The 72,089-nt window shown below is 33.6% G+C and overlaps 4 protein-coding genes and 1 long non-coding RNA gene across 7 annotated transcripts; 2 read left to right on the top strand and 3 right to left on the bottom strand.

The window, feature by feature from the left end:
- Positions 1–1,811: 1,811 nt before the first annotated feature.
- Positions 1,812–3,744, bottom strand: LOC131610011 (lycopene beta cyclase, chloroplastic-like). Its single transcript, XM_058881862.1, has 2 exons — positions 3,601–3,744; positions 1,812–3,496 (listed from the first exon to the last, which is right to left on the bottom strand). Exon 2 carries the CDS (start codon positions 3,434–3,436, stop codon positions 1,931–1,933), a length of 1,506 nt encoding a protein of 501 aa, XP_058737845.1. The 5' UTR covers positions 3,437–3,496; positions 3,601–3,744; the 3' UTR covers positions 1,812–1,930.
- Positions 3,745–33,967: 30,223 nt separating this feature from the next.
- Positions 33,968–36,799, top strand: LOC131612386 (very-long-chain aldehyde decarbonylase CER1-like). The gene is made up of 8 exons (XM_058884185.1): positions 33,968–34,277; positions 34,388–34,620; positions 34,766–34,985; positions 35,071–35,446; positions 35,530–35,637; positions 35,727–36,020; positions 36,098–36,271; positions 36,362–36,799. The coding sequence occupies exons 1-8, from the start codon at positions 34,003–34,005 to the stop codon at positions 36,545–36,547; spliced, it is 1,866 nt and encodes a 621-aa protein (XP_058740168.1). The 5' UTR covers positions 33,968–34,002; the 3' UTR covers positions 36,548–36,799.
- Positions 36,800–46,462: 9,663 nt separating this feature from the next.
- Positions 46,463–48,214, bottom strand: LOC131610010 (uncharacterized). 3 transcript variants are annotated; one of them, XR_009286387.1, is made up of 5 exons: positions 47,915–48,214; positions 47,350–47,703; positions 47,169–47,253; positions 46,985–47,078; positions 46,463–46,787 (listed from the first exon to the last, which is right to left on the bottom strand). It is a non-coding gene; the product is annotated as an uncharacterized LOC131610010 (long non-coding RNA). The 3 variants fall into 3 exon arrangements; XR_009286385.1 differs by having other exon boundaries at positions 47,350–47,713; positions 47,919–48,214; XR_009286386.1 differs by having other exon boundaries at positions 47,919–48,214.
- A 29-nt stretch (positions 48,215–48,243) lies between these two features.
- Positions 48,244–52,194, top strand: LOC131610009 (receptor-like protein EIX1). The gene is made up of 2 exons (XM_058881861.1): positions 48,244–51,841; positions 51,932–52,194. Exons 1-2 carry the CDS (start codon positions 48,839–48,841, stop codon positions 51,944–51,946), a joined length of 3,018 nt encoding a protein of 1,005 aa, XP_058737844.1. The 5' UTR covers positions 48,244–48,838; the 3' UTR covers positions 51,947–52,194.
- A 910-nt stretch (positions 52,195–53,104) lies between these two features.
- On the bottom strand, positions 53,105–55,877 carry LOC131612385 (very-long-chain aldehyde decarbonylase CER1-like). The gene is made up of 9 exons (XM_058884183.1): positions 55,582–55,877; positions 55,241–55,473; positions 54,943–55,162; positions 54,473–54,848; positions 54,271–54,378; positions 53,984–54,181; positions 53,809–53,904; positions 53,561–53,734; positions 53,105–53,436 (listed from the first exon to the last, which is right to left on the bottom strand). The coding sequence occupies exons 1-9, from the start codon at positions 55,854–55,856 to the stop codon at positions 53,251–53,253; spliced, it is 1,866 nt and encodes a 621-aa protein (XP_058740166.1). The 5' UTR covers positions 55,857–55,877; the 3' UTR covers positions 53,105–53,250.
- Between the last annotated feature and the right edge of the window lie 16,212 nt (positions 55,878–72,089).

Genomic DNA, 72,089 nt, shown 5'->3' with positions numbered 1-72,089 from the left:
TTGCCTTACATATTTAATTGGTTTATAAACACTACCTTTTTTATATACCAATCGATGTGGGACACAATGTTATGAACAACAAAAGTGTGAGAACACAATGTTATGAACAACAAAACTGCAACTTATTACTTTAACAAGCCTGCACTTCTTCATAAACTTTAACAAGCCTGCACTTCTTCATAACCAAAAGTGTGAGAACACAATGTTATGAACAACAAAACTGCAACTTATTACTTCGTTATGAACAACAACAACAACAATGTTTCTTCTTCTCTCTCACTGCACGTGAACAACAACAACAATGAAATCTCTCTTTCCAAAATCTCAAAATCTCAGTATCTTTTAGTTAGAAACCAAATCAAATTAATTCAAACAAAACAAACCAACACATAACAAAACCAAATATCAATCTGCGGCATTGAGTTTTCTCCTTCGTTTTCTGTTATCCTTAAAACCAAATATCAATTCTTTAAAATGCACTTACTCAATTATGGATTATAGTCATAAGAGTTTTTTTAGAATATTCAGCTCGGTGGATTGCTTCTCTTTAGATTGGCTCCTAAGTTCAGTTCCAGCAGCTTTGTTGAAAAAGTTCACAAAAAAATAGAAAGAGCAGTATGCATGAAACACCAATAGCATGACTTTGTGTTCCAATCCCATGCTCTACGTTAAATAACTACAACAACAATAGTTATAGTTTGCTATGCTATCATTAACATACGTCAACACACTATAGAAACAAGGAAAAGAATTAATATATCCACACACTAAATGAAATATAGTTAGTGGTGATGATGAAGGATGGATATTAGGGTAGCCTTGCATGCTGAGTTTTTGCAGTAAGTAGTATCGTTACTCACATCACCACCATTATTGACTATAACATTGTTTTCAGGAACAGCCAATCGAGATGAATTCTCAGTTTTTCTCTGCCTTTTGGTAGGTTTCTGCCTTTAGTCCCACATCAACTAGTATTAAACATATATTAGTGTTCATGAGCTTATTTTACTTTAAAATAAATTAATTGAAATTAGGTATAGTAAATGGGCTGCTTTCTTAATATCAAAGTTCAAAGGCCCAAATGTTTAATTTTTATAAACTATAAAAATAATTCATAAATAATATTAATTAAAATAATTTAAAAAGACACAAAAAATTATTAAAAAAACAAAAAGAAAATCCAACTGGACTGGAATCTAGATATTCCATTACAGGGGTTTATATATTTTAACCCTAAATTTTATTTTAAACTTTGCTATTGTAATTTCATTACACTAATATAAGTCTCCAAATATTCCACACTGAACATGGTTTTAACTGGTTGAATATCAAAGAAATACAATTAACTAGCCGGATCACCATTTGATCAAACTATATCTTGGCAATCCTACATTAAGGAACATTTGATTAATCACTAGTTCTTAGAAACATAATTATACATACATACATACAACTTTTAATTTACTAGTAAAAAAAAAATTAACTACTATACACTCTCGGTGTAAATCTTTTACATGGTCTACATCACAAACATTCATAGAGATTACTTTAGATGTTTCAATGGTCTTCATTATTGTCAGCGCATACCAATTAAATTCGTAAAAAAAAAATGCATTATCATTTATTAACATCCAAGAGCAACTTCATAAGATTTAGATGTGATGGATAAAAAAACACTGTAATGCTGAAGTTGAAAAACCTCATCTTCATTTACATTTCCTCCAAGCACTTCTCTAAATGAAGCAGAAGAGTGAGATTCTTTGACAACATAGAGATTAACCAACAATGACTCACCAATAATAACAGAAATGTAACCAATCAAACAATATACTTCATGAAAATCTATATTATCATCAGTAGTAAACTACAACTGAAGTGGATACATGTATGATGCGCGCATATCATATGTAGCATACAACAGAATATAATCTTATTCTTTATCTTTTATCAAGTTGTTCACCATATTTACCAAAGGAAGAGTTCCCTTTGCCATAATCTCTACCCTAGATGTATTTGAAGCATAAGAAAATAGAGACAGTCCAAAAAGAAACAGCTCAGGAAGATACAATCTTGACGATAAGAATCCATGCCAATAATGAGGTTTCAGATTAAAAAACGCATCAAAAAATCTCCTCGTTCCAGGTAAATCAAGCTTGAGCAAGATGTCCATACCGAAACAGAAGAACTCCCTCTGTCGTCTCTTTTGAATTGGCCATAAGTCTTTCCATACTTGCGCAGATATTTCATTTCCTAAAAGACCTTGATCAGAACCGAGATACTGAACAATAGCGTTAGCAACAATAGGAGCAGCAGCTAGCGTCTTCGCTACCATGTAACCAGTTGAAGGATGCACCATCCCGGCCGTACCACCAATTCCAACAACTCTTTGAGGGAGAACCGGGAGAGGGCCGCCCATGGGAATCACACAATGTTCATCTTCTTCAATGCTTTTCACATTGATACCCAAGTGTTTCAACCGAGCAACCATTCTTTCCTGTATATCTTCCATCCTTAACCCAGGCCGCGCAACAAGAGACGTTTCTTCGAGAAATATCTTGGTGGACGAAAACGGCATTGCATATAGAAAGGTAGGTATTTTACTATTTCTCTCCTTGAGCTCCATGTTATTGTCCAAATGCGAATCTCTCCAATCCATAAAAAGCATTTTATCAACATCAAAGGGATGTTCCTCAACCTCAGCCAAAATACCATAAGCAACTTGGTAACCTGGATTATACGGTTTATCATACTGCACAAGGCATCTCGAAAAACCAGTAGCATCAAGAACCACAGTAGCCTGAACCGTGACACCGTCGTTACAAATCAGCAACGATTTAGCTTCCTCATGAACAACCTTCATAACTTTCGCTTGGTGAAACTTCACACCATTCGATATACACTTCTGAAGCATCTTCGACTTCAAAAGCTTCCTATTCACCCTACCATAAGGCCTATCTAAATCCTTCTTAGTTTTATCATCGATATAAACAACAGCACCGGACCAAGTCTTATCAAGACAATCAAGTAAATCCATCGCTTCAAATTCATCCACCCAAACACCATAATTATTCGGCCAAATCAATCTCGGATTCGGATCAATCGCACAAACCGAAAGCCCTGCTTCCGAAACCTGCTGCGCTACCGCGAGCCCCGCAGGACCACCTCCCACAACAGCAAGATCCACAACAGTTCCCTTTGTTGAATCAAACAAAGGAAGTTCAAAATCCAAATTCTCTTTCTTAAATTCAGGAACAAGCTCCAAAAGGGCACTGCTACTAGCCCTCAAAATAGGTTTTTTCTTGGAACCAAATCTAACTTCATGGCTTTGTAACTTAAATGAACCTGAACAATTAGCCAATTTTTCTGAATAGCCATGAAGTGGTTGCAAAAATTGAAGGTTGTTTGGTGTTTTGACCAAAGTATCCATAGTTATCATATGAAATTATAAAACCCTAAAAAATCAGACTCAAAACACCATCTGAGTCACAGAATATTCCTAAAAAATGTAAACTTTATAGAGTTAATTACACCAATCAAATGGAATTACCGTAATTATGAAAGTAAGCAATAATTATTGAAGTAGATGAGATTATGGCTTACCGTGGAGAAGAGAAAGTGGAGAGAACGAAGCATTGAGATGAATTGCATATAGCCATAAGGGGTAGTGGTAAAGGTCGTGTGGCCACTAGACACCAGATGTCAACTACAGTTCGAAGTGGATCATCTTTTATTTTATTTTATTTATTTATTTTGGATATTTTTAAATAAAAATAAAAAATTGGGAAATTGTTTGTTAGTGTTGGATGATGATATGTATGATATGATATCCATTCACCATGTACCATATAGTTTACAGATGCCAAAGTTCTATTGGTTCAGCAGTCCACTTAAATTATTAGATCTTGGCACTTACTGAAAAAACATTAGGCTATTTGGTGTGCATATAAATAACATAGAGTATTATCTCTATCATATTCTATTTTTCAGTTGAAATCTTTATACTAAAAGAGTAATCTACTTGAAATATTGCTATCATTTTGCAAGAATTTTAAAGTTAAAAAAATACTTATAGATATATTTATGGGTTTTGCTAAAATAGACCCACTTGTTTTTATGAAGGTCTATTTTAGCAATATGCACCTTAGAGTGCATTTAAGTATTTTTTAGTTAAAACTTACTAAAACGCACCTTCATAAAATTAAGTGGGTGTATTATAGCAAATCCATGTGGGATTTGTTATAATACACCCACTTATTTTTATGAAGGTATATTTTAGCAACATGCACCTTAAGGTGCATTTTACCATTTTGTAGTTAAAGCTTGCTAAAATAGACCTACAAGTGGGTCTATTGTAGCAAAACCCTATATTTATATATTACTTATCAACAAAATTCTCGATTCGGCGTGCAAGTAAAATTGGGGATCTGAAGACTCTAGAAAATTAAGGAAAAAATAGAATTGTATTACAACAAAATTGAATTTGATAAAATTGATTTTATTAGAATTTAGTTTAATAGAATTGGTTTATGTTTGGATACATTTATATAAAAGTGAGTTGAATAATAAATTACAATGTAAACATCATCCAGAATCAATTATGGAGGCAGAAGCTACAAATTCTAGTTTCAAGTAGAATCAATTCTAGAGAGAGAATCAATTCTACTTTTGTCTAACCAAACATCTTAAAATTATCCAGAATCAAGTCTATATCAATTACTTCTAGAATTGCTTTTGGCCTTTCTAAAAGCCAAACCAAATATGCACGGTGTGTTTGGATTGATGGTGAACAGAATCGATTCTACCATTATTGAGTTTAGTAGAATTGATTTTAGCAGTATTAAGTTTAACATAATTGATTTATGTTTGGATACATTTATGGAAAAGTGAGTTGAATAATAAATTTCTGTGTAAAAATTACTCTGAATCAATTCTGGAGATAGAAGCTACAAATTCTAGTTTCTAGTAGAATCAATTCTGGAGGCAAAATCAATTCTATTTTTGATAAAACAAACACCTCAAAATCACCCAGAATCAATTCTACACCTCTAGAATTGATTCTGGGTCTTTCAAAAGCCAATCCAAACATGTTATAAATCTATTAGAGACTTATCAACTCACTTTACCAAGAGGTAATATGATTATCATAGATCATCACAGTTAGTTGTCGAGAGACACTTTCAATGAGAACACCTTGATCATGTCCGTTGAAATACACCATCGACAAACATACTTTGATCACTAGCATCATAATCATCAAACGTCGTCAAACAAGACTTTCTCTTGTATACTCATGGTATACAATTGCTTTGCACAACTTTATTTAATATGCACAACGACTTCATTAAAACTACAAATCATTCATGCAAAACAAATCATGTTTTTGCCTTTGGTTTCCAAATCTTTTTGGATCCTGGTGTGCCAGTAGATCTAAGAGGTCTAAGGTTATTACCTTTAGACCTTCTTAGCTTATGATAATAAAAAATGTCTCTAAGTGGTAAAGCTTATTACAGAAGGAGCATTTTAATCGAACAATTCAATTTCTTTTTATTTAAGCCTTTGCTACGTGATTTATTTGATTTAAAAACTAATCTAGTTTTATTCCATGAAGATCTTTGATTTGATAGAATAAAATCTAGGTTTTTTTCCCCTTAGTAAATTTATTTAGAGTTTCATGTAACTCTTTCAGTTCCTTTTTCATCGAGACACAATTCTCACATTATTAGTTTGATTTTTAATATTAGCCATTACATATCTTAACGTTTCAAAATTGATACTTTGGTTACTTACAGGATCGACTAGATTGATCTTAGTACATATGTGTATAATCTTTTTGTGTTGTTTTAGATTTTCTTAGTGCTAAGTCGTTTGACAATGGTAATCATAAAGACAATGCAACGATAATGTGAAAATTTGTTTGTAAATATAAAATAAAATAAAGAAGAAAGTTTTCGACTATAATGTAAATGGATTCAACAAAAATGTAAAGAGAATAAAAAAGGACATTGAATGCAAGTAAATTGACTGAATAAATAAAAATGGTATTTTATAAGTATATTTTTTAAAAACTCTTTTCTCAATACACTTAGAAACTTTGAATTATTTGAGTATGGTATAATATTGAACACCCGAAATCTAATTTTCAAGATCCCTATTTATACTAATTCGATAGTAACATTCTTTTCTCCAGGAAATGACACGCTCTCGCCTGCATGTGCTTCGTCTTTCACAAGTCTCCACGCGTCATTCTTAAGGAACGAATAAGGCCAAAATACAGTTATTGGCCAATTTCAAATTTCTCCGTGTCGAACTCCAAGTCAGAATCATTTCAAAATATTTTTAAGTTCCAATATAACGTAAGCTTGCCAGAATGACCGACTCTTCGCCATGTTCCTGTCGAAACTATCTAACTTCTTCGTCGAAGTCAACTTCTCTCATGAAATATTTCCTTTGTTTCTCTTGACATCTTATTCTTTATTGAGCGTTGAAATTGCAGCTAACAAATTGTCCCCAAAAATGTCTTTTTCGACTACATGGAGAAATGGACATTTTTAGATAGCCTTCGACACGACGGTGCATTTATTGTTGTGACGTCATGTTCATTATGACCAATTTTCCCAAACGTCTCATTGAGACGTGCTAATATGTAATCATCATCATTATTCCTATTTTTTGGGGTAATGGTGGCAATCGAATAGGCAACCGCCAGCTTAACCTCTTAAACATGCACATGTGCCCCACTAACATTTGTTATTGTTTTCAAACAAACGAACGAGAACGACTTTCCCCTCTCTATAAGTAGTCTTCACCTTCAACAATTGACACTTTTCCAAACTCTAGGCTCCAAAAACTTCTATTTCATTTGTGATTCTTACTCACAAAATCAAAACATAGCTGGTTTTCTCTACCAAACTCAACACTTTCAATAATGGCGCCTCCAAAGGTCAAGAACGCTAAAGTTTGTAAGCAACACAAAGATTCTACATCACCTGTAATCCAGATTGCTGGTCCATTGCTGATAGTAAACCAGGAGTATGTTTTCTTAAACCGCCTCTTGTTGAAGAAAAACTCAGGATTTATGAATCCCAGGTAATCATTCCTTTAACTATCTCTGGTGAAAGTCATGTGTACATGGGTCCTTTGCTCGGCCCTAACACTGATGTTGAAAAGCTGAAAGACTTTTTTTCCTGTTTACCATTAAAAAACCCATAGTTTGTAGAACTAGAAATGCTGTTAAGGGTAGTGTTAAATTAGATTCTAATGTTCAAACTTTAGATCAAGAAAAGTCTTCGACTGACGCCTCGAACCAAGAAAAACCCTTTAATTTAGATTATATGAGCAACGCCCTTAGAGTGTTTCACTCTTGCCCTTTGGCGTAAGATCTTGAGCCATACCTCGCTTGGCTCCCTAAAGTCGAAAGGAAAAAGGCTCCATTTTAAAGATAAATGGGCTTTTATGACGTAATTCAACTATCAAAGGTAAGACCAACCTATTGTCAAAATATGCTAGTTGCCTCTTTGTATTTCTGGGATATTTCCCATAACACCTTTCATTTCCCTTGTGGAATGTTGACACCTACCCTATTCGATAATGCTGCCATCGCTAGACTTCGACCGATTGATGAGGCCTTTAATCCCAACAAAATGACTGAAGATACCATCAACTTTGACTCCTCCAGAGAAACCTTCACTAATTATATCTCTTACCACCATGACACCTAGATAGACGAAGTTTCTAATGAAGATCATATTGCCTTCTTAGCGCCCTGGTTGTTAAAGTGCATCTTCAGCTCGAAGTCACTTCAAGTGGGAAAGAGGTTATTAACTTTGGAGAACCAGGTTCATGTAAGGCGCAAGATATGCTTGAGTCAATTAATCTTGGGTTCACTTTATGAATCCTTGTGGGAATCTGTCAAAACCCTAAAGACTTATCAATTAGGGAAAACATCTTATTTGTCGGGCCCTTCTGGTTACTACAACTGTGGTTGAATGCCACCTTCGAACCTTCACTCCCAACATACAACATCATTGATGAAGAAGATGAGACAATCAAGAATAGGACAATCGAAGGGACGAAAGACCCGGCTTGAAGCATTATTTTACCAACTATGTGATGTTGTATGCGAAGCGCTACAACTTTACCCCTTCGATGACCCCTTTTGCCAATAGAACTCATTGCATTGAGTGGCTTACTAGATATTTCCATGCTCCTTCGATAGATCATGATGCACAATCTTTGGCCATCTGGGAGGCATTTCTCACCCCAAAACTGATTGCCATCAGACTGAGGCCTTCGAAGAACCAAATAATTTTGGTCAGCTATCAACCCAACCTCATGTCTCGACAATTTGGTCTAATTCAACCAATGCTAATACCCCTTTATGCCAAGAAAAGCCACCTCTACCTTTACAACATATATTTCACGGAAGACGAGTGCGGAAAATATTTGTCTCGATATGCAAAAGTTAACGATCTTATCCCTCTATCTTTCCAACTATCATTCTACCGAACACAAGAATTTGATACTTGGTGGAGGAATTATTACATCAAGGGGATGTTCGACGTTGATTCTTTTACCCAACATCTAACGAAAGCTTTTGCTTCCATACAGGAACACTTCAAGAAAGGTATAGCTACTCACATCAAAGATATCCAAGCATTCCAAAAATACTTCGAAACCATCTACAGACTTGATGATCTTAGTCAAACAATATTCGAGGCAACATATACTTTAATAGAGAAGTTCCTGAAGAAACTACCTGATTTAAAAATCCCTTCGTACGTTAAGTATGAAGACAGGTATGAGTTTGCTTTTAAATTTTATCCCCCGAAGTTCCCAAGTTTTCCAAGTGCTGACCTAGCTTTAGCACTTCGACCTCCATTCCTAGATTGGTTCATTTATGGTTCTCATTTAAAACTTTTTGAACAAGATTCTAAAAAAATTTCCAAACCAGTGGTTTCGACTAAGCATACTATGGATAATTTCAAAGGTCACCTTCATGTCGACATATAACATGTTCGCGTTCTTTCTCCAATACTTTAAGGTGTGGATTGGGACGATCTTTACGAATTCCTCTTTCGAGATTTTCCTTTTGAATATGTTCTCCTAACTTTGACCATGCAGTTCGTATGTTTCTCTCTTAGCTGTTGACTAAAAGCAACAAATCAAAGGCAAGGCTGCTATTGTGGTGGCAAATAAGGCTGCTTCTTCAGACAAAAGTGGTGACCAAGATGACGAGACGACTCTTCAGAAAGCAACATTAAAGGTACTATTCATTTTTACCTTCATCATTTTACATGTATAGCTTAAAAAGTGTTTATAGCTTTGTCAGTTTTTAGGCTAGTCGGAAACTTCCCTACTACAAAAAATACATCTAACGTCGGACGCGAAATGCGTTTCACCTCGGCTACGAAAGCGAGGTAACGAAGGACGTCATGAAAAGCTACCCTTTATCACGTCGGTTATTAAAATACCGAGGCGCAAAGTTAACTGCACGTGGGTTCGATTCCCAGCATTATCATTTTTATTATTTTTAGAATTGGATGGAGAACAACAACACGAACAACAGTAATGGAAAATAAAAACAACAAGAGCAAAATTAACAAGAATAAAAATAACATCAATGACACAATTCATTAGGAACCAAACAACTTACAATGTACACATCATTAAATCAAATTATGCGTAAAAAGGAGTGGAAGGAATATCTAAGAAGGGAAAAAGAAATTTGAAACGACAAAGAGATGTAACCACTCAACAACTCAAGGTAGTTATTCCACCAGAAGATCTTTCCAACTTCCTAGATAAGAAAACATGGTGAATTAAAGAAACAATAATTAGAAGGAAACTTGACAATCGTGAGATCTTTTGGTTTTTAGACTTTCAATGATCGAAGAGGAAGAATTAGAAGAATCTTTTGGTCAAAATCTTTTGGTTTTTGGACTTACAACTAATTTAGGGGTTTCATTCTATTGTTTTATACACATTAATCTACCAGCTTTCCTCATATGGTTATATGCCACTAAATCTGAATTAAACCATAGCAAAAATATAGGAAATGCTTCATACATAAAATTATAACTTACAATAAATTATCTTATTGCCTTTCCCATATTTATTGATTCTTGAGGCAGTTTGTACGTTAACCATCCAAAACACAAAAACCAAAATCTAAAACAACCCAAAGTAATGCTTCTCAATAACAATAACAATAGTAATGCAGAACAACAACAACAGTAACATACTAGTGAGAGAGTTTTTTTTTTTTCATTCGCTATGACTCCTTGGAGAAGAAGTGTTCTTTCGTTGGCTGGAGAATTAGTGTTCTTTCGTTAGGGCTCGTAAATTGATTTAGGAAGACACTCAGGGAATTAAAAAGATAAAGAGTCGATTTTTCTTAAATCCGAGGTAACTGATTTATTATTATATTATTTTTTAAATAAAATAAGGCGCACCAGTCACATATACCCGTGGCTTTTTATCGTTCGTGGTGAAAACTTCGTCATAAAAAGAGTTATTTGTTGTAATGCTTCCTCAAACTCCTAAAAAATAGAAGCCTAGTAATCTTCAACCTGAACCAATCGAAGCAGATTCTAAGATCTATCCCCAGATACTTCGAAACCTGCCAAGAAGAAAAAGAAGTCAACACCATCTGACTCCTCTCCTCCTCCAAAGCCCAAAAACTGAGGCAAAGAAAGTTGCCTGTCCAAAGAATGATTGATATTGATCCTGAGCCAACTACCGCGACACCTGAGCATGTCGAAACTGACAATTCTATTCCTGGTGATGAAGCACTTAAGGTAATTCGAACTTAATTTTATTTTCTCTTTTACATGATAAGAGAGAAGGTATTTAATGTAAACTTGATTCAATTGCTGGAAAGTAATGCAAGTGCTTGTTATGGAATCAAGGAGTTGCTGAAGTAGGTAGACGTCTTAAACGTTTTGCCAGAGGTTGAAGACGTTATTGTTGAGCTTGGGTTCCTCGTCGAACATGTTGCTACAAACCTTTTGCATAAGCAAGAGGCTTCGAGCAAGATAGAGAAAAAGATGGAATCTCAAGCGGCAGCATGGGACACAACTACTGATTATACCACCAAGGTTGAATCTTTAGAAAAATCCTTTTCAAAGAATCAAGAGGAGTTATACCTCTGTGCTATCAACATCTCCGTCTAGGAGGACCAAATCAAGGAGCAGCAAGCCAAAATTCAGAAATCTAAAGAGCGTCAAAACGAGCTCAAAAAGCTCGATCGAAAGGAACTTGATGAAGAGATCAAGGTGGGCATTTATCATCTCGAAAGGGCCTGAATATTGGGGGCAAAAATTGATTCCCTCACTCTCAACAAGTCTGTGATCGAATGTCGCTTGTCAGTATCCACTGCGAAGTATAATCGGATGAAAACTTTTCTCCCCGCTGACTTTCATGCTTAGTTACTTGTATCATTTCTTAGTTTTGTAATTTCAGATTTGTTGATAGTGCTGTAATGAATGACTTAGCCATTTTAACATTTATTTTACCATTTTAGCTTCTAATTTTGCACGTGTATTTACTCTGTTATCACTTTAACTTCCTGAAGTATAGGTTTATATTTTTCCGATTCATGGGTAGCTCCTGAAAAAACCAAATTTTGGCAAAAAAAAAATGCTTCCTGATGTGTATCTCCGGAATCAGAGGGTATAAATGAAATTTCGCCTGGTGTCTAAGAGTATCAAGGGATGGATTGAGATATTCTCAAATTATTTTTAGGTCGAGCCCAACTTGATGGCGTAATTGAATTATCTATTGTCAGCATTTTTCGCATGCACACAATCACAACATTAATAGTCGTTGGATCAAGATCGGACGCTTTAAATTTAATGCATATTTGAGTTTTTAAAATAATAAAAATTGATTATAAAAATATAAACCATTAGGTCTAGATTGAACGAATACAAAATTGTGACTGCATGCAGTGAATCATAATCCCATGTTCTCATAAGTTATTAGCCATCCTTCCTCCAAGTGAATGAGGTCCCAATAAGTTAATTAATGTGACTAGATAACACGAAGGGTAATTTAACAGTAGCCACAACTGACCATACGCTTTTTGGTCATGTTAACAATAACGCTAATGGTGTGTCGGGAAAGATTTGGAAATTGGAAGTTTAATCCACAGAGAACTAAATATGTTATTTTGCAAAGATGCATATAAAATGCATGCAATTGAAACCATGTGATTTTGAGTCATAGGAGTACTATGATGTTTTCAACATTAAATGAAATAGCATACAAATTTAGTTCTTGAAAGGATGTTGCATGGGAGCACTGAATCTTATTTACTCTCTACTCAACCACTATATTTTAACCGCATTAAAACACTGCACGGTAATTTATTAAATATCTTATTCACTCTACTCAACCACTATTTTTCAAGAAATTAATTAATATGCACTCAGTGGCGGAACTAGAGCATGGTTAGTGAGTGGCCACACATTATAGTTAATATAAGTTGTTTTATTCAAAAAAAAAAATTATTTTTTAATTTTCAAATTATTTTTTTACGAAAATTTATCAACTCAGTTTAAATTTAGGTCAAGGACTTTAACTATAGAGCGATGATATACTTAGTTTAAAGATTAAATTATCGTATCCAATTTCATCAAACATTGGATTGAGACAAAATGTGATATAGTTGTCTTATCTTACGCAACAAATTGTTCCTTGGAGTTTGTTCAAAACAAATTAAATTGGTTCTGAAAGCATTTTATAAACAATATAGAAAATTTCTTTGCCAACCTCCCTATCTTCTAGTCCACCTCTGGTGAAAACTCCATACTACCCCTAACTTCGGAAATGCACTTCCGAAATGCAAGAAAAAGGTGTTTTCGGAGATGCATCTCCGAAAGCGCCTTTTTTTTTGAAAAAATTGTCTTATTTCGGAAGTTCATTTCCGAAAACAACATTTCGGAAGTGAACTTCCGAAATACTGCGATTTCTGCAGATTTATCAAAACACTCCCCCTCCCCATTCATTTACCCTAACTCAAATAAAAAACAAGCAAAGGCGAAAATTTGTGCAAACAGAATTCCAAGGCTGCATCAAGGCTCCAATCACATTCCTAAACAACATTCAAAAGCCCTCAAATCACTCAATTTGTAAGTTTTGAATTTGTTAGATTCATTATTCAAATGCATGTTATTTAGGGTTTCAATTGCATAAATGATATATGGGACTGGTTGTTAGTAGTATTTAGGTTGTTTAGAAGCTTTTTGAATTGGTTTTATGTTTGATTTTGGGGTCTGCCATGGAAGTTGCAGAAAACTCCATCGCAGGGGTGTTTCGGAAGTTCATTTCCGAAAACACCTCCATCCTAGTTTTCAGAAATGAACTTCCGAATTGTATCAGAAGTTCAAATTTTTTAGTTTTTTATTTTGTCTCGCATATTAATCGATTTCAATTGTTTACAGGAACATGTCAGACAACCAACCAGCACGCATCAGACAGGGTAGGGACACCCAGACTGCGTCGGCTAGACGCGAGCGGGCGGCGGCGCAGCTGGCGTCGACACAGGGACGGGGGCGGGGCCGGGGATGACGTGTGCGAGTACCCGAGGACGTGGGAGAGGGTACATCAGCTTCAGGGTCTAGGAGTAGGCTGGCTCGGGTATCTTCTTCCCGCCAGCGAGAGGAGGAGGATGAGGAGGAGGAGGAGGAGATGCCAGTGCCATACCACGAGCCGGAGGGGGTACCGGATGTTGACCCTCCAGCCGGGGAGGAGGATGAGGAGGGGGACAGCTATCCGGGAGGGCCTTTTGACACTTCCGTCCTGATTCACTACCACGATCACGTCGCTCGGCGGATCTGGGAGGGAGAGGTATTTTTTTTAATTTAACCGTTTATTTGTCACCATTTTTTATAATTTTACCGTTTATTTGTCGCTTATTTAATATATGTCGCTTATTTGTTTTTTTTGTAACAGGAGAGAGAGCCATTGAAAATGGTGAACCACACCAGGAAGATTTTTAGTCTGTTTAAACCAGCAGCTCAGTGGTTTAACGACCATGTGCGAGGTTCAGGGCTTAGCGGGCTCTGCATGACCGGGTACACCACCATCAGCACCGGCATGCAGGGGGCATTTGTGGAGCGCTGGCACAAGGAGACGTCTTCTTTCCACTTGCCGGTGGGGGAGATGATGATCACCTTGCATGACGTGCAGTGTCTTCTCCACCTGCCCATCAGGGGGCCGCTGTTGCACCACTCCCGGATCCAGAGGGTCGAGGCCAGTCAGTGGATGGCGCTCTATTTGGGCATGGAGCCTGAAGTTGCTGACTTCGAGTGCATCACGACTTCTGGGCCTCATATCCGGTTCACCACACTGAGGCGCTATTTCGAGCACCACCTGGACGTGGCGGCCGATGCCGAGCAGGTGGGTGACGACCTATTCACACAGTACCACCGCGGCTGCGCTCTCCGGTGCTGGTACATGCATGTGGTAGGCGCTGCTTGCTTTGTGGACAAGAGTGCAAGGTACGTCGACGTGACCTACCTCCGCTATTTCATGGACCTGGATACCGTTCACCAGTGGAACTGGGGGTCAGCTACTCTGGCATATCTCTACCAGAAGCTGAATGAGGCCTCAAACTGGAGGACGAGGCAGTTGGTCGGATCCTGCACGTTGCTTACGGTACGTTTTATTTTAATACATTATCGTATTTATTTATTTATGTTTCGTATTTATTTTTAATACATTATCGTGTTTCTGTTTAAGAGCTGGATCATCTCCTACTTCTCCCGCATCCACGGCTTTCACTTCGATCATGCGTACGTGGACGCCATGCCCAGGGCCGCCAGATACGTTCTCCAGAGGGGGAACGATGCGGTGGGACCATACCGTCTGTACTTGGACCGCACGATGCATGACGACGTCACATGGAGGCCGTTCAGCGACTACGCTCAGATTGTCCCCTTTGACGGCATTGCACTATATTCAGGCTGGTTGGCTTGCGGGACCGGCATCATGGTTCGATATCTCCCTGAGCGGTGCATGCGTCCGTTCGGATTCGTGCAGCGGATACCCAAGTCACCCTTTGAGGCTGCTCCCGACACTGTGACCCGAGTGCAGCTCACTGCCATATGGGAGGACTGGGAGCATCATGTGGTACCAGAGGAGTACCGTCTCACTCGGGTCACCCAGGACTGGCACAGTGAGGAGGGGTACGTCACATGGTTCTACCGGGTGTCCCATCCTCTGCTGAGACGCGACGTTCCCGGCGCTCCTAGGCCAGCACATGAGGAGATCCTGGAGAACCAGCAGGCCGAGGATGACCACGCCATTGATCTCATGCCGATCTGCCAGCGGATAGAGATGCTTGGGCGGGACGCGTTGGATCGAGGTATCATTGATCAGGGCGGTCCAGAGGCAGTCGCCGTGATGGAGATGATCGTCACTGATGCGGGCCGTGCGGCGGGGTACAAGCGGCAGAGGAGGGCCCAGGGTGAGAGGGTTAGGCACACCCAGTAGTGGTCGGGTTTATTTATTTTTTGATTTCGAATTGTATCTTTCGCACAGTATTATTATTATTTTCGGTTTGTATATATTATTTGGATTGGATTTATCATATTAGTATTTTCAGTTTATCTGTTGCTTATTTTATTTGGCGTTTGCGTTTAATTAAAATGCGAGACTGTTTAAGAAAAAGCATAGTAAAAAAACACAGTTTCTGCATAATTCGGAAGTTCATTTCCGAATTCACCCCCATGAGGTGTTTTCAGAAGTTCATCTCCGAAGACACCCCCCATGAGGTGTTTTCGGAAGTTCATCTCCGAAGACACCCCCCATGAGGTGTTTTCGGAGATGCACTTCCGAATTGTGGAAATTTTTTTTAAAAAAAAAGCGCTTCGGAAGTTCATTTCCGAAGCAGGGGTATTTTGGGATTTTCGCTGGGGGTGACCCCCATAGGGAGGTGGCTAAAGAAATTTTCACAATATATTTTATGATGAAATTTTTACTTTATTCAACCAAAAACTCTGATGAGCCACATTTTAATATTTTTTAAAACATAATATATTTTCTCAGTTGATACACATAATCGAAGAAAAATCAACTAAGGAACATGATTTGAATATCAACACTGACGTTTATGTTGTTATTTCTTTTATTATGACGATATTCTTTTCATTTTATTTTATATTTAAATATTAAGTATTATATTTCTTCAGTTAACCTATTAATCGAGGGTAAATATTACTCAGTTTTGTATATAAAAGCATTCACTTATTACATTTTGTCTTAATCTAACTCATCTATTATCGTTCCATACTCGTAAACATCATTTTCTAGAATGGATTGCAAGACCGAAAAATATTTTTAAGGTTTCTAATTAATTAGGAAATATTTCAAGTTTGTGTGTTTTTGTTTTTGTTGTTGTTACATTCATTCATTGAATAAAGTAATTTTACCAACTTTAAACAAAATATTTTTTTACTCTTGCAATCTTTCTCACAATGATATTGCTGTTATTGATTCCACCTCTTACAATTCATTTTTACACTTGTGAATAATTTTTCAGTATTGTCATTCAAGACAAAAATTCAATGATTTAATTATTTTCTTGTCTGACAATATTGAGAAACATATTTCTAATTATAGCGAGAAGTCATTGCAACCCAAAAAATGGTGGATGATAGAATTTGTAAGTGATATTTATTACAATTCATCATTTTTTTGGGGTCTGCAATAAAGGTAATTTTTTCTTCGGATGGGCTAACTGCCAATGAGAAAAATCCTTATTTCATTTTTTATTTAAAAAAAAATAACATATTATCTAAGTGTTCATAAATATATAAGGGAAAAGTGATCCAATTCTGTTTATAAACAAATATTTTATATCCGTTTATAAAATATCAATGCTCAAAATATTGCCAACACTTCAATTTACAAGAAATATCAATTATATATCTTGAATTCTACATTATGAAAGACAAACATTGATAATGAAAATATTTGGATTGAAAACATTGAAACTTAAAGAAGCGTGGAAAATATCTCTAGAATGAATTATAAAAGTTGAAAAATTGGTTTAAGATTAATGTCCCTTACATAAATTATTTTCCTTATCTAACTTTTGTAAATTCATACCAAACATAAATGCATGCAAAGTCTTTGAAAATATATTGTATACATATAGGTATGCAACAAAATTCAACATTTGATCTTTACCTATATTCAGAAGTATGATGATAAAGAAGCTTTAGAATTTTTCACAAATTTTTACTCTTAAATTGAAGTGAAAATAATAAAAAATGAAGAAAATTTGCATTTTAATCAAACAAAGGATATATATATATATATATATATATATATATATATATATATATATATATATATATATATATATATATATATATATATATAAAAAGTAGCGTATTTTAAAAAAATATATAAAAATGTTATTGTTGGAGATCAAACTCATTACCTATTAAATTTTTCCTTTGGATGGTAGCTCAACCTAGGAGAAAAATGACACTATTCCTATTTTTTAGTTTTTCTTATTTTTCAGGGTTAATAGTAGTTTACCCCCTGTAATATGAGCGAGTTTTGGTTTACCCCCTACCGTTGCGAAAGGCAGGTTTTGGCAACGGTTTTTTTGAAAAAACCGTTGCCAAAGGGTAGGGAGGGGGCAAAAACAAAATTCACTAACATTACAGGGGGTGAATTACTATTAACCCTATTTTTTATTTTTATAGAATGAAGCAAGAGAGAGACTAAGTTCTCTCCTTGTTACTTGTTTTGTATCTTCATGAATCTTTGTTGATAAGTTGATTTCTTTTGATTTAGGGCCCGTTTGTTTTGGTTTTTTTTAAAAATAATTTTTATAGTGTTATCAAATTTTGTGAAAAAAATTTTTACAAAGAAACTTTTTATAAAAGCTTCAAATGAAAATTTTGTTTGAATAGTCACTACGCCAAATTTAAGCTGTAGCAGCGCAGCTACTAAAGCGCTTTTAGCAAAAGCGCTCTCGTAGGGCTCGCTAAAAACAAAATTAATAAACAAGGAAAAATGATGCAAAAAAAGCGCTCTGGTAGGGGGGGGGGGTATGAGAGCGCTTTTAAAAAGCGCTCTGGTAGGGGGGTTATGAAAGCGCTTTTAAAAGCGCTCTTATAGGGTGGGTGCTACGAAAGCGCTTTTGGGATAAAAGCGCTCTGGTAGGGGGTGTTATTGAAGCGCTTTTGAAAAGCGCTCTGGTAGCCCATTTAAAAAATTATATATTTTACAAACACACGCGTTTTGTTTCAGATCTTTCTTCTTCCTTCGTTGCTCCGCCGTCCTCTCTCCGAAACCCTAGCAACCTCCGCCGTTCTTCTTCCTTTCAGATCCAAAACACACGAGTTTATGGTGAGTTGAGGTTCGTGTTGTTGCTGAGTTCGGTTTCGATTCTGAATCTACAAACCAAAATCGGGTGAGACCTTTCTGAGTTTATTTCTTATTCTCTCTTCCTCTCTCAAATTTCTGAAGGGTTTGTTTGATTAGGAAAGTGATGAACAGATGTTTGGGTTTGATGAATGTTTGTCTGGTTATGTTTGATGATGATTTGTGAATGGTTTTGTTTCTGATGAATGGTTTGCGTGTATGAGAAAGATGAACAATTAGGGTTTTGGTTAGTGTTTGCGGCTGTGTATTGTGATTGTTGTTGGATGAATATGAACAATGTATTTACAGTTTCTGGAGAGGATTTTCGAAGATGATGAACAGAATTTTTTGTAGGGTTTTTGGTTGTTGGCTCTACGGCTCTACGGCTGATTTTTTTTAGGGTTTTTGGTTGTTGGCTCAATTGACTTGTTCTTTTATCAAAAACTACTTTTATGTGCATGTGGTTGTTAATTGATTTCTTATAAATTGGTTTCTGTTCTGGTATAGCACTATTTTTATTAACTATTTTGTCTTTTGTTCGGAGATGAGGAAATTTTTGGTTGATAGAGAAAATATTGAGAATGTGAATGTTGTGTAAATAATCACGTTTTTCTATTGTAGGTTGAGCTTCAAACAGTGGATAGACTGGTAAAGGATAGAACACAATGTGCCCCTGCCGATTATGTTCCACAGAATATGAATCAAGTAATGTACCCCGAAGTCTTCTGTGGCAGGATCGTTCGGGGTACAGTTATTTGATTCATATTCTGTGACACAATACAACATAGCTCAGGTGACTACTGGTTCTCCACTAAAGCATCAATACAACATAGCTCCAGATAATACAGGAAGCGTACATTGGTTGCATAAGAACTCGGAAGTTGTTTCCCATTTAGTTGTTTTGGTTTAGAAATATGTGAATTGGTTTAGTTGTTTTGGTTTAGAAATATGTATATATGTATTTTGATTTACATTAATGGTATATAATATAATACTTTTTTTGTATATAATCGATATCGATTATAATGGTATATATCGATTTGAAATGATAAATTATAGGTTCATGAAAAAATACTGCCAAAAAATAGTAAATTACAGGTTCTAAAATATTGCTGCCAAAAGTGCAGGTTTAGAAATAATAAAAAGCATAAAAAAAAAAAACGCAACATACGAAAGCGCTTTTGAAAAAAGCGCTCTTATAGGGGTGCCTACCAGAGCGCTTTTTCCTGAAAAGCGCTCTTAAAGGGGGGCCTACAAGAGCGCTTTTTCCAGAAAAGCGCTCTTATAGGGGGGGCCTACCAGAGCGCTTTTAAAAGCGCTTTCGTAGCCTATGCCAGCGCTGGCTTTGGCAGCGCTTTAAAGCGCTGTTAAAGGCCAAAAAAAGCGCTTTTAAAAGCCTTGCGCGTTGTAGTGAGTTATTCTTAAAATGTAATTTTAGGTATTTCATCTATTTATGGAAAAAAAATTGGATATCAAAATTTCAAAAAATCACTTAATTTTGAAGCTATTTCAAATAGATTTTCATAAAAATCATTTTTGAAATACAACTTTTTGAAAAAATTATGATTTTGACTAAGTTTTGGTCTTCAATTATATACGTTTATGTTATAGGATGTCAGATTAAGTGTTTCATTTTAGAAAAAACGAATATAAAAAAATTTATAATATTTTGAAAAACAGTTTTAGAAAATCTATTTTCAAAAATACAAAGAAAAAATCTATTTTTTTAAAACTAAAACAAACTGGCCCTTAGATTCTTCACTTTCTCAATTCATTTGCATTATTTTTTTTTATAATTGAATTGATAGTGTGAATATCGTTTATGTGAAGGTGGTCTTTTGGTTTGTTATGAGGTAATAAGTTATGTTGGAATGATGTTGATTGGTGTTGTTGTGTTGTTGAAGTTTTGTATTTTTTGTGGTGATGTTAGTGAATGGTAAACACCATGACTTGAAAATTTGTGTGACAATTTGGTTAGATAAAGGTTAGAGATGATAGGTTATGATATGGTAGTGATTTTCTACTCTAAACAACATGACAAAACGGTGACGAGAGGTTAACGTGAGGGAGAGGGTATGAAAATGGGTGGATTGTGAAATTGTTAGTTATCAGAACGAAAAACTTGTAAGATGTGTACGTAAAAAAAATTGTATTGTCATTTTCCTTTAAATGTGTAGAATTTGTTAGTATATATAGTGTGCAAAATTAGACCTAAAATTAAAAAGGTGAAAAATTATTATAATCCTTTTGATTGAAAATTCATTTCTTACTATTAGTGATGACAACCGGGTGAATCGGGGACGATTATTACCTCTTTAAACCAAATCTCTAAACAGTTTCCGTTTCCCGCCCCAAACTTAAACCGGGATGAAGAATGAAAATCCAAATCCGATCCAAACGAGTTCGGGTATCTCCGCTTTGCCACCATCTATTTAACGAAATCAATTTTTTTTAATAGAAATACTTATTTTTCCAAAATTAAATTACTTTAAAAAAATTCATACATACATTTCAAATATTTAAAATAATAAATACAAATCAAAATATCAAAACGTTGGTCACGTATTTAATATTCTAAATTATCAAAAATATAAAATAATATACACAATGAAATAAATGGAGGGGGTTCGGGAACGGGTTCGAAGTGGATACTAGTATCCCTATTACCCGACCTGTCTCTATATTTTGTAATCGGGGAAAATTCCAACCCAAACCCAAAGTCAGTCAAAATGGATTTTCTCCATCGACTTCAGAGCGGGTTTGGGTGGGTACCTGCAAGTACGGGTTTTGTTGCCATGCCTACTTACTATCTAAGACAACTAACATGCTAAAAATAACAAATTGAACTTAAAAACATTAATTTTTTTGGAATTTTTGAATGTTTGTGATTTGTTAAGTATTTGAAGTATAAAATCATGGTGTTAATGAATATAATAATATTTTAAAAAATGACTAAATAAAAATACAAAAATTATTAAAAAAAATGAAAATTTAGGATTTTAACAATAGAAATAAAGTTAGTAACAAATAAAAGAAACAAATGAGATTTGAACTCGTGACCTTATACTTGTAAAATTTACCTCCTTACCAATTGTGCCAATTCATATAGTCAAAATTGAATGGCATTTAAAAATATATGAAGGTCAAGAGAATATTTGCTATTATTTAAAAATACAAATCATTTAAAGTAAATTATTATATATTCTTAAATAAGCAAAAATAAATTACTGTTAAAATGTTAGTAAAATTGAACCCAAAATCTTATAAAACCAAAGTAAAAAATAATAATTTGAATGTCAGAAATATGATGGCCAATTTTGGGTATGACACCTTGTAATTCACTCAAGTGATGTGAAATAGAAGTCTCTTTCTTATATTTCAAACTTATGAAGATATTCAACAAAAACAATTTATTATTTCCTGATTTAGAGGCATACAAGGACTCTATCTTCTCCCACATAGTTTTTGCATGTGTCTCTTTAGCAATATGATTATAAATATTATCCTCTACATATTGTCAAATAAAACTACATACATTTTGATGTTCAAACACTACAACAAATAACGCTTTTCATGACGAAGCTTTCACGTCATCCAGAAAAAAATCAAGGTTTTGTTCCAATGTGCGTCATATATATATATATATATATATATATATATATATATATATATATATATATAGGGCATATCATATGAGAATGCCTTCTTTATATGAGAATGTGAGAATGAATCTGAACCATTGGATTTTAAAATAAATGGTGGAGATTATATGTAGATCTTTTTTTATCTCTCTTCAATCTTTTATTTTAATGATGGAGGAGAGAGAAAAAATATTCACACATAATCTCCACCATTTATTTTAAAATCCAATGGTTCAGATTCATTCTCACATTCTCATATAAAGATGGCATTCTCATATGATATGCCCTCTATATATATATATATATATATATATATATATATATATATATATATATATATATATATATATATATATATATATATATATATATATATATATATATATATGAGGAGGGATATTCTTACTCCCATAGTAAGTTATTAAGACTTACTCCACATCTTGACCATTAATTCTTTTTAATCTAATAGCTAAAAATAATAAGTAATTAAATGTAGAGAGAGAAAACTAATACTCATTAATTTTTACCATTAGATTGAAAAGAATTAATGGTTAAAATGTGAAGTAAGTCTAGATAACTTACTCTTGGAGTAAGAATATCTCTCTTATATAAATATATATATATAAACAATTTGTTGCCTCGGTTGTTTGATAAAACCGAGGTGATATATTATTCAGGACATGCTTCAAATCCTAACTAATGCACTTTATGTTTTTATTTGTTAACAACTGTAAAATAAATTATTTAATCCTTCGGTTTCTTTGATAACCCGAGAGATAAAATAATCAGATTTTACTATAAAACACTCGCTGAACAGATTTCACCCTAATGCTATCTTATTTGTAGCTGCACCACCGTCGAATGCATCAATTTTTTAGGATGAATTGCAAAACTGAAAAAATATTCTTATACCTTGAACAAAACATTTTTCATCTTTTACAATCCATCTCAAACAACGGTGTTGATGCTGTTGTTGATTTTGAAAAACTATGATTTATTCCTAAAAGTCTTTACTGATGGATTGGGAGTGCAGAAAAAACATTTTCCAATTTTTGGAACAAACATCTAATTAGAAGTTGGATGCATTCAAAGCATGCAAATTGTATACGCTAGTGAAGGTACTGATAATGATAGCATCAGCAATCAACCTTGGTGAACGCATGTTTGACATTCAAGTGCAGATCTCAAGCATCTTGTATGGGACCTGAACATACATGCTATATTTTTATATTCTGGATAAACAATCTTGATATTCTGCGAAGATTTGTTGCATACAATGTATTTTTGATATTCTAAGTAAATAATGTAACCATTTAAAAAAACTCTATCCCAAAAACTGAAAGGATAAAGTAAAATAATTTTTTTTTTAATAAAAATGGCTACATTGTTTATCCCGAATATTAAAAATACATTGTATGTAACAAATATTATATGAGACATGCTTATGCTGTAATTTTAATATTTTGGATAAACAATCTTGATATTCTGCGAAGATTTGTTACATACAATGTATTTTTAATATTTTGGATAAATAGTGTAATCATTTATGTAATTTTTTTTTACTTTAACCCCTCGGTTGTTTTAAAAATCGAGATGATAGTTAAGTGTTTTTTTCACTATTTTCAATCAACGGCCTTAAACAAACTTTTACCGTCTATTTAAAGGTTATTAACGCACAAGAATCCACCATTAGCGACCCTCGTGAAACCTAAGGGACGTCCATTATATAAGTTCTCTTACGATATTGGAAATCTAAATGAAATATATGAAGAGCTTGAAACCTTAGGAAACTTGAAAAGTTCTCTACGATGAATTGCAAGAGCATAAAATCATCTAAGTTCAAGGTTTGTTCTATTAAAAAAATTTTGTACTGAAAATATTTTTGATTATTGATATTAATTATCTTACCCTTTTTTCACCAAAAACAAATACATATAAGATCCGTAGAGAAAATCCTTTAACAAACATGTTTGTTTTGTTTTGAGAAAAGAATTTTCCAATATTTGATCTTGCCCAGAATATTAAGGAATTGAAGATCCAACATATGATCTTCATGAACAATTAATTTAATATTCTGGGTAAACACTGTAATGAGTTTTATTAAAAATGTAATATTATGGTAAACACTGTAACGAGATTTATTATAAAAAAACTAAAGACTCTTCGATTTTTATGATAAACCGAGATAAAAAATGCGCTAATTTTCGTAAATAATAAAAGTGCATAAACTGAGGTTTGAACCCATGCGATAATAAACCTTTACCTGGGTGTTTTAATCATCGAGGTGATAAGACTTTACTTTTTATGAAGACCTTATTTACCTCACTTCTATTGCCGAGGTAAAACACATTTCGCGTTCGACGTTAAAAGTGTTATTTGTAGTAGTGAAACTCTCATTCTTCATCAGACACAAAATTCGGCGTTGCAAAACTAAAAACCAGTAAATGCAATTTCTTTGCAAATAGTAAGCCTTTCATTTTACCCTTCCATTAAAGGTAATTAGAATCATTCAACAATACCATCTTTATTTTTTATTTGACTTCATCATTTAAAAAAGTAAAATAACCCTTAACCAAGAGCTCTGATGTCACTTTGATGGAAAATTAAGACGTACAGTAACCAACTAATACGCAGCGGATATAAAATTTTTAATACTTGCAGGAACCTTGAGGATCAACAACAAATACTACCACTGTCCCTAATTATAAGACCCTTTTGAATTTTTTTCTTGACCCTTTTTATAAGACCTTCTTTAACTTTCAAAAGTAATTCACAAACTAGTGCTAACAACCACACATCACAAAGCAAAGTAACTTACAAATAAGAATAAAAAAACTGAAAAAATCTACCCAAATCTGCAGTTTCAGTGCGGAGCAGATATCTCTCGGCTTAGACCTTGTTTTGAAATTCTGAACGGTCAAATGTTAGATATAGGTGTTGCGAGCCTGCCCTCTAAATTTTTTAGCTGGACCTAACGGTTAACGAACTAGCGATCGTCGATTTAGTGAGACTGGTTGTAAGAAAACAGGAAAAAAATTCTCTCATCTTTTCTCTCTTTTGAATTCTTATTTTATCTCTATTTCTTTCTATTTCTCTCAACCCTCTCCACTTAATTAAATGAGACAAATAGACTATTCATATTCAGGTCTTTCTCGAAAACCTAATCCCAAAAAAAAAAGAACTCTAAGGAGGCTATCACCAATCTATTAGCAATTTCAAGTTTCAACACATTTACAATAGCTTACTACAGTTGGGACGTATCGGATGCTTTGCGGCGATGTTAACAACAATGTTAATGATGGGTCGGAAGAGAATTGGTAATACTATAGAAATGTATTACTTGCAAATTTACCATGGGAGACTTTTAACAAATGCTAATGATGATAGAGAAATATGGAGACGCATACTTGAAATCATGTGAGTTTCACCTTGATTTAAGACATGGATTGGACTGCTACTTGTTTCTAACAAACTAAACAAACTTGTATTCTGTACTAATAAATGTTGGAATATTTGTCAAGCATGTGCTAAATTAAAGGTTTAGTACCTTTTCTATTATCTTATCTTTATCTTGAAATTTATTTTGATTTTTTAATTAAAAAAATCCATAATAATCAATAATATTTTAATTTGTTAAGATTCTGAATATATTAAAATATTTGATTTGACTCAATTCAGATTGTTTTTTAATGAGAAAATGATTAACAGTGTAAAAATATTTTACACTGTCAGCCAATCACGATTTTGTTCAGGCCCGGCCCTAGGGTAAGGCAACAAAGGCCTATGCCTAGGGCCTCCAATTATTCTTCTATTATCATAGGCCTCCAATTTTTATACTTTATGATAATGTTAGTTGTAGATGTTTGTAATTGGCAAAGGATTTTTGGTAATGTGCATGGGTATAAGATGTCCTGACCAGTATCATGACATCAGTTGTGTGTATGCACAACATACTGAAAGTGTGCTTGCAGGATGTACTTCTGTTAGCTAATACAAGTTTACTAGATGTCAAGTGGAATGTTATGACATCAGTAAATGTTTCTGAACTGACAGTAGAAGGCACTGCAGTTTAGATTTAAGTGGCACTATTCTAGGAAACTTACTGTTAGGATTTGACTACGAGCGAATCCTTATTTGTTTGAGCTGATTGTGGAATAATTATTTGTTATTATAACAAATATGGAGATATTCGTGGAGAATATCTTGGAGCTGCTATTTGTTGTTACAATAATATGGAGATATTTGTGGAGTAAATATAGCAGCGTTTTGTTATGAATTTGTTACAGCTTATGCTGTTATTTTGAAGGCCCAAATCCAGTTGGGATAAAAGGGTTATAAATAGAAGTTTTATAACCTACTTTGTAGATGCCGTGAATTGAAGAAGATGTAGTTTTAGGGCTGAGTCTGTTAGGTGAACCACCCGGACTGTGGGATGGTCACCCTGTTTACCTTGAAGCCTGTAGGCAAGAGGAAGTTTGTTCTCACTCTAAACCTGTAGGTATGAGCTGAGTATTGTTCTTGGAGGAAGCTGTGAAGCAACTTCAAGGTGTGTTCTAAGTTAAAAGTTTAACCACTTTTAGTCTTAGGTGTTTTTGATAGAAGTGTTTCTTCTATCCTTCTTAGTATTTGAAGTGTTATAGGATATTAGGCAGTTGTAACAGTTCCTGGAATTAGGAGATTGTTCAACATCACTGCGGTGATTGGAATTGAGATGGGGATATCTCTTATCTAGGTGCGGTATCCTAGATAGAAGGGTCATTAGGTAGTCATTAGGTAAACAGTGGCTGTTGCCTGCAAACCTGAGGTTGTTTGTAAGAAAATAATACTACTGGAAGTGAACTTCATTCCTGGCTTGGTATGCCCCCAGATGTAGGTTGGTTAGAACCGAACTGGGTTAACAATTCTGTGTGCAATTTACTTTTTGCTGTTGTTAATTGTACGATGTCATAACATCAGAGATGACATCCATTGTTTACTTGTTAATCAAGTATTTAACAGAACCTGTCAACACTGAGTCTGCATAATTCAGCTATGCAGTTTTATAATGGTTCTGTAGTATTGTATGATCTCAACTTAATCCTGGACAGAAGAAGCATTAAGAGATCAATTGTAATACCCTGCATAATATATCTGCACAGCTAGATGTCTTAACATCGTGCTTGACATCTGAGACTGTCATACCAGAATTTCAATTGGTATCAGAGCGGGCATCCTGTCTGTTTCTGGATGAGATCTATGGGAGATACTTTCTGGTTTTATGCAAGGTAGATGATGTAATCACCAGCTAAAAGAGGAAGACAACAAGTGGCAGTTGGCTTTTTTCGTGTCTTGGATTAAATTACTCTTGGGCAGAAGGGTGATAAGATTGAAGACTCAAGAAGATGTGTGTGCTCTAAGCTGGTTGATTGTGTGTGCTGGATGTTTTGATTATGATACAACATTAATGAAGAACCATGAAGGGAGCATGGAGTCTAAGTACTGAGGAAGATTGTGTTCAATAAGGAATTGAACAGAGGGTGCGCTCTTGAAGACATGAAGATGCGTCTTATGTTTTCCATTCATCAAAGTACAAGGAAACATGTGTTGTCCTGGATAAGGTGAAAGTATTACTGTTGTTGTGCTGATTGTGTTTCCAGCATGGTGTTTTCTTGGTGGAAGGTAAGATTACCAAGGATGTATGTGATGTCACACCTCATGTTATAACATGTTCTGCTTAATATGGATATGAAAAGCAGACAATGTGCTGAAGTTTGGAGAGCAACATTATTGTCAAAAGTGGCAGTTTTGACTTAGTGTGGATTGGAATGGGCAGATTCTAATCTAGATGACAGTAGTGGTCTAAACTACCTTCATGTTGAAGGCTTCATATGACATGAAGAGGGTTACTTGATCTTAAAGTTGGAAGATCTTGGTAACTAGGTGTGCTAGACCAAAGTTATCCATAGATGCTTGGGTCTAGGGTATAGCTTGAAGCTGAAGCAAGCTATTTGTTAGGGTAAAACCAGTGTTATGCCCTATGTGTGATGCTTACTATTATAAGATGTGAAGTAAGCAATGTGTATTCTGTTGAAATAAGACTGCTGTCCGTTCTCTATCTCTGGGACATACTCAACAGAATTTATTTTAAGCAGATTCTTACAGCCATAACTGAAGTGTCAAAGATACTTGAGTAATCTCTCAAGTCCACTCATTTTGACATGGTTCATTATTGCTGATGAATGACTCTTGATCAATGTCAGTCATAAAATCTGCATGTGTTTTCCTGAAAGGAGGAATAAATGTCACACTAAAAGTTGTGACATCTGCACTGGTATGCAGCTACCAGTTGAAGAACAGATGTTCTGGTGCTAAGCAAATGTAGTGTGAGTACATATGTTTGGAACCTACTCCTGATCTGGAAGAGGAGACATCTGACTATGATTGATCAGGACACGATCAATTGGTAATTCTACAACAATGTTCATATATGTAGAAATTACTCTTTTTTGCTCAAAATGCCATAATTGATTCATAAAGGTATACCTTTCTATCCCTTTATACAAATAAAATCAAGATGAGCTTATATCTGGTATTTTCTTCTGATCAAAGGAACCAGATGTATATTGTGATTCATTACCATAGAACAGTTGTTGGAACTGAATACTGTGTCTTATACATAGTGAAATATGGTTATGAGTTGTGAACCTCCTTATGTTATATTCATAGAAGGAAGTTATGTTGAAGAATCAAGGATGTCAGAAGATCTGACTAACTCAGTGTCATGCCATCCTTAAAGTCTATTCCAGAAATCTCTTGAGGGAATCTCCTCTAGAGGTATAGACTATGGCATCCATCATCTCATAATCAGAGTAAGAGTCTGAAGTGGTATATTGAGATGCTGGCTATTTATTCCTTGGTTATGCTGATAAGAGAACTCCACTATCTCCACCAAACTGTTATGAACAAGTTATTAGAGATGTTAACCAAGAATCATGAAAGATGATGTCATATCAGATGTTACAACATCATCTCAAGTCTTCATGTGTTAAAGTAATTTACTGCCAACAATGTGCATGTTTGATAAGGCAATCAGTCAAGATGATCTAGTGTGAGTAGTAATTCTTACTAATCTGACTAGTAGGTACTTTAAGCGGAAGATTTAGTACTTATTGGATTGGAGCCTTTATGCAAGAAAGTGAAGATATGGTCAGCCAAGAAAATCTAGTGTGAGTAGACATTCTTACTGATGTGTTGATAAGGACTTAGGGCGGAAGACTTAGTGCTTATCATTGGATGAGTCTAAATACATGACTGTATTTATGGACTAGTGTGTGAACTAAAATCTCATGTTCACTGTTATCTTCACAAGGGTTAAAAGTTAATGGCAATGTTATCTGGTAATATATTAAAGAGAAGAAGTTGTGATGAAAATTGTACTTATGATCATCACAATTATTGAAGAACCAGAATGATAGGATTCAGACCTATCTATTGAAGACAAATTCATGGTTATACATTCTAAGTCCTTCTACAACAAGATGCAGTAAGTGGCAGACTGTATATTGTGTAGCAAGTAACTAAGTATTCTATATTTGGAAACTGTGGCAAGTCCAAGTGAAGGATGCTTTAAGAACAAACATCAAAGATGTCCTCTGTTTGTATAAGTGAGGGGGAGTAAAGGAGTTTGAAGATCAGCAATGACAAAGTTAATCTGCATATAATCTATATGGAAAGTCTATCAATGACTAATCTCAAAAGCAGATGAACAATGTCATATGAGATGTCAGAACATAACTCACAACATGTTTTATCCTTGAAACCAGCAAGGAACATTCATTGATTTATCAACTAAAAACATGTTTTGATGGTGTGTATCACTTGTCCTGATATAGTGCATGTTCCAACCATTGCACAAGTTCACCTGAAGCAGATTTCTCAAATAACATCTCTTGATCAAGACATTTGTTAAAGTCTAGGTATGTTATGCATTATGCTCAGGTTTATCGAGTCTTTTGTTTCAATCTATTCTTTCTGTATTTGAGTCACTTATATTCATTGTTGAATATAAGATTAGTCCTCTGTCTAGAGTTTAGGTTATGTTTATCAATCTGTGATAAACATAGGGATTAAGGGTAGTGTTCAGATTTTGCAAAGTCTGAGGTCAATCTTTGCAGTTGTTTTTGCATAAGATCTTGTGTTTTCTTCTTGCTCTTGTTTTGAGTCTTTATTTCTAGTCTGAATACATGTTGCTTCTTGTATTCTATGTTTTTCAATATAGACTTGTTGTCTATTCTGAATTAGGCCATGGTATTGAGTCTATAGTCTTGAACACTGACTGTCTTGTGTTCTGAGTCATCCAACATAGAAAACTGGTTTTCTATGCAAGTAATTGGATGAGCCAAGTTATTGTATTGTCATATTGAGTATCCTCTTATGTTCCAAAAGAGGAAATAGAGTCTGTGAATGGAACTCTGAAGTTGAGGGTGAGCAGTATATGTCCTCAACTCAAAGGAATGATGTAGCTGTCTCAAAGAATGTTGAAACATCAATTTAAAATAAACAAGGTATGGCAATTTGGTTTGCTTGATTGATTTGGCAACATTTGTGGCCAAACAGGGGGAGAGATGCTGTATGTATGTCACTTACAAGCCTGTGAGGAAGTCTGTATGGTGTATTAGCTAACAGTACATCACTGTTGTGTATTGTGTCTTGTGAGGGAGTGACATATTGATTGTTTAGCCAAAAATTTGCCAAAGGGGGAGATTGTAGATGTTTGTAATTGGCAAAGGATTTTTGGTAATGTGCATGGGTATAAGATGTCCTGACCAGTATCATGACATCAGTTGTGTGTATGCACAACATACTGAAAGTGTGCTTGCAGGATGTACTTCTGTTAGCTAATACAAGTTTACTAGATGTCAAGTGGAATGTTATGACATCAGTAAATGTTTCTGAACTGACAGTAGAAGGCACTGCAGTTTAGATTTAAGTGGCACTATTCTAGGAAACTTACTGTTAGGATTTGACTACGAGCGAATCCTTATTTGTTTGAGCTGATTGTGGAATAATTATTTGTTATTATAACAAATATGGAGATATTCGTGGAGAATATCTTGGAGCTGCTATTTGTTGTTACAATAATATGGAGATATTTGTGGAGTAAATATAGCAGCGTTTTGTTATGAATTTGTTACAGCTTATGCTGTTATTTTGAAGGCCCAAATCCAGTTGGGATAAAAGGGTTATAAATAGAAGTTTTATAACCTACTTTGTAGATGCCGTGAATTGAAGAAGATGTAGTTTTAGGGCTGAGTCTGTTAGGTGAACCACCCGGACTGTGGGATGGTCACCCTGTTTACCTTGAAGCCTGTAGGCAAGAGGAAGTTTGTTCTCACTCTAAACCTGTAGGTATGAGCTGAGTATTGTTCTTGGAGGAAGCTGTGAAGCAACTTCAAGGTGTGTTCTAAGTTAAAAGTTTAACCACTTTTAGTCTTAGGTGTTTTTGATAGAAGTGTTTCTTCTATCCTTCTTAGTATTTGAAGTGTTATAGGATATTAGGCAGTTGTAACAGTTCCTGGAATTAGGAGATTGTTCAACATCACTGCGGTGATTGGAATTGAGATGGGGATATCTCTTATCTAGGTGCGGTATCCTAGATAGAAGGGTCATTAGGTAGTCATTAGGTAAACAGTGGCTGTTGCCTGCAAACCTGAGGTTGTTTGTAAGAAAATAATACTACTGGAAGTGAACTTCATTCCTGGCTTGGTATGCCCCCAGATGTAGGTTGGTTAGAACCGAACTGGGTTAACAATTCTGTGTGCAATTTACTTTTTGCTGTTGTTAATTGTACGATGTCATAACATCAGAGATGACATCCATTGTTTACTTGTTAATCAAGTATTTAACAGAACCTGTCAACACTGAGTCTGCATAATTCAGCTATGCAGTTTTATAATGGTTCTGTAGTATTGTATGATCTCAACTTAATCCTGGACAGAAGAAGCATTAAGAGATCAATTGTAATACCCTGCATAATATATCTGCACAGCTAGATGTCTTAACATCGTGCTTGACATCTGAGACTGTCATACCAGAATTTCATTAGTAATGTTATTATATGAAACTGTCAATATTTTGTTTGACTGTGAAATCAGTATAACTTAATGGTGTATATGGTTTGAATATTTATTCCTGTTGGGTTGTCTATATTTATGTGCCTATGTTTAATAAACAAGTTTACCAATATATATTAATAATTAAGTTTTATTATTCTAATATTGTTTATTTAATTTTAATTTGCAATTTCCATTTAGTTATGTCTCTTCAAATAAATTTATTATTTTTGTTTTGTTTTAGCGTAGTGTTAACTTAAAACTAAATTTGAATTGGAAAGTTTAAAACTAATAAAAAAAAAGAAAAAGGTTGAATTTATAGATCAATTTCAAAAGAATTAAATGAATTAGTTTATATTTTTTACAAAAAATAATAAATGAGAACAATTATAGTTATAAAATAAATGATTTCACATTGAAAAATAAATTTAAATAAAATGTAATAATTTTATTTAAATATTATATAAATGTTTTAAAAAATCGCCTTAGGCCTCAACATGTGTTGGGCCGGCACTGATTTTGTTAAATGTCAAGTCATACTGTAAATTTTAAATTACTGATATGATATGACAGAATAAAATATTTCTATAGGATGACAGTATAAATATTTTTTAATTATAATTTGTTTCAATTTAATTTAATTTTTGACTGATTTTACCAAACTGATATCTACTTTTTAGTTTGTAAAATATCAAATCAGATTATTTTATTTCATTATGCTTCTGTTCAATATAATTTGGTTTCTGAGTGATTTTTACCAAACTGATTTCTACTTAATAGTTTGTAAAATTTGAAAACAAACAAATGAACAATAGCATTGAATGATTCAGCAGACTAGCTAGCGCCAAACTGATTTCTACATATTATCAGACTAAATTTAGTTGATAGAAAGTATATGTTGAAACCGTACATCTTATTCACTCTCTTCTCAACCACTATATTTAAATCACCCTCGCACGGCACGATTGAAACATGTAACTGAATTAATTATTACTTTATACACATAATGTTATGTTTCCACATTTTGCAGTAAGTTATAGTATTTTTTTCCTTGACCGTGTATATATATATATATATATATATATATATATATATATATATATATACATATATATATATATATATATATATATATATATATATATATATATATATATATATATATATATATATATATATATATATATATATATATATATATATATATATATATATAGGGCATATCATATGAGAATGTGAGAATGAATCTGAACCATTGAATTTTAAAATAAATGGTGAAGATTATAGGTGAATCTTTTTTTTCTCTCTCCTACATCATTTATTTCAAAATATAGGAAAGAGAAAAAAAAGATTCACCTATAATCTTCACCATTTATTTTAAAATCCAATGGTTCTGATTCATTCTCATATAAAAAAAGCATTCTCATATGATATATATATATATATATATATATATATATATATATATATATATATATATATATATATATATATATATATATATATAAAAGTCGCAAGGTTTAATGGACATTCACAGACATAATAAAATAGTATATCATTCTGTCATGTCATATATGTTATTTGAAATTTTCAGTATGATTTGGCAAAATACATAGTCAGTCATTATTGGTTGACAAAGTAAAACTATTTTACACGTGTTAGTGCATATTTTTTTTTCTTTTCTACGTTGTATTATTTAATTTATCAAGAAATGTATATTGTTTTTTTCCCAACACTTAGTTGTTATCTGTCATTTTTTCCTTTTATTTTTGCCAAACATTGCCTTAATAATATGTGACTCTTAGAAATAAACTTTTAAAAAAGCACTATATAACTAGCTTTGCATATGGTAGTATCTCATTATCATCATCACAAATTCATATAATATGGCTTCCAAACCAGGCATCCTTACAGATTGGCCATGGAAACCTCTTGGAGACTTCAAGTTTGTGATTCTAACTCCATGGATTGCACATAGCATATACTCGTTCATATGGACTCAACGTGACCCGACATACCATCTCATATTTCCTTATATATTCATCAGAATGTTACACAACCAGATTTGGATTTCTATCTCGCGCTACCAAACTTCGAAAGGCAAATGCAAAATCGTCGACAAAGGCATCGAGTTCCAACAAGTCGATAGAGAAACCAATTGGTTAATTAAATTATATTGATAATGCGCACTGCAGCTTGTTAACAGTTTGTCTGCTATTTCTGTATAATTTTTATTATTAAGATTTTGATTTTTTTTTTTTACTTTTGTAGGGATGATCAAATATTGTTGACTGCACTCTTGTTTTATATAGGATACATGATATTTCCTATGGCTTCTAATTTACCATGGTGGAGAACAGATGGTGTTGTTCTCACAGCAATATTGCATGCTGGTCCAGTAGAGTTCTTATATTACTGGCTTCATAGAGCACTTCATCATCACTATCTTTATTCTCGTTATCATTCTCATCATCATTCTTCAATTGTTACGGAACCTATCACTTGTATGAACTTTTTTCTTCTCCATTTTAACTTATTTCTTAATGAATAAGTAAGATGTCGTGCGTTTGAAACCGCCTCACTGAAGTCTGAAGTCATTGTAAAATTTGATAAATTAGTTGTATTAACTTTTATTGTTGTTGATGGCAGCTGTGACACATCCATTTGCCGAGCACTTGGCATATTTTACACTTTTTGCTATCCCAATGTTGACACCAGTGTTCATTTATAAATCGTCCGTGGCTGCGTTATATGGCTATATATTTTACATTGATTTCATGAACAATTTGGGTCATTGCAACTTTGAGTTCTTTCCTAAGAAACTCTTGTCCCTCTTTCCTCTTTTCAAGTATCTCTCGTACACACCATCGTAAGTTTATAACATTACTATATGTGGATAATAAAATTCATAACAATTTCTATAATACTAAATCCATAGAAATTTATTTTCACAGGTTTCACTCACTACATCACACGAAATTCAGGACAAATTACTCACTCTTCATGCCGATTTACGACTACATTTATGGAACAGTAGATAAAACCACAGATGCTACATATGAAGGTTGTTTGAAGAGACCAAAAGAGTCACCAGATGTGGTGCACTTAACACATTTAACATCATTTGATTCGATCTATCAATTGCGTTTGGGATTTTCTTCCTTAGCCTCCAACCCTCAAACATCTAAATGGTATATACATTTGATGTGGCCTTTTACAATGTTCTCTATGCTTATCACTTGGATTTTCGGGCGTGCCATTGTTTTAGAAAGCAACACCTTCAACGAACTTAAGTTACAGTCTTGGCTTATACCAAGATTTCAAACACAAGTATGATTATTTTTTAAAATACTTATTTAACTCACTTTAGATTTTGCACTCTGAGAAATGATTTATGATTTTATACTTTCTAGTATTTCTCCAAAAAGCATAGCAAAACATTGAACAACTTGATTGAGAACGCCATAATGGAGGCTGAGTTAAACGGAGCAAAGGTGGTAAGTCTAGGACTTTTTAATGAGGTAATTACTCACACATTTTCTATTGATTTATTATTATTAATACTAATCAAAATAACACTAATTACCATTTTCCATTTATCTTAATACAGAAACAACTTAATGCAAATTGCGGACTTTACACCAAAAGGTTCCGAGAACTAAAGATAAAACTTGTAGATGGGAGTAGCCTAGTTGCTGCTATTGTGCTCAACAACATTCCAAAAGGAACAAATAAAGTGCTTATTCGAGGCAAGTTCAATAAGGTTACGTTTGCGATTGCTAATGCTCTATGCAGTAAAAATATAGAGGTAAATGTGTTATACAAGGATGAGCTTGAAGAGCTTGAAGAAAAGGTCACCATGTCAAAAGGAAATTTGTCACTTTCACCAATCAATACTTCAAAGGTGGTGGATGTAATATTACTGTCTTTTATTTTAAAAATGGTGACAATTTCAATAACTAATTATATTACTGTTAATAGATTTGGTTAGTTGGAGATGAATGGGATGAACATGAACAAATGAAAGCACCAGAAGGAACTTTGTTCATACCATTTTCTCATTTCCCTCCAAAGAAAATGAGAGAAGGATGTTTCTACCACTATACACCATCCATGATTACTCCTAATACATTCATGAACTCCCACTCGTGTGAGGTGTGTAAATATAGCATATTTTTATAACATTCAAATATGTACTATAATTAAAATGAGAATAATTAATTAATGTAATTATATATGTGACAGAATTGGCTGCCAAGAAGAGTTATGAGTGCATGGCGTATTGCTGGAATAATTCATGCTTTAGAAGGATGGAATGTTGATGAGTATGGTGACACTATACTTGACACTAAGAAAGTATGGGAAGCAACTATTCGCCATGGTTTTCAACCTCTAAAGATATATGCTCACAAACCATGTGTGACTAATTAATGGGTTATTATGGATATGCATTTCTCAAGTTTGAGTTATCAAAGTTTGCTTTGCATTAGTATAAGATGAAAAGTTTGTATTACATTAACATAAGGAAAGGGTTTTTTTTTTTTTTGATAAGCAAACTATTATATAACAAGTGAAGCTCAAAAGAAGCTTCAAAAAACGTTGATGTGTGATCCATTCCCCCGTCAAAAAAATGCCCTTGACTCCAAACTTATGGAATAAACCATACATAGACATTTTGGTTCAGTTTTTATAGCATAGATCTTTGCTTGAGACTCTTTGTTGAGAGGGGTTAATCAGACAAAACCACTACCCTCCATAGCCTTCTAAAGATCTCATATACCACAAGATTGTTACCACACTACAAGTGACAAAAAAGTGGAAGACAGACTCAAGATTTTTACCACACTCCAAGTGATAAAAAAGTGAAAGACAAACCCAATCGACTAATCGCACAACCCACAAGAAAGACCAGTTATAAAAGATCTTATCTTTAGAAGTTGTCGATTGAACATGATAATTTCTTGAGGGGGTCAAACTATTTTAAATAAAAACAAAAATTACGTTGAATCTACCTGAAAAAGTGTTAGTAATAGAATTTCTCTAAAAAAGATAGGCAGCCCTAAAATAAAGTGCTTCTTAGAATTTCATGGGTACCAAAGAATTTACCTAAAAAAAATAATATTTATACCGTACTTGCGCGGGTGTTTTTATTGTGGTTGAAAGTGAGTGAGTAAGATGCAGAGTTCCAACGTACTTTAACACCAACTAACTTTACTCCGGTTAGAATTGGAAATCAGTTTGGTGCTATCATTCAATGTTATTGATTCAAAATTCAAGTTTGTTTCTTGCTTTGCTAGAAACAAATTTGTACTATCCCATCCATGAGTGTCTTACATACATTAGATACAAGTCAAGGTCACATAGTTTCAAGTGTATGCATTCACGTGCATCTCCATCTTTCATGACTAAACATTTTGTACCGAGATAATTTTACTAGGACAAAAGAGGTCGATGATACTCTCATTAAGCAACAAAGGGCTCAATGTTTAATTATTATTTTTGTCAATTTCAAAATAAAAACTTGTTGTTACTAACTAAAATAACACAATCAGCTACTTATTTGTTTTAAGGGTCTGGCTGACCAGTGCCTTCAGGGCAATAGTTAAGTATTCCAAAAAAAAAAAATTATAGAAAACTTAATATTTCAATTTTCGAGGCAATAAATATACAGATTATCGATTTTTTTTTACTATTTTAAAGTCTTAACCATTGCCCTGATTAGCATTTCCCTTGTTTTAATTATACAATTTACCACATTTTTCTATAGTCTTATGTTCATTTTAAAAAAAGTCTTTTAATATGAGTTTTAAAACCAATGGATTAGATTATCTATTCTATATTATTTTTATAAATATAGTTGAAAGTAGGGGTGGCAAAACGGGCGGTGGCCCGCCAGGCCGACCCGCGCACCCGCCAAAAATGGCGGGTTGGGTTAGGATTTTGGGTCTGTCGCCCACCAAAGCCCGCCCGCCAAAACCCGTCGCCCGCCTATGCTCGCCCTGCCAAAGGCCGCCGTCCACTAAAGCCCGTCTCACCTATTTTTTAAGCTCGTTTCGTCTTAAGCCCAATCTTTTTTAGTAAATTCTAGTAATTCAAATTCTTAATGGTTTTATTTTATACATTTATTTGTAAATATATGCAATATTTTTTAGGTACAATTTATTTAAAAGATGCTTTATAATAAATTGTTCTAAAAAATAAGTGAAAAATATAATTGAAAGGTAAAAAAAATTATTAATCTATTAAAAAAACAAAAGAAAAATAAATAAATAAAATAGGCGGGCAAGCCCGCCGCCTTGACGGGGCAGACATGATTTTAATGTCCATTTTACTTGGCGGGCATGCCCGCCCCGCTCGCTTTTTGCCAGGCTTTAGACGGGGCGGGCGCGCGGCGGGGTGGGCGGTCCGTTTTGCCATCCCTAGTTGAAAGGGTTAGGTGTCAAATATTTTATTAATTTTATAATTACTCGTAATTTAAAAATATTTTGTTATGAATTTTGTATTAAATAGAAAAATTGATTAACATTGTAATTAGCATTATTAAAAAATATATTATTGAAGTTTTATTAAAAAAATTCTATTAATATCATAAATAATAATAAAATGACCTGCTATCATCCTAAAAATAAAAATATCTGAATATTTTATTTGCAAAAAATTCTATTATCAATCAAGAGAGTGAAAGTTCTTTCAACAAAAAATAAAATGAATCGCGATATTTAACTTTGTTTATTTTTTAAAAAAATGTGATTAATTGAATTGCAAATATGAAAAAAATTCATATTTTGTTTAATAAAAAATAAGATGTTATGTTTACTTTTTAACATTTATGTTATAATATAATTCATTCACAAAATAAAATATACATAAAAAATAATTGTAATTTTTTAAAAATTTAAAATATTTTATGAACATTTAATTTTATCTTAAATTTTTTTGTCCCACCTACAAAAATGTTTTGGATCCGCCACTCTGACGCCCAGAAACGTCAGCACTAGTTGCCTAGAAGCAATGATATTGTTCATCTTATTGAGAGCCACCTGAATTATCTTCATTATGTTGGAGGTAACACACAAACTATATTGATGCACAAGAAGTTTGAAGAAGATGAAGATAACAAAGGAGAAAAGAGAAAGAACGTAACAAACTTTGTAATTAACTTTCAATCTCAAAGTTATGAATACAATGAATATTCTCTTACAAACTGAAACTGGCTTTCAGAATTTATAAAACCTAGATGCAACTAAATGAAATTCAAATGCTAAATAAATGTAAATGCTGAATTTCAATTACATCTAACACCATCCTTTAATTTATATTCAGCCAATTCAAATCAACAACATCAATTCATCCCTCAAATTGATGAAGTGTTCAGTTTTAATTGTCTTGATTAGAACATCTGCAAGTTGCTTTTGGGTGCTACAATTAACAACTTCAAGCACTCTATTTTTAAATCATCTTTTGCCTTGTATTGTTAAAGCTTGGCACCTTTTAAAACTTGTTAAGTATTGTTAAAGCTTAAGATTTTAAAAACCCGTTGAGTATTATTAAAGCTTAACAACCAAAAAGATTTTGCCACTTGCCACTTTTATTTTCCTTTTAAGAGGAAATACAAACGTTCTGACTTTCCTATTGTTAAAGGGGTATGTAGGCACAAGATGCGATGTCTTGTCGAGCACACTTTTAAAATCTTCTTTTCTCACTCTCCCATTCTATTTAAATAAAAACACATAAACATTTTATTATATCAACAACAATGATACATATTTCAAAGAGGTTCCTACGGATACGGAGTACCGTAGATGTGAGGGGTGCTAATACCTTCCCCTTTCATAAAAAAACCCCTGAACCAAAGATCTCTGTCTTTTTGATAGATTTGTTTTAAAAACTTTGTGGATTTTATTTCGCTCTTTTTCCCATTTCCTTTGTAAATAATAAAGCCCGGTGGCGACTTTACTAAAATGACTGAGCTAAGTAAATCAACGACTTCAGTCTCAATTTTTCACTGCTACAGTGATGACTAAGTAAATGATGTTGGTGTTGGTGACAACTTGGTTAGTATACTCTTCTTTCTCGACGTCGTGATCGTGATGGTCTTGTCAACCTTGACGATGATGACGAAAATGACAAATACATAGTAAAGAATGGATACTAAAGAGACAAGCTAGGGTAAACGATGGTGTTTCGATTGAAACCGTGTATTGTTATACAGTATTGAACGTTAGGGTTTAGAGTTGAAATCGTGTATTGTTTCGTCTAGTTTCTTTTTTCAATGGAAAAAAAGGATACTGAAGAGGCAAGCTAACTAGGAGGGTGTAATATTACAAAGATACCACCACGGTTAAAACCAGAAACTGTAATGATATATTACTTTCATAGTGAAATTTCATAAAGAAGCGCCAGAGTTTAATTTATAATTAAAGAATTTAAATAAAAAACAAATTATATCACAATGGTGGAACAAATCAACCGTAGTCATAACAATTTAAGTTTTTTATTTAAAAATAAATAAAAAAGAAAAGGCGCGCCTTAATATTAATGGAATAATATACATGATGGCGCTGAGGTTCGAACTCATAAAAGCATCTCGATTTCACCACGGTTGGCTCTTCAACCGTTGTTATACACAATTAATTTTAAATAAAAAAAATAATATGGGAGCACATTTGTTTAGAGATGTCACCACAGTGTAGGGAAGAACCATGGTGACCATGTTATTATTATTTATGCATTTTGTAGTAGTGATGTGTCGACACATGCATTACAAAAGTTACAGGCTTTAAAAATCATCCACATGTGTCGATTCATAGAACGTATGAGTCAGCACATGGACCTATTTTTTCACATGAAAACAAATTTTTAATGCATTAAATATTTTCTTAATGCACAAAACCTTTTCTAAATGTATTATAAGCTTCCTAATACTAAGATGCACATTAAAACTCAGAGATATTGTCCAATATACAGAAACGCTAAAATTTTCCTAATTTTGACATCATGTAAAATATCTCTAATAGAAAAGTGCACTCACAATCTTTATGTTCGAAGGAACACCATTCTCATGGTGTTCGAAGAAGAAACCGGTAGTTGCACTCTCGTCTTGCAAGGCCGAGTATATTGCTAATTTGTTATGTGTTTGTCAAGCCGTGTGGTTTATGAATCTATTGGAAGAGTTGGAAGCAATGAGGGTGAGGCAGTCACACTATTGGTAGATAATATTACATCCATTAATCTTGCTAAGAACTTAAATTCACATGGGAGGAGAAACCACATTGAGATGAAGTTTCACTACTTGAGGAAACTTGCGAGTGAAGGCAACTTAAGATTGAGATATTGTAGAAGTGACGACCAAGTTACTGATTTGTTAACTAGGAGACTCATAAATGATATGTTCTAAAGGTTGGAGATGAGCACCGGCATTTATTGTCTCTACCAACACCATAAAAACGTCGCCTAAGATTCCATGAAGAAATGTCCCATTTTCCTATAGTTTAGGGAACGTTTTTGGAAAGTGTGCTCAAAAAGCAAAAATAAACGTCCCCAGAAATAATAGGCAACGCTCGCACAAAGAACAATTGAAAAACGTCCCCTATTCTTTTAGGCAACGTTTTTCTCATCTCTGGCAACATTTTTCAATTGTTGTCAAAGAGGAAAAATGTTGTAGTGGCATGGGCATGGAGAAATTTGAGCACTTGAATAAGGTGGTGCGCTGGATGAAAAACCAATGATTCAAGAGCTATAACCGGTTTACACGGGGGTGTAACCGGCTACAGCTGGGAGAAAATCACTTTTGCAAAGGGAAAAAGCTTGTTTTGCGTTGTTGTAACCGGTTAACCAAATGCATTAACGAGTTTTACTTGATATTGAGTTGTTTTGTTGAGTCAGTGGTAACCGTTTAATGGGATATGTAACCGGTTACCAGGCCAAATTTTAGTTTTTATTTGTTTTTTAAGGTCCCAATTGTTTGACAACACTTGTATAAATATAGTGGATGCATCCTCATCTCAATTAATGACATTTTTTTATTCCCACCTCTCTCTCTCTCTCTCTCTCTCTCTCTCTCTCTCTCTCTCTCTCTCTCTCTCTCTCTCTGTAATTCTGTCTTCTCTGTCACTACCTTCTTCTCCACAAGTCATAAACCTCCATTGATTTAGCAATTGAGTGATTGCATGTTCTAACATACGTGAGCTGGTTCAGGTTGGGTTTAATCAAACTCAATATACAATCCATATATGACACTCTGATTTGGATGAGATAAAATAACCACATGTTACTTCAATGAGTTGGTCTTGGCAAACCCACTAATTTTTCAATTAGGTAGCGTTGGATTGGATAGTGAATTGATTAACTAATTTTTCTATTTTATTAATATTAAATGACTAAATGATGAGTCATCATATTTGTTTTTTTCATAAAATTTACTCAACAATTTTATATTCTTAAAAAATATTATCTTTACTATTTTTTATTATCATAAAATAATAAATGATAACAGTAACTTATAGCTAATAATAGTAATAAACTAAAATAAGTAACAGACTAAAGTTATGTGACATAAAATTGTATTAAAATTAGTTAAAGTCATGGTTCACTAAAATAGTAAAATTACAACAATTAAGTTTATATTCATTAAAATTATTAAAATTGTAATAATAAATATTTAATTAGTGGGTCAGTGAATTTTTTAGATTTGGATCTGGTTTTACCCGAAACTTAATTTTTTTAATAGGTTTTTTATTTTTTTTGACTTATACCCATCCAATTACTCAACTCAATCTGTTTTTTTAGATTTTTTTGGGTGAGTATAATCGAATTGTATGGGTTGACCCAACCATGTACACCCCTAAGTATCACTAATAGTCAAGTCTTTCCAATTTGTCTTACTCTTTTTAATTCTTCCTCTTGGCCAAAGCAAATATGAAAATGATGAATACTAATATTGCATATATTCTCAAGTTATTTGGAGCATCCTTTGCTGTTATGCAATTGTTTGTGAGTGGAGATGTTGATTGCTTAGAGAATGAGAGACTATTATTAAAAAAATAAATAAAAAACTAGTCAGAGACCCGTGCTGTCGCACGGGTGCATTTTTTATAGCGCAATATTTTTATAAACAATAAAAAAAATATGCAGTAAAGAACTTTGACCTAAATGCATATATAAAGTGAAAACGAACAATTATAAAAAAACAATTATTTTAATAAAGTTATTCTAATAAATTTGGCCTGAAATTCTTTCTCTTTATACATGAATTTTTCCTAGTATTACAACTAATGTTTTGGATCATCAATCCAAAGAGTGGAAAAAGAAATGTCGTCATAATTTTTATGTAATAGTAAGTAGTATCACAACATATATTTTAAGCGAAAAGAAGTAGAAATTTAGAATAAGCGTATAAATAAGGACATAGAATTAATTAATACTATTTTTATTATTAATATATATAAAAAAAAATAGTATTAATACTATAGTGATCAAAAAAAAGAATTAATTAATACTATTAGAAAGGAAATATACAATTCAAGGGAAAGGTCTATCATGAAATAGAGATTTTTTACCCTGAAACAATAAAATAGTTCTAGTTTCTTTTGGTTGCCCCGTGAATACTATTACAAAGAAAAAGTTGTTTTAAAATGATAAATTCATTATATTTAATAATTATAAATATTTTGTTAATTAAAATAAAATATATATTATGATGATAGTGACCCGTGAAAAATAATAAATTTCAATGATAAAATTTATAACAATTAGTAAAATTTACAAATATTATTTTCATTGATGGGAAACAATTTTCACATAGTATATTGTAAATACAAGATATGACACAAGCAGAGAAATTTTAAATTCTATTTTCAAAGGATTTGATAATTTATACAAAAAGTTGTTATATATAAAATGAAATAAATTAATAGCTATTAAATAGGATATGATACCATGTTATCAGCAATTGATTAAATGTGAAAATTATTATTTAATTTTAATGTTTGGTGGTTATTTGAGCAAAATTATTTATCATAAATTATATTAAAGTGATTAATAAATAAGGAATGATGTAAATTCATAACTAATTAATCAAATAAATTATGGATGATGTCAATCCAAAACTTTTCTAAATTAATATTCTTACCAAAATAAATTATTTTTTGTTTTTAATTATTAAAAGGATTTCCAAGAGATTGATCTTATTTCTTAAATTTTTTATGGTTCAGTCTATGCTAAAATATAAATTCATTATCATATCCTTTCTATTTAATCATCTTCTTTTCAAAATTCTCCAAAAGTCTCTCCTTTCTTATTCTCCAAAAGTCTCTACAGATAATTTTTGATATTGGAAAATATTTTGCACAATACATGTCTTTCTCCTTGTATCAATACTAATAGCCTGAACCTAAAAAAGATCAAGGAATGCATGCTTATAGGCTAAACATGAATGAATTTAAAACATAAACGTATGCACTGATAGTGAATAATTAATTTTTCTCATAAATTTACAGAACCTGCTAATTATTATGTTTTAAATAATTAATTAATTTCTCTCATTTAAATGAAAAGGAATATCAACATGTATCTTATGGTCACATGAATGGATATATTATTTCCTTGTTATAATGAAAATATCCTTAACAGGAATGGATATACTATTTCCACTAAACTGCTAAGTTCTTTTATTCTACTATGTCTATGGATAAGTTTAGGCTGACCATCACCCATGAGAGGCAACCTGAAAAAATAGATCATGTGTAAAGACTATTGAACCAAACAAAACAAAAGAAAACGATCATGCTTTGAGGGGGACTATTGAAATCTGTACCTCTATGTCCCCTTGTCCAAAAGAGAATTTTATTCTATTCAACTGAAAGTGGTCATTTTTAATTAACTATTTACTATCAGATATTGCAAGCCCGACTACCTCAAATGATATATCCTTGTTCAATAGTATTTCACCAACTTAGTTAGTATTCAAAGATATTGTGTGTTTGGACATCTTAGCCTAAATAGAGTATGCTAATCACCAACTTTTGAAGCAACAGAAAAAGCAGAATGTGCAGTGTATCAGTCAACCATGATTTGTGGCAAAAGCATGATTATTTTAGTACTTAATGTGACTTTACACCATAAAGTAGATTGTAAGATAACTGACATGTCGAATAGGGTAGAGGATATTCCTGCAATTAAATAGTACAACATCATGGCAAGAGCTTAGAGCTAAGACTTTGCATTTAAGGATGACTTGACATTGACTTTGAGAACTTGCCTCTAATGCTGCAACTTTCTAGAAAATATATATATATATATATATATATCAGTTGATGCAGTTGTACAAAAAATAACAATACATCAGGATCAGGTTCCCAATGTTATAAAGCAAAAGCATTGGTAATATATATATATATATATATATATATATATATATATATATATATATATATATATATATATATATATATATATATATATATATATATATATATGCTTAGATGATGTTTCAAAAGCACATAAGGGTCTGAGTTTGCTACACAGTTATCAATGATTAAAAAACTGTAATTTTTTTGCACAGTTAGCAATTCTCAATTGTAGGACTGTGTTGAAGAAAGTCTATACGGTAGGAAGTGTCTTAGATGATAAGGTAGCCCATTTTCTACAATTTTTTTTAGGAGAATGTGTTGAACAAAGTTTTTTGAATTACCAATCATCAAATATTAGATTGTCAAAATGTGGTGGATGAACTATTTTCTTATGGCTGGAAATATACTGAACCGCATAATATCCGGTGCATACAAAACACTGTTATAATAGCTAAAAGGATGTAAAGATTAAAACTATACATAAGAAACACGGTCTAAAAGCTAAATGGACTAATAAAGTCAATACCAAAAACTCAGAAATGGTTAGATCCTGTAATGTCAAAAACGTATAACTCATAAAAAACCAAGCTTTTTCAACTCAAAATCTAAATGGAGGAAGTTTAAAAAACCCAAGAACCAAGCTTTTTTACAATAAAATATTTTAACAAAAGGACTGACAGGTAGTATTAAAAGTGACACTTAGTAAAGATTACAGTGACAGGTAGTATCTAAACTCAGAAAAGTATGGAAAGATTAAACCTTTACTCAAGAAACACACTCTAATAGCTAAAAGGACTGATAAAGAACCAAGCTTTTTCAACTCAAAGATCTAAAGAGAGGAAGTATAAAAAACAAAGGTTTTTCATGAAGAACACATAAATGACTGATAAATCGGTCAAAAACAAACTATATAAGCACATAACATTCTGTCAACATCAAAACTCAGAAAATAAATGCATAATTTTCCCTAGTCGGTCGGTGTAATAACTAAAAGGGATGAAAAATGGGTAAAAAAAATTAATTTTCCCTTATCAATGTATGATATAATCATTTTGTATTTATATATCTCAAAGGATAAATAATTACCAAATAAAACTTATCAGAATTTTCTCATGTAGAGTATATACAAAATATTATCTTAAAATGCATGGTAGCACAAATGTCAACGGAAGCTTTGCAGAACTCGTTCTTGGATATACTCTGAAAAGATGAAACCACGCTATTCGGAGATGAAACCGCAGCTCCTTCGTCTGTGGTATCTTAAACAGACGCAGCAAGCCGGAATCTGTTTACATCCGACATTCTTACCGATTCAACTCCGACTGCAAATATCACAGCTAACAATTAACATTTGTTTATAAAAAAAATTCACACACACACACACACACACACACACACACACACACACACACACACACACACACACACACACATATATATATATATATATATATATATATATATATATATATATATATATATATATATATATATACATGTTGAAGTATATGGTGTTTACGTGCATCGTTGAGCCATAAAAATCGAAGGTATAGGGAAGGATGAGAACAAAGAGCTGGTGTTGCACCAATTAATTTCACACCTCCATCAAAATCCTGCCAAGATAATCTACCAATTAACTGCTTATAACATAAGTGATTATGTAGAAGCTATTTCAAAGGTTAAATGTTTATATGGATTTCCACCTCTAAATGATGGCAACAGACAATGATAAATGTTAATTATATCCTTCCCAGTTCCCATAGCTTCTTAAAAAGGTGCCTATAGTATCTACACAAATAAACCAATTGTCACAAATTCACAATATGTTACTCTTAAGAAACATTGAAATTAATATGGAGAAAAACAATGTTATGCAATGTTTACCGAAATCTACGTCGTCATGAAGCTGTCCAACTACGGGGTGTTGTTGGTGATGCTGAATTTCATAGTTGAATCGACTTCATAACCTAAGCAAAAATTAACTAAAGAAAGCAACACAAAAACAGAACAAAAAACCTCGCAAAACCGACAAAACCAGACTTCATAAACTCGTATTAATTTTGCAGAAAAATACCTAAATCAGAACTGAAAATTAGAAGAGTAAAAAATCAGAGCTGAAAATTATGAGTATATCTCAGTTCCAATTTTGTTAACAACCAGCAGTTCTCTACGAATATGGAGAGAAAAACCTTACCTGCAGAATGCATTCCATGTTGGAGGCACCATATATTTCCAGATCTGAAAATAACTACACATGAAATGCATCAAAATATGTTTAAAATTACAAACAATTACCAACACAATTGGCCTGCAAATCACTTCTACCATCCCTAACAACTCCTCACACAAAACACATCCAATCAAATTCAAAACTAAACAATCCAAACAGCAGCCTTTAGAAAACAAAAAGAAATCGAAAAACAAAAGAGAAAAAAGGAGAAGTCGTAACCTACTTCCTCTAGAATCTTGTAATCGCTGGGATTTGCAGAATAACATATGCTTCCCGAACCCATTTGTGATGTGTTTGGCTGTGTTGACTGTAGTCAGCTTTTTAGAATCAGAAAAGATACATAAGGGTAGGGATAATGAAATAAGTGATTCGGACCAATGAGAGACAAACACTTGGTGCATGAAATCTGAAATAGTGATAAAGTGAAGTGGGTGGCAAGTACAGAATCAAGGCTGGCCAATAAGAACCGCGGGTTTGGCCATTTGTATTTTTGTATTTGTTATTTACCGGAACATCCTTTTGCAAGGGGAAGTTTTTTTTGATAGAAGGGTAAAATAGCCACTTTGATCAATTTATTAGTATTGGGTAGATAGTAGACGTTAATAATGCATCCGTGATGATGATATGCGTTTTTCTATATTATGTAAATGAGAAAATTTCGCACAGAATAAGTCTAACTCATAGTAAAGTCTTTCCAATTTGTCTTACTCTTTTTCATTCTTCCTAATTTTCTATTCATATTTTGCTTCTGAATGTGTTAATTAATAATATGTTGAGTAACCTCATCACTTGGCCAAAGCAAATATGAAAATGATGAACACTACTATTGCATGTATTCTCAAGTTAGTTGGAGCAATCTTTGTTGCGTTGCAGTTGGTGGACCTTCTTTTCTCCAACTATTGGGGTGTTGTAGCTGCAAAACATGTTGGTTGCATGTAGAATGAGAGACATGCTCTCCTTCAGTTGAAGGCCAGCCTTGTGTTGGATGACACTTCCAGCTTGTTGACTACATGGGATAGTAAGAGTGATGGTTGCTGTGCATGGGAAGGGATCGGTTGTAACAATCAAACCGACCATGTTGAATTGCTTGATCTAAGTCGTCTTCAGATTGGTCGTTTTCCAGGCGAGATCAACTCATCTTTGATGGAGTTGAGACATTTAAAATATTTCAACATTAGTGGGAATCAATTTTCAAACAGCATTTTTTCGGAATTGTGTGGCTCTCTTATCAATTTGAGATTCCTTGACCTTCGCGCTTCATTTCATGGGGGAATAATCCCAAATGATCTCGCTCGTCTTTCAGACTTGCAATATCTTGATCTTTCACATAATAACCTCGAGGGCACAATCCCTCGTCAAATTGGAAATCTCTCTCATTTGCAGTACCTTGATCTTTCGGAGAATGTTCTTGTTGGAACAATTCCTCATCAACTTGGAAGCCTTTCAAATTTACAAAAGCTTTATCTTGGGTACAATTATGAACTCAAATTTGATGACAAGAATAATCACGTCGGAGGTCAGTGGCTTTCTAATCTCACTCTTTTAACCCATCTTGACTTGAGTAGAATCCGCAGTCTCAATTATTCTTATCACTGGCTGCAAGTTATTGCTAAGCTTCCTAAAATACAAGAATTGAGGCTATCTTCTTGTGGCCTTTCAGATCTTTACCTTCGCTCTATGTCCGGTTCACTATTGAATTTTTCTACAACTCTTGCAATCCTTGATCTTTCATACAATGTCTTCTCATCATCCAAAATATTTGAATATGTGTTTAATGTCATATCTAGCTTAATTGAGCTTGATCTTAGCTATAACAAATTCAAAGGCGCCATTGTATATGATTTTGGCAACATCAAAAGCCCTCTTGAACATCTTGACTTGTCCGGAAATGAACTAAAAGGCGGAGTTCTAGAATCTATTAGACATATATGTACGTTACAATCGTTGAATCTTGATAATAACTATTTGAATGATGACATTTCAACTATTCTACACAAATTGTCTGGTTGTGCGGGATACTCACTACAATATTTGGGTTTAAGTTTAGGCCAAATTACTGGAACATTGTCCGATCTTTCAATATTCCCATCTTTAATAACAATCAACCTTTCAAAGAATATGTTAAGAGGGAAGGTGCCATATGGAATTCCAAAATCATTGGAGTCTTTGATATTTCAATCAAACTCTTTAGAAGGTGGAATTCCAAAATCATTTGGTAATCTATGTTCATTAAGAACGCTAGATTTGTCGAGAAACAAGCTGAGTGAAGATCTTTCAATGATACTTCATAATTTATCTTTTGGGTGTGCCAAAGACTCACTGCAAGAATTAAACTTGGCAAGGAACCAAATTATAGGGGCGATACCAGATATGTCGATGTTCTCATCTTTAAGAACTCTGCTACTATCCAACAATTCATTAAATGGGATGATACTAAAAAATTCAACATTCCCCTATCATTTAGAGAGTCTGTACTTGGATTCTAATAATTTGGAAGGTGTGATAACTGACTCTCATTTTGGAAACTTGTCCATGTTAAAGGAATTATACTTGAATGACAATTCACTGTCTCTTAAATTCCATGAAAATATGGTGCCAGCTTTTCAATTGACTGCCATAGTTTTAAGGTCATGTATTTTAGGGCCGGGTTTTTCAAAATGGTTGCAGGGTCAAAAATATCTTCGAAAATTGGACATTTCTAATGCTGGAATCTCAGATGCAGTTCCAGCGTGGTTCTGGACTCAAATAAAACATTTAAGCTTGATGAATATTTCATACAATAATCTCATGGGCACAATTCCGAATTTGCCAATAAGATTTTCTGAAGATTGTCAAGTAATTCTGGAATCTAATCAATTTGAAGGTTCAATCCCAGTATTCTTTCGCAGTGCATCATTGCTCCGGTTGTCAAAGAATAAATTTTCAGCAACTCCGTTGTTCTTATGTGCTAACACTACATCTGATAAATTGCAGATATTAGACCTATCAAAGAATCAATTATCAGGGCATCTTCCTGATTGCTGGAGTCATTTGAAATCATTGGTATTTCTAGATTTGAGTGACAATACTCTCTCCGGGAAAGTTCCATCCTCATTGGGTTCATTAGTTGAACTTAATGTATTAATATTGCGAAACAACAGCTTCACTGGGAAGTTGCCTTTCTCCTTGAAAAGTTGCACAGGACTAATCATGCTGGATGTTGGAAGTAATAAATTCTCAGGACCAATACCGTGTTGGTTAGGACACGAGTTGCAAATGTTAAGCTTACGAAGGAACCAATTCTATGGAAGTCTTCCCGGGTGTCTTTGTTACTTAACAAAAATTCAGCTGTTGGATCTTTCGGAAAACAATCTATCAGGACGAGTTTTCAAATGCTTGAAGAATTTTACTGCAATGTCTCGAAATTTTTCCTCACCTACAGTTGCAACATTATTTTTCGTTCACTTTACTATAAATGGACTTATAGATGGCACTGGAACATATGATTTGATTCCTCTGTTGATGTGGAAAGGGGAAGAACGGTCGTTCAAGAATAATAAGCTCATTTTAAGAAGCATTGATCTTTCAAGCAATCAATTGATAGGAGACATTCCAGAAGAAATAGGAAACTTGAAAGAATTGGTGTCATTGAATTTATCTAGCAACAATTTGACAGGAGAAATTACTTGGAAGATTGGAAAGTTAACCTCACTCGAATTTCTTGACTTGTCAAGAAACAATTTCTATGGTTTAATTCCTTCTTCTCTAACTCAAATTGATCGTCTCACCATGCTGGATCTATCGGATAACAACCTGTCCGGAAGAATTCCAATCAGCACGCAATTGCAGAGTTTTGATGCATCAAGTTATGAGGGAAATGTTGATCTTTGTGGGAAGCCACTTGATAAAAAATGTCCCGGGGATAAAGAAATTGCGCATCAGAAACCTGAAATATATGAAGAAAGTGAACCAGAAGATAAAAAACGAATTTATGTGAGTGTGGGATTGGGATTTATCACAGGGTTTTGGGGACTTTGGGGATCATTGTTTCTCATCAGGACTTGGAGACATAAATATGTCTTGTTCTTGAACAACATAGTTGACACAATGTATGTGTTTATGGTGCTGAATGGAATTAAATTTCAAAGGTGGCTTAGAGTTTTGCAGGTAACCTGTTCCTTTTCCTTCTTTCACCTAGCTTACATATATTATATTAAAAGGATGAAAATTCACGCAAGCTTATAATAATTTCCACAGGAAAAGTTTTTCTAAGCATCTCCAATAGAATCATGTGCGACTTTGTTGAAGAGAGGTAGCAGAACAAGTAACTGTTTTGTCAGACAAAAATAAAATGGTTCAAAGTTCTCTGTCATATATGTTGTGAGATTAGTATTGTTTTTGTCAAAGAAAAAAACATGTTTTATAATCTTGTTATTGAGATGTTGTAATGATTGCACTCTTAGTCCTTCTTCAGTTTTCCAATATTGTTGTATTAAAGTTATTGTAAAAATAATATGATTGTTGCGAATCACCATTTTATGTTTGTGTTTCTTGACACAACTATTATTATATGAAGTAGGAATAAGAAATGAAATAAAGTTGATTATAAGTAAATAATGTGATATATTTGATTACAACTAATTATTTTTTTAGTAACTGAAACAGGAAAGATGCATTATGCTCACTGATGACATCATAGAAACTAAACAAGCATTCTCATAATCCTATTTTAACTTCACCTATTAAAGGTATTCAATTCGAAGGTAATCAAGTCTAGTTTCAAAAGAATCAATAATCACTCGAATCACTTGTGACAACATACAAAAATACATAATTTTCAATTCCAAAACACTCCTAAACATCCCAATTTCATTCATAGTCATTCCAATGAACTAAGAAATTATTCTAAGAATGATATTAACTTGTGCACAATTTCAAAGATATTATTTTTTCAATTGGTTTTTAACTCGTGCCCAACACATCAAAAATCACAATCATCTATGTTCTAACATTCATTATCATCATCATCATTCATTGACCAACAATTTTCTTATTCTAGGACATGCAAGGCCTTAGTCAAACCCTACCTAGAATAAAAATTTAAAAGGAAAACACATCTTAAAAATTTGTGATGACGATGCTAATTTCTCCATTTGCACTTTGAAATCTTCATCTCACCTTGATTCATCAGATTTTAGAAAAGCATTATGTCTCTAATGTTGAATCATCACAGAAATGTTATCGGAATCAAATCCAAAATTTCACATAGAATATCCTTAAAATCTAATCACTAACAATAAAAACCTATCAGAGTATAAAGAACAACGTAATTAAGAGACACAAGATGTACCAAGCTGAAAGTACTAAAATAACAACGGATATAAACAGAATAATCACACTACAGTGAAATCTCAAACTTGCAACCTTCTTTAACATACATTTCTAGTAATCTCAATACATTTTGAAGTTTTAAGTAGCATACATGGACATCTAGGAATTATTAAAAACTATAGCGACACTAATGTAAAAACAAACTTTATTAACTCAAACTTGAGGAAAATCTGTCGATAACCCGACTAATTAGTCACACATGGTTTGTGAGCATATATCTTTAGAGGTTGAAAACCATGGCGAATAGTTGCTTCCCATACTTTCTTAGTGTCAAGTATAGTGTCACCATACTCATCAACATTCCATCCTTCTAAGGCATGAATTATTCCAGCAATACGCCATGCACTCATAACTCTTCTTGGCAGCCAATTCTGTCACACATATGAATACAATAACTAATTAGTCTCGAAATTTATACGGAAATAGAAGACAAACAGACAATAAATTTTATTTATAATATATATTGAAGCTTTTAAGAATATGCTATTTACATACCTCACACGAGTGCGAATTCATGAATGTATTAGGAGTTATCATTGATGGTGTGTAATGGTAGAAACAACTTTCTCGCATATAATTTGGAGGGAAATGAGAAAATGGTATGAACAAAGATCCTTCTGGTGCTTCCATTTGCTCGTCTTCATCCCATTCATCTCCAACTAACCATATCTATTACCAGTAATATAGTTAGTTATTAAAATTTTCACCAGTTTTAATATATAAGAAAATATTAGATCAACCACCTTTGGAGTATTGATTGGTGAGATATACAAATTTTCTTTTGACTTGATGACCCTTTTCTCAAGCACTTCAAACTCATCCTTGTACAATACACCTACCTGCTTACAATTTATCAATATATTATGAGAATAACTTCAAATTTTACAAATAGTATTTACTAATTTTAAATCTATATACCTTTATATTTTTTGTGCATAGAGCATTAGCAATGGCAAACACAACCTTGTTGAACTTTCCTCTAAGAAGCACTTTATTTGTTCCTTTTGGAATGTTGTTGAGCACAATAGCAGCAACTAGGCTACTCCCATCTACAACATTTATCTTTAGTTCTGGGAATCTTCCAATATAGAGTTCACAGTGCGTATTAAGAAGTTTCTGTATTAAGATGATTTTGAAACAGTAATTAGTGTTACTTTAATTAATATTAATTATAATAAATCAATAGAAAAAGTTTGAGTAATTACCTGATTAAAAAGTCCTAGACTTACCACCTTTGCTCCATTTAACTCAGCCTCCATAATCGCGTTTTCGATCAAGTTGTTCAATGTTTCGCTATGCTCTTTGGCAAAATACTAGTAAGCATAAAATCATAAATCATTTCTCAGAGTTGGATAAAAGTGAAAAATCTAAAGTGAGTCGAAAAAGTATTTTAAGAAATGATCCTACTTGTGTTTGAAATCTTGGTATAAGCCAACAATGTAACTTAAGATCGTTGAAGGTGTTGCTTTCTATAAGAATTGCGCGCCCGCAGATCCAAGTGATAAGCATAGAGAACATTGTAAAAGGCCACATCAAATGTAGATACCATTTAGATGTTTGAGGGTTAGAGGCTAAGGAGGAAAATCCCAAACGCAATTGATAGATGGAATCAAATGAAGTTAAATGTGTTAAGTGCACAACATCTGGTGACTCCTTTGGTCTCTTCAAACATTTTTCATACATAGCATCAGTCGATGTATCCACTGTGCCATAAATGTAGTCGTAAATCGGCATGAAGAGTGAGTAATTTGTCCTGAATTTCGTGTGATGCAGTGAGTGAAACCTGTGAAAATTATTACCAAAGTTATGAACTTTGCACTGTAAAGATAAGAAATAATGAATTTTATTACCAACAAATAGAAAAATTATAAACTTACGATGGTGTGTATGAGAGATACTTGAAAAGAGGAAAGAAGGACAAGAGTTTCTTAGGAAAGAACTCAAAGTTGCAATGACCCATATTGTTCATGAAATCAATGTAAAATATATAACCATATACTGCAGCTAGAGAAGATTTTTTCATGAACAATGTTGTAAAGATTGGAATCAGAAAAAGTGCAAAATATGCCAACATCTCAGCAAATGGATGTGCCACAGCTGTAATCAACAACAAAAATTACCACCAAATCTATAAAACTAAGCATTTAGAAATGAAGGGTTAAAAAAAGTTCATACAAGTGATAGGTTCTGTAACAATTGAAGAATGATGATGAGAATGATAGCGAGAGTATAAATAATGATGATGAAGTGCTCTATGAAGCCAGTAATATAAGAACTCTACTGGACCAGCATGCAATATTGCTGTGAGAATCACACCATCTGTTCTCCACCATGGTAAATTAGAAGCCAAGGGAAATGTCATGAATGTTATATAAAATAACAGTGCAGTGAGTAATATTTGATCATCCCTGAAAAATGTTACGCAATCAAAATATAACTATTGATTAGATCAAATCATTAAAACAAATTTTTAATTTAATAATTTAATATCAAAATTTCGGAATTAATTAATTAACCAATTGGTTTCTCTGTCGACTTGTTCAAATTCGATGCCTTTGTCAACAATTCGGCCTTTGCCTTTAGCAGTTTGGTAGCGTGAGACAGAAATCCATATTTGGTTATGTAGCATTCTGATGAGTATAAAAGGGAGTACAAGATAGTACATTGGGTCACATTTAGTCCATATGAGAGTGTACATGCTATGTGCAATCCATGGAGTTAGAATCACAAACTTGAAGTCCCCAAGTGGTTTCCATGGCCAGTTTGTAAGGATGCCTGGTTTGGAAGCCATGTTATGAATTTGTGATGATGATGAGATATTGTTACATGCAAAGCTATTTATAGAGTGGTTGGATTTGGAAAATTAAGTGTTCACCTAAGTGGATTTGTATAGATATGAGATTGATAGTAGTACTGTATAATAATACTGTTGATTGAGAGCAACGTTCATAAATATTGTCTTGCTAGCTGGTGGCATTTTGAGTCATTAGACTGATCATTTTCTCATCATACCAGATTTCTAGTTATTTTCCCGTCTTGTGTTATGTGTAGGCACACTTTTTTATAAAACCCAATTTACTCTCGCTACTCTACTTTGTATTAACAAAAGTTAGCCTATCTTTAGCAACATACGGTCTGTTGTATTAATTTATTTGAATTTAGTTTATGTGATAAGTTTTGTGATATTGTTTGAAAGAGTTTATAAAAACAATATATAATATTATTAATAAATTTTTTTGAGTTCATATTTATTAGTTTTTAAAGATAATTTATGAAACAATAAAGCACAAGTAATTTAAATTTATTTATTTTTTTAGAAAAAAAACTTATGCAACCTTTTTCATGGGTGTTTATTTTGATAAGTATTTATGTTATAAACTTTAAATAAGTTGTTTATTCAAACAGATCTTTAGTGGGTTGCCATGCTTCTCAGAAAAAGTAGGTATTGTTATAAACTTAATTGAAACCGAATGGAATCGAGGCTAGAATCGTGAACGAAATCACTTTCCTTATAGTATTTCAAGCACTCCCGATTTGTCTTGGAGTTTCTACGCAGGAATACCCAGGATAATTCAGCCTTCTCGAGTTTGCGCAAGACCGGCGAAAACTCGAATGTAGCGAAGAGTGCTCTGGAATTATTCTAGAGGATTTGCAATTTTTCTGTGTTAGAATTATGAATCCGAAATTATGCTTTTATAGGCCATGCTGATATTGTTTCATAAGGTAGCGACCCTTGGTGAAACAATTTCTTTTCCAAGAGTTATGACTTTTGGCCCACATCATGGTTCACCAACAGTTGCAACATTCTATGAAGAGTTACCACTCTTCGAATTCAAAATTCAAATCATAACATATTTTCCTTGTCATTTTGGAACATAATCATATTATTATTTATCATTAATAATTTGCAACAATCCCCCACTTGTTCTAATAATGACAAGTCTAATTCCAAAATATAGAAAGCAAAAGAGTGTTAATACAGTTAAGTATCTTTCGATTTGAACTTAACCTTAGTAAAGACAACGCAAAGCCTAATCGGAACGTTAGGTAGCTATGCTTTGAACCGTTATCCCATGTGATCAGACCGGCGTTACTATACACACACTCTTTAAAGGTTCTTCGCCTACATATCTCGCCTAGCACTATTTATGGCCATGTGCTTTTCCTGTTTTCATGAATTTTCCATGAGAGAAACTCCAACTCTCACTTTAAGACGGCACCATCTTGAAATTCATATAGGTGAAGTTCAGTTTGTATCTATTTCTTGAGATACATATCCTCCTCGATATAGAACTTCATTAAGAGTTTCTAAAAAAACTCAACCCTCAATTATGTAATAGTCAACATTGTCACAAAATGTTGCACCATCTTCCAAATCAACGACTTATTGTTACCCATTGAATCTTAGGTTAAGATGTGTTAACTTCAGATTGGGTTGCTATCATTGTTGGAACACTTATTCAAGGAGTTTCAACCTCACACCTTTTGAGATTGTCTTTACTAAATCCCCGACCAGTGGTTTAGTAAATGAATCATTCAAATTATAGATCGATCGTATAAATGTGAATGAAATGATTACATCTTTAATCAATTTTCTCACAAAAGAATGTCTAAGGCCTCAGTGCCCAGACTTTTTATTTTACACTTATCTGAATTCTCTTGCTAAATTGGCTTGACTATCACATTGTGTTAACACCTTTGAAACTTGTCTTTAGCCAAAGGTACTTCCAACAGAAGGTCCCTAAACCATTCAACTTCTTTGGCCAATGGAGAGAGATCCACACACTATGGCTCCATGGTCAAGAGAGTCTTGCATCTTTATTTATTGCTCTTCCAAGAAATCTCACCCCAACTAGTGTACATATCCACTTAGTTGTAAATATATGAACTCCAACACTCGATATCCAACTTATATTAGTATATCCTTCTACTATGGTAGGAAACCTACCATAATGGAGGTCAAGATTTTGTTTTGAAAGATAATCAAAATCCTTGTGATTTCCTTGGAATGCTCACCATTTGGATTGCTAGTAAATCTACTCATTTACTATTTGCAACTGCTATATTGCATATAGTACATTGCATTAGAAAACCAATTTCACTTGTGTATTCTAATATAGCCATAACTCTTCCATCATCATTTTGACACTAAGATCAAATTTAATATTCACTTTCTTGAAACGTGACTGTTTGAACTTATCAAGAACTTTATCAACAAAGTGTATTTGACTAAGTTCACAACCCCCACTATTTTCTCATTACTTTGATCCCCAAAGAGTGTTAACTAGTCCAAGATCTTTCATCTTGAATGTGGAAGTTTTCTCAATATAATGCATTTGACTATATTTTTAACCCCCACTCTTTCGCTTTACTTTGATCGAAAGGAGTGTCCATTATTTCAAGATTTTTCATCTTGAATGTGGAAGCTAGAAACCTCTTTGTTTTTAAAGTTCCATTCATCTTGTTGATAATGATCAACATATAATCAACATGGAGACAAGAAAATATCACAAAATTCTTACACAACTTTGTGTACAAACACTTATCACAATAATTAGATGAAAAGGTTTTTAGATAATCATGCATGATGATGCAAGAAGGTTTTTAGATGAAGTGAGAGATTAAATTATGAGCAATTTAAAATAAATAGTATGAATTGCAATGAGTACCTTAGTTATGTTCACTTCTCTCAAATCTTCTCTTGAATTTCTATGTTCAACCTTCTTGATCAACCACATCATTGATGTACATGACACTTTAGATCCTTTTCTTATTTGATAACCTTTGTCTTCATCAAAACTAAATATAAGATGTATTCTTCACAATCTCCCCCTTTTTGATGATGACAAACTCTTTGAATTCTTGGTTTGATAATATTGAAAATTCTCCCCCTAATTTGTGTGGTTCCTCCTTAATCGGAGAATCTTACAATGACAAAGTCAAACTTTTAATGTCATTGTTTCAGTGCTTGTTTTAATCCATACAAGGATTTAACAAGCTTGTACACTATTTGTTCATTAACAGAAAGTATATAACCTTCTGATTTCTACATGTAAATCTCCTCATCGAGATCTCCATTTTAGAAATGTCATTTTGACATCCTTTTAATGAACTATAAGTTTATGCAAAAACTAATGCAAACAATACTTTAATTGTTGCCGTTCTTTCTACTAGTGCATATGTGTTTAAGTAATTAACACATTCCTTTTGTCTAAACACTTGGCTATTAACCTAGACTTGTAGGTATTTAGTGTACCATCTTTATGGTACTTCCTTCTAAACACTCACTTGCATCCAACCAAGTATGGTTTGATATTTTTGAATCCATCTCGTCTTGGATATAATCCTTCCAAAAAGAGGATTCCATTGAATTTACTGCTTCATTATAAATTTTAGGACCATCTTCCACATGAAGAATAATAGGAATTTTACGAACAAAACTCTCACTATTTCTTTCTACACAAGAGAAATAAGTTGAAAATTGATTTTGTTCGATACTAGATCCTTAGCATTTCGGACTCTCTAGCTTATCCGTAGTTCGGGATATGTTTCAACAATCCGTGGAGAACCTTCCTCACGACTTTATTTGTGGAAATCTCAAACCACCAAGCATGTTGAATTCTCATTTTCAATAGACCAATATTTAGAATACATATACAGAGTAATCCACTAAATTTATAAAATACATATACACTGTAACCCATTAAATTTATAAAACTGTAATTACTAAAAAATAGTTACAATACCATTCTATTTTTCTGTAATACCATTTATATTACACTATAGCAATTACATATTAGTCTTTTAATATTAAGGATACATCTAACAATGATCAATGCAAGTTAATTATAATTTTTCATTCATGTCAAATGATAAAACATATAAATTCATAGAATTTTATAAATATAGAAATACATATGGCATATCCTGGTTATATACTGATACGATGCTATTCGAAAATTAAAGTGGCCATATTGAAAGTTAACCAAACCAAGATATACACACAACAAATTGAAAAGTAACATCATTGATTAGAAAGAATAATTTATTCAAATACAATAAGTTAACACTATTTTAAAAATGACCATAACATTTTACGTATACTTTATTTGGCAATTGAAACTTTAATAAGATTATAATAATAAAGCATGTAATACCACAAAATTTCAATAACATATTTAGCACTGCACTTTTTTATTGTACCCTTCGAAACGTTACATTGCAGTAAAATACGAAACCAGTTCATATGATGCGTCGCGTTCATTCATTACCGTTAACCAATCTATATCCATGTTCTTGAAAGAAAAAATAAGAACTATAATATTTTATTGTTGTGCAACTATCATTACTATCATAGTTATAATTATTATAATATATTAGTACATCAATGTCACATTTTTAATATGAAACAAACGAAAAACGTAAACACAGATGCAACAATTATATATGTTTAGGGAGTAAATGGAACCAACACAGTATTATCAATTCTAATTTAAAATATATTATTACCAGAAAACATAATATTGATAAATCTCGCTCTATTATCAATTAGAAGTTTTTATAAAAAAAATAACAAGAACGTACCCGAATTCATGATGTATATTCTTCTTGTGCTTAGAATATGTATGACACAATAGTTCATCTTTTAATGCTTGAAACGGAAGCCTCGGTTGTCATTATACAAAATACTATAAGATTGTTATAAACTTAATTGAAACCGAATGGAATCGAGGCTAGAATCGTGAACGAAATCACTTTCCTTATAGTATTTCAAGCACTCCCGATTTGTCTTGGAGTTTCTACGCAGGAATACCCAGGATAATTCAGCCTTCTCGAGTTTGCGCAAGACCGGCGAAAACTCGAATGTAGCGAAGAGTGCTCTGGAATTATTCTAGAGGATTTGCAATTTTTCTGTGTTAGAATTATGAATCCGAAATTATGCTTTTATAGGCCATGATGATATTGTTTCACAAGGTAGCGACCCTTGGTGAAACAATTTCTTTTCCAAGAGTTATGACTTTTGGCCCACAGCATGGTTCACCAACAGTTGCAACATTCTATGAAGAGTTACCACTCTTCAAATTCAAAATTCAAATCATAACATATTTTCCTTGTCATTTTGGAACATAATCATATTATTAATTATCATTAATAATTTGCAACAGGTATATGGATGGAAAAACGGATTTCATTTGTCAGACAATACTCATTTTGCTTGCATTTATTTGCAGGAAAGATTAAGGTTTTATTTCCGTACTCTTTGTTTGTCTTTCATTGCTATATTTTTTGTGGGTTTTTACAAATGCAAACATTATCATAATTTTTTTAAAATAGTTTTATGGCTAAAAGGATGTCGTTCCCACGGACCCACTCTGCCCCGCGTTTTGTTTTTTTGGGATGGGGCAAAGTTTTATGCCAACGCTCTACACAATATCCATCTTGCTCCGCCCTATTTTGTTACGGATTTTTGCAAGACAAATCTAAATAGAAATGACATGTTTGTTTTGCAAGTTCTAAATAAATGTAACTTCAGTTCAAATGTGACTTTTTAATGTGACCTTAATATTTTTTCAAGCATACACTTAATACTTTTTTTAAATCTAAATTAAAATAGCTTATAGTAAAATCTGTCTTAAGAAATCTCAAAATTTCGTCAATTTTCATTCTATCCTAAACACAGGGTGTTTAAGAAATTTTTGTGAAGAGTTTTGAATATGTTATATGGATCAGAATCCTTTTCATTTTTCTGTCTTTCTCTATTTTCTCCATTATTATATTTTGTATGTAAATTACTCATATTTTTATGACATATGACATTTATTTCATATTTATTTAATTTTATATACATTTATACATAATAGTATAGTGATAGAGTGTTTCATTTCTTTTAGTAAATATAGAGTATCCTACTCATGTTATACATGTGAGCATTTGGACGTGAGACGTGAGGCCTACTTAGGGTAGAAACGCAAGTCACTTTGTCTTGGAACATATGTATTTCTTAGAGTTCGACAATGATCATAGTAATTTGAATAATGTGTTGAACAAAATCAAGATAGATGTTTTCTTATCCACCAATTTATTTGAAGACATATGCATTTTAATTTTCAAAATTTTAAAATTTTCATGCTCCAAATATATTCCTAAAATCCAATTGAATTGCTCTTAAATATTGAATTAAGTGCAACACAAATAATGTCTAGAGGATGCCGACACTCTTTTATGAAATATTTTGCCAATTATTTAATAGATATTATATATTTATATATTTTACTTAAAATTTATTTATATATTTTACTAAAAGATATATAAAAGGAGTGATGTAATAGATTTGATAATAAGATGTATAAAACTATCAAAATTTCCTAATTTTAAGAAGACAAAAAACTGTTTTTTTATTTACTAATTTTAAGAAGACAAAAACTGTTTTTTTTATTGTTCTTGAAAGTAAAATATCATATTTAATTTCATCAACCAGATTCACTCTGGTCCGAGGTGAGAAACAGTTTGGTGCTGTTCAATAATACTATTGAGCATTCAAGTTATTTAATTGCACTAAAACTTGTGCGTAAGCCTCGGAAGGAAGCATTATCATAAATATGCATTATTGTGTTGAGCTACAGTTTTATTGAACAGTATATTTACTTATTTCAGAAAAATAAAAAGGCTACTAGTAATTTTTTGTTGTTGCGGTATCGTATCTTCCTCCAAAAGGAATCGATGAATCCACTTAAGAAAATCACATAAGATAAGGGTGTCATTATTAAATAATTAAAATGAATTATTTGATTAGGCTTTAATTGTTCAGTTAAGAAAATTACGTATGCATGTAAAATTTGTCTAATGTCACTCTAACTTTCTCTCTTAGAGAATCATCGTTCCTGTGTTTTATTATGTCTCGTCCAAAAATCACGACGCATACGTTCAATTCTCAAGAGTTGATTATTGTGATTTCTACTATCACGAAGCTTTTACAACACGATCATCTCACAATTTTTTTAATCATACATATATGAGAGTCAAGAGAACAAGTGTCTCTTATTTTACAAGATATTTTACACGAGATAACTATACTTAAGTGTTTGCTCTCTTTCTCACCAGTAAGATAATATTTAAGTGCATATAAAATTTAGAAGAGCAAGAAAATGAGTAGAAGAGAGGTTATTTTTCATATTTCTTCTGTGTTTTCAAACGACCACAAGTCATCCTTTCATAGTAAAATATTTAGTCAATAAAGAAAGGATTTTAGACCAGATATGCATCATAATTAATTAGATTGTAGTCTTAATTGATTATTCTTAGTTGTAATTCAGATTCAGCATTGTAATTAACATTTGCATTTCATTTGGTTTGCATTTAAGCTTCATTTCATTTTGGGTGTTAGTACATAATCCCAAAAGTTAGTTGCATTTGTAATACTTTTGTTGATTTGAGAATTAGAGATTGAAAGTTTGTTACAATTCAATTTTCTCTCTCTGCTATTTTCTTTCATCTTCTTCATGCTTCTTGTATACCAATGAAGTTTGTGTGTTAATTCTAACAAATTGGTATTCAGCGCTCCGGTTCTGATCTAAGAGAAACACGAGTGTACGTGAGGTGTGTGATTGATTTCATTCCTCAAATTCACATTGGATTGAAGATCGAAATCGGAGAAGAATCACATTTCTTGATTCTTAGGGTTGGGAAACACGAGTGTTTTTGAGATTTTTGTGCAATTGAATGGCGGAAATGGTAGATTGAACACAAATATTCCATTATTCGACAAAAAGAATTGGAATCAGTGGTGGATTCATATATATGTGTTGTTTGGAGCTCAAGATGTTCTTGATCTCGTTAATGATGGTTACACGCTGGTTGCAAAAGACGTAACAGAAGTGCAAAGAGATGCGCAACTTGATACGAGGAAGAAGAATCAAAAGGCATTGTTCCATATCTATTAATGTGTGGATATGAAAAGTGTTTTAGAAGATTGTCTATGCGATGACGAAGAAAGTTGCGTGGGATACACTTGTGTGGTCTATGGTGGTGACGTGTTAGTGAAAAAGGTGAAGTTGCAGTCCCTACACAAGCAATACAAGAATCTTAGCATGAAGAACAATGAGAATGTACCATATTACATCCCAGAGTGTCTGTGATCAGAAATGAGATGAAGACAACAAAATTGAAGCTATAAGATATTTGTGTCGGCATAGTGTCGATTGGGGTAGACGTTAAACATGTAATATGTTTTACATTAGCGTCAAAATATGTTGACGCTTTTTTGATACATATAAAGGTAGCGTCAACCACTTGTGACGCTAGAGTGACAAGTATTTATGTTATGTCAACGCTAGGGCGTTTTAGGCATTTATGAAACATTAATTTTTATGAAGCTAACCATCTAATACTTGTTATGTCGATCTTTGGCGATGCTAGGGCATTTTAGGCATTTATGGAGCATTACTTTTTGACAAAGCTAACCATCTAATACTTGTTACGTAGCATCTGTGGTGACGCTTGCATGTTTTATATATTTATGTAACATGATTTTTCTGCAACATTAATATTCTTATATGTGTAAGAGGTGTGGCAGCTATGATCGATCCTAAGCTTCTTTTTTTTTTTAATTCTTTTTTTATTATGTATTAGAACTTGTTTAGAAACCTTTTTTTAAGTGAAAGGCCAACTTTATACATTGAGACTTGTGATTAATTTGTAATGTGCAAACCTAAGTTGCGAAATAAATTCTAAATAATGACAAGTCAAATACATATCTGCTCCCACCATTTAATACAATAAAATACAGTATCTTTTTCGACCATTTAGAGGGACAATGAGATTTGAGAAACATCACGATATATTCATTGAAACAGAAGCACAACTGTATTCATTAAACAAGTTGAACAAGTTCTATAACTAAGAAGAAGACAACAATGCATAAAAGTAAGGATAATATCATCCTACAATAACATGAAACTACAATTATAGTTTAGTTTAACCATCATCATCACACTTCCCTTTACTCTACCACACCCTCACAGCTCCCACATGTCCACTTAATCATCCCAACAAAATCAACCAAACCCTAACTAAAATCTAACATAAAAAAATCACAAGTAATCAATATAACCACCATCTATTTAGTCATAATCATATAAAGTAATGTACACAAACGCAACACAAGCTTGAACATGCAATGTTCTATATAAGAATCATAAACTTAAGCAATGAAATACACTAACAACATCATCATATGTTAGAACAAGATTTGTTCTTATCAATTATCTTAGTTTTGATGATAACAATAATATGAATTTTGCTTAAGATAATATGGTACTCTAATCCAATGCAATTTCCCTTTCAGGAAATATATATAAAGAGTACGCATAATTCAGCGCTCAGAAGATGTGTCTCAAATGGTTCAGCGTGCAACATCAGAACATGGTCTGGCAAGACATCAGAAGATGGTCGAAGCAGAATCAGAACATGGGTCTATGGAAGCATCAGAAGAACATGAGATCAGAAGCACTGAAAATCAGAAGATGGTATCACGCTCAGAAGCACTTCAAGGTCAGAAGATCAGAAGATGCTGTGCACCAAGCTGTTTGACTCTGATGATATTCAAACGTCGTATTCACAAACATCAGATCAGAAGGAAGTACACGTGGCAGACTACGCTGACTGACAAAAGGAACGTTAAAGCTACTAAAGGCTACGTCAGTAGACACAGCGTGAACAAGGCTCGAGGTAGTTGACAAAAGCGTATAACATTAAATGCAAAGCTGTACGGAACACGCAAAGCATTAAATGCATTCAACGGTCATCTTCTCAACGCCTATAAATATGAAGTTCTGATGAGAAGCAAGGTTAACGATTCTGCACAAAATCAACTTATATCAAACTTGCTGAAACGCTGTTCAAATCAAAACTCAGAATCTTCATCTTCATCAAAGCTCACTACATTGCTGTTGTAATATCTTAGTGAGATTAAGCTTAAACTGTAAGAGAAATATCACAGTTGTGATTATCGCTTTTAAGAAGCATTTGTAAACTCTTGAATTGATTACATTAAGTTGTAAGGAACTAGAGTGATCGGTTGATCAGTATACTCTAGGAAGTCTTGGCAGTTGGCTGAGCAGTTTGTAACTAGAGTGATCAGGTTGATCAGAATACTCTAGAGGAAGTCTTAGCAGTTGGCTGAGCAGAAAGTCTTAGGAGTGAACTAAGCCTAGAGTGATCGTGTTGATCAGTAGACTCTAGAAAAAGTCTTAGGAGTGAACTAAGCAGTTGTTCCTGGAGTGATCAGGTTGTGATCAGAAGACTCTGGAAGACTTAGTTGCGGCTAAGTGGAAAACCATTGTAATCCGTGCGATTAGTGGATTAAATCCTCAGTTGAGGTAAATCATCTCTGCGGGGGTGGACTGGAGTAGCTTCGTTAACAGCGAACCAGGATAAAAATATTTGTGCATTTATTTTTATCGTCCAAGATTTAAAGTCACACTTATTCAATCCCCCCCTTTCTAAGTGTTTTTCTATCCTTCAATTGGCATCAGAGCGCCGGTTCTAAGGTGCAAGCACTTAACCGTGTTTAGAAAAGATTCAGGAAGAGAAAAACGCTTCATTTAAAAGATGGTTGATGAAAGTGAAAGGACTATACCTACACCTGCATCTACATCTGGCTCTGCTGAGCAATACAACGGTAACAATGGTTATACTAGACCGCCGGTATTTGATGGTGAAAACTTTGAATACTGGAAAGATAAACTGGAAAGTTACTTTCTGGGTCTAGATGGTGATCTATGGGATCTTCTGATGGATGGTTACAAACATCCTGTAAATGCCAGAGGCGTAAAGCTGTCAAGGCAAGAAATGAATGATGATCAAAAGAAGCTTTTCAGGAATCATCATAAATGTAGAACTGTTTTGCTGAATGCTATCTCTCATGCTGAGTATGAGAAGATATCTAACAGGGAAACGGCCTATGACATATATGAGTCCTTGAAAATGACTCATGAAGGAAATGCTCAAGTCAAGGAGACAAAAGCTCTTGCCTTAATCCAGAAGTATGAAGCCTTCAAGATGGAGGATGATGAAGACATTGAAAAGATGTTTTCGAGATTTCAAACTCTTACTGCTGGATTGAGAGTTCTTGACAAAGGATACACCAAGGCTGATCATGTGAAGAAGATCATCAGAAGCTTACCCAGAAGATGGGGTCCTATGGTGACTGCATTCAAGATTGCAAAGAATCTGAATGAAGTTTCTCTGGAAGAGCTTATCAGCGCCTTGAGAAGTCATGAAATAGAGCTGGACGCAAATGAGCCTCAAAAGAAAGGTAAGTCTATTGCATTAAAATCAAATATCAAGAAATGCACTAACGCTTTTCAGGCCAGAGAAGAAGATCCTGAAGAATCAGAATCTGAAGAAGAAGATGAACTGTCCATGATTTCCAGAAGGCTAAATCAACTCTGGAAGACCAAGCAAAGGAAGTTCAGAGGCTTCAGAAGTTCAAGGAAATTTGAACGTGGAGAATCTTCTGATGAAAGAAGATTTGACAAGAAGAAGGTCATGTGCTATGAATGCAATGAGCCTGGACACTACAAGAATGAATGTCCAAATCTTCAAAAGGAAAGTCCCAAGAAAGAGTTTCATAAGAAGAAAGGTCTTATGGCAACCTGGGATGAATCAGAAGATGATTCAGAAGATGAGCAGGCCAACTGTGCGCTGATGGCGACAGAAGATGACGGATCAGAATCTACATCAGAATCAGATTCTGAAGAGGTATTTTCTGAACTTACTAGAGATGAGTTAGTTTCCGGTCTAACTGAACTTCTGGAACTCAAGTCTCAGATTAGTCTCAAATACAAAAAGCTGAAAAAGCAATTTGAATTTGAAACAAAGAAGCTTGAGTTGGAGAATTCTGAATTAAAAGAAAAACTTTTAAAATTATCCAATAATGTTGGATCTCCTTCTGATTCAGAAAAATCCACTCCTAGTCTGAACCATATTCTGAAAGAATATGATTTAAGTTTCAGAAAGTTCTTATCTAGAAGTATTGGCAGAAGTCAGCTAGCTTCTATGATATATGCTGTGTCTGGAAACAAAAGAGTTGGCATTGGTTATGAGGGTGAAACCCCATACAAACTTGAACCTGTTGATGAAATGAAAATTACATACAAGCCATTGTATGATCAGTTCAAGTATGGCCACTCTCATGATATTAGGCACACCTCACATGCACAAAGTTTTCACATAACACACACTAAGAAGCATGTGACACAACCTAGGAAATATCATGAAACTCACATTAAGAATTATCATGCTGTTCCTCCTATTGCTTACAATGTTAAACCCAAGTTCAATCAGAACTTGAGAAAATCTAACAAGAAAGGACCCAAAAAGATGTGGGTACCTAAGGATAAGATTATTCCTATTGCAGATATCCTTGGCTGCAAGAAGGACAAAGCACAACATGTCATGGTACCTGGACTCTGGATGCTCGCGACACATGACAGGAAGAAGGTCTATGTTCCAAGACCTGGTGCTTAAGTCTGGAGGAGAAGTCAAGTTCGGAGGAGATCAGAAGGGCAAGATAATTGGCTCTGGAACTATAAAGTCTGGTAACTCTCCTTCCATTTCTAATGTACTTCTTGTAGAAGGATTAACTCATAACCTCTTATCTATCAGTCAATTAAGTGACAATGGTTATGATATAATCTTCAATCAAAAGTCTTGCAAGGCTGTAAATCAGAAGGATGGCTCAATCCTATTTACAGGCAAGAGGAAGAACAACATTTATAAGACAGATCTGCAAGATCTTATGAGTCAGAAGGTGACTTGTCTTATGTCTGTTTCTGAAGAGCAGTGGGTCTGGCACAGAAGATTAGGTCATGCTAGTTTGAGAAAGATCTCTCAGATTAACAAACTGAATCTTGTCAGAGGACTCCCTAATTTGAAATTCCAATCAGATGCTCTTTGTGAAGCATGTCAGAAGGGCAAGTTCTCCAAACCTGCATTCAAGTCTAAGAATGTTGTCTCTACCTCAAGGCCATTAGAACTCTTGCACATTGATCTGTTTGGCCCAGTCAAAACAGCATCTGTCAGAGGAAAGAAATATGGATTAGTCATCGTAGATGATTATAGCCGCTGGACATGGGTAAAATTCTTGAAACACAAGGATGAGACTCATTCAGTGTTCTTTGATTTCTGCATTCAGATTCAATCTGAAAAAGAGTGTAAAATCATAAAGGTCAGAAGTGATCATGGTGGTGAATTTGAGAACAGACCCTTTGAAGAATTCTTCAAAGAAAATGGTATTGCCCATGATTTCTCTTGTCCTAGAACTCCACAGCAAAATGGGGTTGTAGAACGAAAGAATAGGACTCTTCAAGAAATGGCCAGAACCATGATCAATGAAACCAATATGGCTAAGCATTTCTGGGCAGAAGCAATAAACACTGCATGTTATATTCAGAATAGAATCTCTATCAGACCTATTCTTAATAAGACTCCCTATGAATTGTGGAAGAATAAAAAGCCCAACATTTCATATTTCCATCCTTTTGGATGTGTGTGCTTTATTCTTAACACTAAAGATCATCTTGGTAAGTTTGATTCCAAAGCTCAAAAGTGTTTCCTTCTTGGATATTCTGAACGCTCAAAAGGCTACAGAGTATACAATACTGAAACATTGGTTGTAGAAGAATCAATCAATATCAGGTTTGATGATAAGCTTGGTTCTGAAAAACCAAAGCAAGTTGATAATTTTGCAGGTTGTGATATTGACATATCAGAAGTTGTTGAGCCAAGAAGCAACGCATCAGAAGCAGAGCTTCTCAGAAGCAAAGAATCTGAAGATCAAGTATCAGCTTCTCTGGAGGATCTAAGTATTTCTGAAGAACCATCTGTCAGAAGATCATCCAGACTCATCTCTGGTCATTCAGAAGATGTCATTCTTGGAAAGAAGGATGATCCAATCAGAACAAGAGCATTCCTTAGAAACAATGCAGACTGTCAATTAGGTCTTGTATCTTTGATCGAGCCAACTTCTGCTGATCATGCTCTAGAAGATCCAGACTGGATAATTGCTATGCAAGAAGAACTAAATCAGTTTACAAGGAATGATGTTTGGGATCTTGTTCCTAGACCAGATGGATTCAATATAATTGGTACAAATTGGGTCTTCAGAAACAAGCTCAGAATGAGAAGATGAGAAATTCTTACGTATGAGTATCCTTTGATATGAAATTTTTGTTAAGAAGTTCTGATAGAAATCAATTAGAAATTGTGATTCAGTTATTACTAACGTTTCAGTGTCTAAGTTGATTCAGAATCTCTCTTTAAAGCAAAACAGCTGTAACTGGCTATCCAGATGGTAAACACGTGTTCACTATTCCTGGACAAGCGTGCGTGCAGTTGAGGGGACGTCTACTTAGGTAACTGTGCAAATCACGTCTTCTGTCATTATTATCTCTCCTCATGTCACGTAACATTAAATGCTTTTCATCATTTACTCTCTTTCAGTTTTTTTTATATACTCTTCAAACGTTTCTTTTCCCTCTCATATTTCTCTCTCTCTGCATTTGGTTTCTTTTTCATCTCTCTATTTTCATATCATAAACCCTAGCAGTTTCCAATATCTGAAAATTCATCATGAATCCATCGTCAAGCTCTGGGAATCAAGACAATGATAGGAAACAAAAGAGAAAAGCATCTGCTGAACCAGAAACCAAATCTAAAAGAGTTAGGATCTCCTATGACCCTCTCAAAGTGTATCAACCCTTTGACGGTTCCCGTCAATCACCTCCCTCTTCAAAGACCTCCACCACCTCTTCCTCCTCATTCATCCTCTCGGAACCACCTTCTTCACCATCTGATATCTCCTCTCCTTTAACCCTTCCATCAGATATTTCTTCATCCCTCTCATATCCTTTTCCCACCAGAACACCCAATCCCTATAGTGTTGTTCTTCCCGACGCAAGGTTCACTGTCAACCCTCCAACCCCTACCACTCAAACATATCTGGAGCTTTTACATGCTGATGTAAATGGCTGGTTGGAGATTCTTGGTGCTGCTCACCTTAATCATCTGGATGAGTATGCTACAAACAACCTCTGGAATACCTTTCGTCAGGATTTTCTGGAGAAGGCTACAGACACTCAGAGAAGGATTATGTCTGAAGCTCCTGGTGTTCGTGGTCTCCGGTTGGAAGTTGGTGAGAGCAGCCACCACTGTCTCATCAGGAACAGAAGTGTTCTTGAAGAGAAGATACCTGCAGATGAGTTGGAAGAAGAAAATCTCTGCAGAGATATCGTGGTATGGAAACTCCGATCTTCTGTGCTCTGGTTTCCTGTGCTGACTGGAGATTTTCAGTGGCTGTTCAACTGGTTCAGAATGAACCCTTCTGAAAAAGCACCTCACATGGTCTTTCCAGTAGTGGTTTATCGTGCTGATGTTGCTGGTCCTACTCCTCCAACAAACCTAGCAGCTATTCTTCAAGCATTGGAAGATGGAACTTCTGAGCTGCCTGAACCAGAATATGCCAAGGCTCCTTCTGAGTCAGACTCAGATGAGGAAATGGGAGATGCACAAGCTGAAGATCTTCCAGAAGATCACCCTGCTGAGATTGCTGTCCCTCTGGGCAGAAATACTGGTGCTTCTTCTTCTGGTGAAACCTCAGCTCTGATGGAGACCTTGGAAACTCTTCATCAGAATCAAGCTATGCTGGCTTCTCGTTTGGACGCGCAAGAAGCAGCCAATGCTGAGTTTCGTTCCTTCATGACAAGGCAAGCTACAAGCACTGACGGGATTCATGATGTTCTGGCGCGGATTTTGCGTAGGCTAGGATCTTAGTCTTTTGGTCTTTGTAGTTTCCTTTCCTTGTTGCATCTGTTTTCCTGCATTCTTTTTGTAATATCTTTTGCTGATCAATGAAAAAGTTTCTTTGTGTTTTACATTCCAGTAAATGTTTTCTTTTGTCGTTTTATACATCTGAATTTTTTTTTATATATTCTTTTTGATGTTATGACAAAAAGGGGGAGAAAGA

This window comes from Vicia villosa, linkage group LG6, assembly GCF_029867415.1.
Source record: "Vicia villosa cultivar HV-30 ecotype Madison, WI linkage group LG6, Vvil1.0, whole genome shotgun sequence".
NCBI lineage: Eukaryota > Viridiplantae > Streptophyta > Magnoliopsida > Fabales > Fabaceae > Vicia > Vicia villosa.
The sequence above is the reverse complement of the archived record's forward strand: the minus strand, read 5'-3'. Positions and strand labels throughout refer to the sequence as shown.

Bases quoted from the DNA above. Each gene is read 5' to 3' on its own strand.
- LOC131610011 (XM_058881862.1), bottom strand. From the start codon at position 3,436: ATGATAACTATGGATACTTTGGTCAAAACACCAAACAACCTTCAATTT.
- LOC131612386 (XM_058884185.1), top strand. From the start codon at position 34,003: ATGGCTTCCAAACCAGGCATCCTTACAGATTGGCCATGGAAACCTCTT. The intron at 34,278-34,387 runs GTTAATTAAATT...TTACTTTTGTAG, and splicing joins GTCGATAGAGAAACCAATTG to GGATGATCAAATATTGTTGA. The intron at 34,621-34,765 runs GTATGAACTTTT...TGTTGATGGCAG, and splicing joins TGTTACGGAACCTATCACTT to CTGTGACACATCCATTTGCC.
- LOC131610009 (XM_058881861.1), top strand. From the start codon at position 48,839: ATGGAGTTGAGACATTTAAAATATTTCAACATTAGTGGGAATCAATTT.
- LOC131612385 (XM_058884183.1), bottom strand. From the start codon at position 55,856: ATGGCTTCCAAACCAGGCATCCTTACAAACTGGCCATGGAAACCACTT. The intron at 54,379-54,472 runs GTAGGATCATTT...TATGCTTACTAG, and splicing joins TACCAAGATTTCAAACACAA to TATTTTGCCAAAGAGCATAG. The intron at 53,437-53,560 runs GTATGTAAATAG...TATGTGTGACAG, and splicing joins TGAATTCGCACTCGTGTGAG to AATTGGCTGCCAAGAAGAGT.